This window comes from Musa acuminata, chromosome BXJ1-3 (genome assembly GCF_036884655.1).
Source record: "Musa acuminata AAA Group cultivar baxijiao chromosome BXJ1-3, Cavendish_Baxijiao_AAA, whole genome shotgun sequence".
In the NCBI taxonomy this organism is placed as follows: Eukaryota; Viridiplantae; Streptophyta; class Magnoliopsida; order Zingiberales; family Musaceae; genus Musa; species Musa acuminata.
This window is the reverse complement of record NC_088329.1, coordinates 29,014,516-29,086,604: the sequence shown is the minus strand read 5'-3', so window position 1 is coordinate 29,086,604 and position 72,089 is coordinate 29,014,516.

The window sequence follows — 72,089 nt, the reverse complement described above, 5'->3', positions numbered from 1 at the left end:
AACGTGGGATGATTCAAGCGCGTCCGAAGAAGAGGAGTCCAACACCGAGCAAGTTGCTCATTACGCGCTAATGGCTTTAGGAGAAGAGACAAACCCACAAGCTAAGAGCAAGAGATGGTATCTCGATAGTGGATGCTCAAGACATATGACTGGAGATCCATCTCATTTCTCTATGCTCACTAGCAAAGAAGAAGGGTACGTCACCTTCGGAGACAACAACAAAGGCAAAATCATTGGCAAGGGAACTATTGGTAACAAATTTAGTTTTTCCATTGATGATGTTTTACTAGTTGATGGATTGAAACATAATCTCTTGAGTATTAGTCAACTATGCGATAAAGGTTATATCGTTAGATTCGAATCAAATATGTGTATTATCGAAAAACTAAACAATAACTTGACTATGATTGCATTAAAACAAAATAATGTCTACACCATCAACCTTGATGAACTAAGTAATGAAATGTGCTTCTCCGCTCTAAATGATGATGCTTGGCTTTGGCATAGGAGATTAGGCCATGCAAGCATGAAACTAATATCTAAGATCTCATCTAGAGAATTAGTACGAGGGATTCCAAATATGAAGTTTACTAAGGACAAAGTATGTGATGCATGTCAACTAGGTAAATAAATAAAAACTAGTTTCAAACCAAAAAATCAAATTAGCACCACTAGACCACTACAATTGATCCATTTGGACTTATTCGGACCAATTGACACAACAAGTCTAGGAGGAAGCAAATATGCGTTTGTAATTGTGGATGACTATACTTGGTACACTTGGACCTATTTCTTAGTCCACAAAAGTGATTGCTTCAAGTGCTTCTTAAAATTTTGTAAACTCACTCAAAACGAAAAGGGCTTCATGATTTCATCAATTTGGAGTGATCACGGTGGCGAATTTCAAAACCGTGATTTCCAAAATCTTTGTGAAGTTAATGGATACAATCACAACTTCTCCACTCCAAGAAATCCTCAACAAAATGGAGTAGTTGAAAGAAAAAATAGAAACCTACAAGAAATGGCAAGAACTATGTTAAATGAACATAGTTTACCTAAGTATTTTTGGGCCGAAGCCGTAAATACGGCTTGCTACATCATGAATAGGGTCCTAATAAGACCATCCCTATCAAAAACTCCCTATGAATTATGGAATAACAAAAAACTAAATATTTCCTATTTTAAAGTTTTCGGTTGTAAATGCTTTATTTTGAATGAAAAGGATGCCTTAGGAAAATTTGATGCTAAATCCGATGAAAGCATCTTTCTTGGTTACTCTTCCGTTTCTAAGGCTTTTCGGGTTTTTAACAAAAGAACCTTAGTAATAGAAGAGTCTATTCATATAGTTTTTAATGAAATTTCTAATTTAAAGAAAAATGATTTTGATGATGATCTTGGTTTTGATAATTTGAAATTAAATGAACCCCCTACTCAAAATAGCAACTTGGATGCACCTTCTTCCGAAATTTCCTTACCCAAGGAATCGAAATATATAGATGCTCATCCAAAGGAGCTAATTATAGGAGATACATCAAAAGGGGTTCAAACTCGTTCCTCTTTTAAGAATTTTTGTGCTAACACCGCCTTCCTTTCTCAAATCGAACCTAAATGCATTGACGAGGCCATAAAAGATGATTTTTGGGTTATTGCAATGCAAGAGGAATTGAATCAATTTGAGAGGAATAAGGTATGGAAGCTTGTTCCTAGACCTAGTGACCATTTAGTCATTGGTACTAAATGGGTCTTTAGAAACAAGCAAGACAAAAATGGTATCGTGGTTAGAAACAAGGCTAGATTAGTGGCCAAAGGTTTCAACCAAGAAGAAGGTATCGATTACAAAGAAACCTTCGCTCCCGTGGCTCGATTAGAAGCCATAAGGATGCTCCTTACCTATGCTAGTAGTAATAATTTTAAACTATTTCAAATGGATGTCAAAAGTGCTTTCTTGAATGGTTTTATTTCTGAAGAAATATATGTCGAACAACCTCCCGGATTTGAAAATTCTCTTCTTCCTAGCCATGTATTCAAATTGACTAAGGCTCTCTATGGCTTGAAACAAGCTCCTAGAGCTTGGTAAGAAAGGCTTAGTTCCTTTCTTATTTTAAATAATTTTAACAAAGGCAAGGTTGATACTAGATTATTTATCAAACATTTTGAAAATAATTTTCTTATTGTGCAAATTTATGTTGACGATATTATTTTTGGCTCTTCGGATGAATCACTATGTGAATCATTTGCCAAATGTATGAGTCATGAATTTGAAATGAGTTTAATGGGTGAATTAACTTTCTTTTTAGGATTACAAATCAAACAACTTAGTGATGGTATATTTCTTAACCAATCTAAATATACATTAGAATTGTTAAAACGATTCAACATGGATAATTCAAAAGCAATAAACACCCCTATGAGCACTTCGACTAAGTTAGATATGGATGAAAATAGTGAAAATTTCGATCATAAAACATATAGGGGAATGATAGGTAGTCTACTCTACCTTACCGCGACTAGACCGGATATTATATTTAGTGTAGGACTTTGCACTATGTTTCAATCTAACCCTAAATTATCTAATCTTAAGAGTGTTAAAAGAATATTGAGGTATCTTAAAGGAACTCCAAATTTAGGATTGTGGTATCCAAAATCTGAAATTTTTGATTTAATAGCTTATGCAGATGCTGATTTTGGCGGATGCAGGATAGATAGAAAAAGTACATCCGGTACATGCCAATTTTTAGGACATGCACTTGTTTCTTGGACTTCCAAGAAACAAAATTCAGTTGCACTATCCACGGCGGAAGCCGAATACATTGCTGCGAGTGCATGCTGTGCACAAGTTGTTTGGATGAAAAATACATTAGAAGACTATGGAATTCACTTCAAAAATGTTCCCATAAAATGTGATAATACTAGTGCTATATGTCTTACCAAAAATTCAATTCAGCACTCTAGAACTAAGCATATCGATATTAGGCATCATTTCATACGCGATCATGTCCTTAACAATAATGTTGTTTTAGAATTTATTGACACAAAGCATCAATTGGCAGATATTTTTATGAAAGCCTTAAATGAAAAACAATTTGAATTCATTAGAAGGGAACTAGGCATGTTAAATTGTTCCTGAAAATAAGCTTGTTTGAATATATTTTTTTTGAAAAATGTCTATCTTTTTTCGTTCTTCTATGGATTTGAATTCATCATTCTCCTTCAATTCAAGATGATATACTGAAGTACGACTCATTATCTTGAGTCAAACACATCAAAAAAAAAAAAAAATTCTAGTGCAGCACGCCAACGGTGGCACCGCCAGAACCGACGGTAGCACCGCCTGAGCGCTCGGGCACCAGGCGGTGGCACCGCTCGGTTTGGCGGTGGCACCGCCCGAGACACCCTATAAATCCCAAATGGTTAGGGCCGGCGGTGACACCGCCCCCAACCCGTGGAACCCTTGCTCCAACTCTCCCAAACTCTCTCAATCCCTCATTCTAACTTCTACAAACCTTGGAGAAGGATTCTTGTTGGTCCAAACTCACCATCATCCAAAAAACACTCCATAAGGTAAAATCTTCCCTTCCCTTTCTTCTTGTTTTACCTACTCATTACAATTTCATATTTCTCTTATCATCTTGTCTAGAAAATGGCTCCTAAGAGATCAAAAGGGAAAATGATTGAAGGAGATTCATATGACCACAATCTTTTTAGATCCAAAGAAGACGCCCTTGGGTTTTCAAATTTTGAAACAAGATATATCCATAAGGGTAAACACGTTGATCTCGATGAACTAGGAGACTTAGAACCCATTAGGTGGTTTGCTCATCTAGAGGCCCTACCTCTCTTACAAATAGATGAACCAATTTATCCTAGATTAGTTAGGCTCTTTTATGCAAACCTATGGGTAGATAACGATAGCCTAAGTACTTATATTTTAGGAACACAAATTAGGATTTCTGATAATTCTATTTGTGAACTAATTGGAATCACTGAAAAAGATAGGGGCTGCTATTTTAGAGGAAAATGGGATGTTAATATAATAGGAGCAACTTACACCGAAGCTGTCGAAACCATTTTTGCAAACTTGAACTTCGGAATAATACCCAAGAGTTGCGAACACTTACTACCTTTTAACTCTAAGATTCTTCATCATATCATGACAAGCATACTATTCCCTAAGCAATATCATCTTGATGAAATGAGTCTAATAGAGATAAGCACTATGTATTGGATTATAACCGGTCAACATAACTGTTTTGGATACTCAATACGGCAACACATGCAAGACATTACAGCTAAAGATATTATGTTGCCATATGGGGGGTTAATCACTAGATTTCTTCGTGCCTATGACATTTGCATCCCACCTGATGAAGAATCAATTCAAAGTGATAGATATAACATCATCAATAAAAATCTACTAAAGAGACTTAGGTGCACATTTAACAATGGAATATGGGTAAGGCAACCTAGAAGGACTGATCCTATTCCTCCACCAGTAGAACAACCAGAAACTCCAATTTTTAGGGGAAATGAATCTCCTCCTCCTAGTCCCTTTGGTGCAGCACCTTCAGCTCCTGTTTCATCCTCTAAAGGACTCATTATGACAGAACTATCTCAGATCAAATTCCAACAAGACCAACTCAAATCGCAGCAAGGACAAATTCAACTCCAGCAAATTGAAATTTTGAAGGAACTACGACAACTAAATCAAAAAATAGATGTTATGTATCAGCACTATGGATTACCTCCTAAGGATTGATGTATCTTTTTATTTTGTTCTGTTTACTCTTAATCTCAAGTTCCAAGCTGGTCATCTTTTGAACGAAAACTGAACCTTCTTTTTAAATGTATTTTTAAAATTCTGGATATATGCTTCTGGATGAATGCTGATTTTTCCTTTTAAGATAAATTCTGGATAAGTATTTTTGGCAAATTTGAATGATTAATCTTAATGTTATATTTTTTCTCTAATGATTTTATGAATCTCGAAATTAATGGCTTGATTATGAGTTTCAAGTTGACGAATTGAACTTGAATGGGTTTCTATTCGAATTATGATCTTGACTTATTGGAGTTACTACGTGAAATTTTTTTTTACATCACTATCTCTTCCTTGTACATCTACAATTTTTGGTATTTATAGAAAGAAGAGATTTGATAAAATGGATGAATGCTGAATTTTTCATTTGTGTGCTTCAAGTCTCATTCTCTTTTTGTTGATGACAAAGGGGGAGAAGTGATGACTAAGTGATGACTTGTACCATTTTGATAGCATGACTTATATGTGATATGAATGTCTTATATGACTTGTACCATTTTGATAGCATGACTTATATATGCCTTGTAAAATCTTTCAGAATATCGCAAGATTGATTGATCATTTTGAAAGCATGTCTAACATGTATATCATGAAATTTATGTTGAAAATCTTTATCTCCTGTCGTAGTAAAAATTGTCTCTTATCATTCGACTTGAAAATGATTTTCATCGAAGTTTCGCATTTACTTAGGCTTAATGAGAATAACGATAAGTTCTACGGTTGGAACTTATCGGTTTATGCTTGAATTCAATGGGATGGAATTCAAGTGTTTTTATCTTCTCATAATATGGCATATAGATAGGGGGAGTTATGTTTAACTCCGTCATCAATTGATTATCATCATCAAAAAGGGGGAGATTGTTGAATCTCGGATTTTGATGATAACAATCAATTGATGGGTTAATTGATCTAACCCATATTATTGAGTTAAGTGTGCAGGATTAACTACGATAACCAGAAAACACAAAGCAAGAATACCGGAGTCAAGTTCAATGGACGTTTAAGAGTCCAAAGAATCGTCGGAGATGCTGCCGGAACCAACCGAGAAGAAATTGGGAACCTGTCGGAATTTTCGGAAGTTCGCCGAAGAGGTCGTCGGAGGTTCACGGAGATCACCGAGAAGGCTCGGCTACTCGTTAAAGTCATCATAAGTTCGGGAGCTTGCTGGGAGTCCGTTGGAAGAAGTTCGTCGGAAAGCTCGCCGGAACAAGACTCGACGTTCGCGGTTGAAAACTTGCTTAGGATGTTTTTTTTGTTATGTAGTTCACTTGTAATTAGAATTAGGATTAAGAGATAATCCTATATCCTGGTTAGGAGCCAACTGGGCCCAAAATTAGAGTTGGTTTTGGCTAAATTTGAAGCCTAACCAGTGAACCGAAGGGTCTGGCGGTGGCACCGCCAGACTGGGCGGTTGCACCGCCCAGCACCCGAGAGCCAAGCGGTGGCACCGCTTGGGCTGGGCGGTGGCACCGCCCGTCCACTGTTAGTGTCTGACACTAACAGGCGGTGGCACCGCCACTGACAAGCGGTGGCACCGCCACTGACAAGCGGTGGCACCGCCAGCATCGGGAACCCAATGAGAATTTAAATTTGGAGCCCAAATTTGAATCCTCTTGAGGCCTATAAATACCCCTCAAATCTCAGCTGAGATTACAACTTTTTGAGCAGCAAGTGATTGAGAGACAAGTCTTAGAAGAGTCTTTGCTAGTCTTGTTTTCAATTTGCTAGTGTTCACCTCCTTCTTTCTTGCTGAAAATCTGTAAGAGAGTGAACCGCTTGTAAAAGTTGTAAGAGGGGTATTTACCCTTCCCTTTCAAGAGATTTGCTAGTGGAAGGTGGGAGCCTCATCGAAGAGGGGCCTCGCAAGTGGATGTAGGTCATTTGACCGAACCACTATAAAATCGGCGTGATCTTTGGTTTGCATTTACTTATTGTCATTTATATTACTGCAAATCATTTGCACTTTAATGCTATACTGCTTTGTCTCCATCTTACTTATCTCTTCAAGTTAAAATGCAATCGAAACGGTTTTAAACGAAATCGTTGCTTTTATCGTACGAAGTTTACGAAAAGTGTTTAAATCGTGAAAAGTTTATCGCACTTCACCACTGCACTAATTCACCCCCCCCTCTTAGTGCCACTCCGATCCTAACAAAGGGTATGTCACCTTCGGAGATAACAATAAAGGTAAAATCATTGGCAAGGGAACCATAGGTAACAAATCAAGTTTTTCAATTGATGATGTGTTGCTAGTTGATGGATTAAAACATAATCTCTTAAGCATTAGTCAATTATGCGATAAAGGTTACATCGGTAGATTTGAATCTAATGTGTGCATTATTAAAAAACCAAACAATAACATATCAATGATTGTCTTAAAATAAAATAATGTCTACACCATATCTTGATGAACTTAGTAATGAAATATGCTTTTCCGCTTTAAATGATGATGCTTGGCTTTGGCATAGGAGATTAGGCCATGCAAGTATGAAACTAATATCTAAGATTTCATCTAGAGAATTAGTATGAGGGATTCCCAATATAAAGTTTGTTAAGGACAAAGTGTGTGATGCTTGTCAACTAGGAAAACAAATAAAAACTAGTTTCAAACTAAAAAATCAAATTAGCACCACTAGACCATTGCAATTGATCCATTTGGACTTATTTGGACCAATTGACACAACGAGTCTAGGAGGAAGCAAATATGCCTTCGTAATTGTAGATGACTATTGTAAATACACTTGGACTTATTTCTTGGCTCACAAAAGTGATTGTTTCAAATGTTTCTCTAAATTTTGTAAACTTACTTAAAACAAAAAATGCTTCATGATTTCATCAATTTGAAGTGATCACAGTGGCAAATTTCAAAACCGTGATTTCCAAAGTTTTTGTGAATCCAATAGATATAATCACAACTTCTCCACTTCGAGAAATCCTCAACAAAATGGGGTAGTTGAAAGAAAAAATAAAAATTTACAAGAAATGACAAGAACCCTGTTAAATGAACATAGTTTACCTAAGTATTTTTGGGCCGAAGCCGTTAATACGGCTTGCTATGTCATGAATAGGGTTCTAATAAGACCATCTCTATCAAAAACTCCCTATAAATTATGGAATAACAAAAAACCAAATGTTTCTTATTTTAAAGTTTTCGATTGTAAATGCTTTATTTTGAATGAAAAGGATGTCTTAGGAAAATTTGATGCTAAATCCGATGAAGGTATCTTTCTTGGTTACTCTTCCGTTTCTAAGGCTTTTTATGTTTTTAATAAAAGAACCTTAGTTATAGAAGAGTCTATTCATGTAGTTTTTAATGAAATTTCTGAGTTAAAGAAAAATGATTTTGATGATGATCTTGGTTTTGATAATTTGAATTTAAATGAACCCGCTCCTCAAAATAGCAACTTGGATGTATCTTCTTCCGAAATTTTCTTACCCAAGGAATGGAAGTATATGGATGCTCACCCAAAGGAGCTAATTATAGGAGATACATCAAAAGGGGTTCAAACTCGTTCTTCTTTCAAGAATTTTTATGCTAACACCGTCTTCCTTTCTCAAATCGAACCTAAATGCATTGATGAGACCTTAAAAGATGATTTTTGGGTCATTGCAATGCAAGAAGAATTGAACCAATTTGAGATGAATGAGGTATGGAAGCTTGTTCCTAGACCTAGTGATCATTTAGTTATTGGTACTAAATGGGTCTTTAGAAACAAGCAAAACCAAGAATTGAAATATGTAGATGTTTATCCAAAAGAGCTAATTATAAAACATACATCAAAAGGGGTTCAAACTCGTTCTTCCTTCAAGAATTCTTGACGTTAGCACAAAACCAAGCAACTGGATTAAGCCCCCTCCACTCAAGCTTAATCACTAATGATGCTACGGGGAATTGAAGAACTAATTGACAATTCCTCTTCAATTCCTCTTCTTATATAATAATTAGTGACATAAGGAGGGTACAATTAGTAGCAGACTCCAAGGGGCGAAGCTTAGTTCTTGCTTCCTTCCTTAACAACCTATTCGATTCTAGCAGCCTATTCTGGCAGGCAACTCTTTTCTCTTTTTTTGAATCTCTTTCCTGTTGTTATTCATGTTCTTGGGGCTAAGGATGTAACCGAGGCTGGCTTTTCAAAGAGAGACTGAAGCGGGTCCATCCTTGCAGTCGTATAGTTTCAACATTTAGTGGCGTAGGCATTGCGAGGCCCACGTAAGAGCACAATAGGTCTTTTCTAAAATCATATATCTTGTCTCGTAATCAGTGAACTTATATTGCTAAGAGAGTCTATGGCTCTTTCCTTCGTTACCCTTCTGAGAGAGAGAGTTAATGTCATGCTTGCATCACCAAGAGATATATGAATTGATGCTATGATTGCTATAATTTGCATTATGCCTTGTTTGTATCATGTAATGATATCAAAATCTTACTTCACAGTTTTACATGTTGATATCTTACAATATGATGAATTGCTACTATTACCATCATTCAAACTTGTTATGTAAAATTTGAAAATGAATGTCAAGCCTTGACATCATCTTAAGAGAGATACATCATGATGGGAATCATGATGGGAGTATTGATAAGTTTAAATGATTTTAACTTATCAATATGTCTCTTGAATTCAAAAGTTTTGAATTCAAGAATGACTTATCTCAAGTATGGCATATAGACAGGGGGAGTTAAGGTTAACTCCATTATCAATTGATTGTCATCATAAAAAAGGAGGAGATTGTTGAATCTCGGATTTTGATGATAAAGTCAATTGTCATTTGTTATCTAATCTATATGTTGAGATAAGTGTGCAGGATTAACTACGATGAAAGTAAGATATGCAGCAGGAGTTGCGTCGGAGTCAAGACAATGATCACGTTGGGAGTTCGAGAGTTCGACGGAAGTTCGGACAATCGTCGGAGGTTCTGCGGGAACAAATCCGAGAAGTCCATGAGCTTGCCAAAGAAGCTCGTCGAAACTCGCCAAGTGGATTGTCGCAAGTCCAGGAGTTTGCCGGAAGTCCGCAGGAGCATCACCGAGGGTTCATCGGATGATCGACGGAAGTTCGCCGGAAGCTCGCTGGAAGAAGCGATTGACGCACAGGAGCAAGTTACAGTAAATGTCTTGGGAAATGTCGTAGTTAGCACAATGATTAAGTTAGAAATGGGAGGTGATCCCATTAACAAAATCTTGGGGCAATTGGGCCCCTTAAAAACCCAAATTGGGCTGAATGGATCAACCCATTCGGACCCTGATTTCTGCCAAGCGGTTGAACCGCCCAAGCTAGGCGGTGGCACCGCCTGGGCTCAGTCTCCGAGCGAGACTGGGTGGTGCAACCACCCCTGACAGGAGGTGGCACCTCCTGGGCTCGGTCTCCGAGCTCTGGCTGAGCGGTGCAACCGCCTCAGTCAGGCGGTGGCACCGCCTGAGCTCGGTCTTCGAGCTCTGGCAAGAGGTGCAACCGCCCCTGACAGGAGGTGGCACCGCCTAGAGGCTCAGTCTTCGAGCTATGCCAGGCGGTGCAACCGCCAGATCCCGGAATTCCGAGAATTGACAGTTTTGAGCTTCAAATTCAAACTAGGTTGGGGCCTATAAATACCCCACTCTTTCAGCACTGAAAGGGCACCCAAAAACCACCGAAATTCTGATTTTACTTTATGATTTTTAGAGCTCAAAAGTATTGTATGAGTTGAAAGTTCTTCTTCCTCTTTTCTACCAAGTCCTAATCTGTTAAGAGAGGAAAGAAAATTCTGTAAGGGTTGTCTCCTAAGCCCGTCAAAAGGAGTGAAACTGTAAAAGGGTCGTTGGCCTTCGCCTATTGAAGGAAGACCTCTAGTTGACGTCGGTGACCTCGTCGATGGAGGAAGCCAAAAGTGGAGTAGGTCAAGATTGACCGAACCACTCTAAATCTCGGTTTGCATTTACTTTGAGCATCTTATCTTTACTACAAACCTCCTCAAAAACTTACTGCTTTCTACGCATATACGATTGGGTTTCAAGTTTTGCACTTTCCGAATCGACGTTTAGACGTAAATCAGTTTTATCGTACGATCATCATATTTCAATTTGCATTTACGTTTTGATTTCTATCATAACTGCAAACTGCCTTTATATCTTTGCTTTAACTACATCTCACTTAATCAAGTGATTTACGAATCAGCATTTAGACGTAAATCAGTTTTTCCATACGAATATCATATTTCAGTTTGCGCCTACTATCTGATTTGAACCATTACTGCAAACTGCATTTATATCTTTGCTGCATCTCGTTAATCAAAACTTAAAGTGATTTACGAATTGGCTTTCTTACTGAAATCACTTTTATCGAACGAACGCAGTTTATTTTGAATCGTAGAAGGTTTTCCACTACACTAATTCACCCCCCCTCTTAGTGCTCTTGATCCTAATAGCCGAGAGTGGATGATCCTCTATCGACACTCAATAGCCCTCGTAAGGTCGACTACCACTCCCAATGACTAGCTGTACTAGATCCAGGATAGTCAAACCTATAAGTCTGGTATCAAAGAGTGGAGCACTCATACAGGACATCCTTGGTGTCTTAAGTCTAAGGACCAGATATACCACTAGGACTACGGAATCGCTATCTGATAATAAGGCATCATCAACCATCCAACATTCCGTAAGTGGATTAATCAATGAACTCATTCTCCAATGAGCACCTATACTGTATCCTTAGTGTCCCTACACGAGCAGCTATGAGACCAGCTACATCCATCATATGGACGGGTATGCAGCACATCAGTCTGTCCGGTTATTACGATGTCCCTCTCGAGTAACCTATGACCGGGATTATTTAGGATATGTGTTTAAAGGTGAATCAATCTCATTATCATGATCTCATCACGATCCGATTCTCATTGCATAAATCCAAGGACATCACAATATATATATGCATATATGCAATAGTTATAAAGTGATATACGTCAAAATATAATAAGTAAAAAGATTCTGTATCAAGTCACACATGCCATCACTCACGTGAATGGCTTGCTGGGCACCTATGACTAGCAGAAGTCATAGCAGAAATCCACATGGTTATAGAGGAAGATCTAAGTCTAGAAGAGATATCAAATGTTTTCACTGTAACAGGCTAGGTCACATGAAAAAAGAGTGTAGGTTTTGGAAGCGAGAACAGAATGAAATGAAGAAAAATGAGAAAGAGACCAATATAGTTGCTGCTGAAAGTAATATCACTATTGTTTATGATGAAGGTTGTGTCAGTCTTGTAGCTCAGGACAGTAATTGGGTAATTGACTTTGGTGCTTCATTTCATGTTACTACTCATGGTGATTTCTTTAGATCTTACACTGCTGGTGATTTTGGTAATGTCAGAATGGGAAACAGTGGTACATCTAAGATTGTGGGTATTGGATATATTTGCTTGGAGACCAATATTGGGAGCAAATTGATACTCAAAGATGTAAGACATGTTCCAGATATTCGTCTTAACTTGATATCTACAGGTAGACTTGATGATGAGGGCTTTGCACACTATTTTGGTGAAAGCAAATGGAAACTCACTAAAAGTTCTCTGATTGTGGCAAGAGGAAAGAAACTTAACTCTTTTTATGTCATGGAAGCTAAGCTACACAAAGGAGAGATTAATGCAATTCAAAAAGGTGAAAGTATAGATCTTTGGCATAAGAGGCTTGGACATATCAGCGAGAAGGTACTTCAAACTCTTGCTAGAAAGCAGTTCTTACCAGAGTTGCAAGGTACATCTCTTAAATTTTATGATTATTGCTTAGCTGGAAAAACACATAGAGTTGCATTTCATACATATCCATCATCTAAAAGATCAGATGTTATTGATTTAGTTTATACTGATGTTTGTACTATGCAAACTAGGACTCTTGGATGTGCTTTTTATTTTGCTACTTTTATTGATGACTATTCTAGAAAAGTGTAGGCTTTTGCTTTGAAATCTAAAGACCAGATACTCGATGTTTTCAAGGAGTTTCATGTCAGTGTTGAAAGAGAGACTAGCAGAAAACTAAAGTGTATTCGATCAGATAATGGTGACGAGTATAGGGGTCCTTTTGAGAATTATGGTAGGTTTCATGGTATTAGGCTTGAGAAAACAGTTCCTAAAACTCCTCAATAGAACGGTGTGGTAGAAAGGATGAACAGAATCATTGAAGAAAAGATTAGGTATATGCTTTCCTACGCCAAGTTACCAAAGTCATTTTAGGGGGAGGCTATGAGGACTACAATTGATCTGATGAATCTTTCTCCATCAGTTCCTCTGAAAGGTGATGTTCCAAAGAGAGTATGGAGAGGAAAAGATATATCTTATAATCACTTAAGAGTCTTTGGGTGTAAAGCATTTGTTCATATTCCCAAAGAGGAGAGGTCCAAGCTTGATAATAAAGCAAAAGCATGTATCTTCTTGGGATATGGTCATGAAGAGTTTGGGTACAGATTATGGGATCTAGTGAATAAGAATATTATTAGAAACAGAGATGTTGTGTTTCTTGAAGACCAATTGTTTGATGATGGTAATAATATTGAGAAGCTAGAAACCTCTGTTTATATTCCTTGGAGTTTGGGTCTAGTTCCTTCACCTGTAGTTCATGATGATCATGGGGGAGATGAACAAGAAGATTGTGGTGAGAATACCAATGATGCTACACCTACAGTTGATGATGCTGAACCAACTGAACAAGCACCTCCACCACCAGTTGAGATTTCATTGAGGAGATCCACTAGAGAGCGACAACCATTTACCAGATATCCTCCACATGAGTATGTTATGCTTACTAACGGGGGAGAGCTAGAAACTTACCAAGAAGCTATTCTACATGAGAATAAGAATGAGTGGGTTAAAGTCATACAAGAAGAGATGAGATCCTTGCTTGAGAACCATACTTATGACTTTGTAAAGTTGCCTAAAGAGAAGAAAACTCTCAAGAATAAGTGGGTTTATAAATTGAAGACTGAAAACAATAGCTCACAACAAAAATACAAGACACGACTAGTTGTGAAAGGATTCAGTCAGAAGAAATGTATTGACTTTTAAGAAATATTTTCTCCAATTGTGAAAATATCCTATATCCGAGTTGTTCTTGGTTTGGCTGCCCGCTTGAATTTAGAAGTTGAGTAACTTGATGTAAAAACAGCATTTCTTCATGGTGACTTAGAAGAAGAAATTTACATAGAGCAACTAAAAGGTTTCAAAGTTAAGGGAAAAGAAAATCTGGTGTGTAAGCTTAGGAAAAGCTTATATGGACTCAAACAGGCACCTAGACAGTGGTATAAGAAGTTTGATTCCTTTATGATGAGCTAAGGGTATGATAGAACCACATTTGATCATTGTGTGTTTATGAAGAAATTTTCAGATGATGATTTTATTATTTTACTGTTATATGTTGATGATATGCTGATTGTTGGCCATGATGTTGGAAAAATTGGAAAGCTTAAAAGAGAGCTAAGTAAGTCTTTTGCCATGAAAGACTTGGGATCAGTGAAACAAATACTTGGCATGAAGATTCTTCGTGATAGGAAGAAAAAGAAGATTTGGCTATCTCAGAAGACTTACATTGAAAGGGTTTTTGAAAGATTCAACATGAGTAAAGCCAAAGCAGTTTGTTCTCCACTTGCAGGTCATTTCAAGCTTAGTTCGAAACAATGTCCTATAAGTGAAAAAGAAGAAATGTCCAGAGTGCTTTACTCATCTGCAGTAGGTAGTTTGATGTATGCTATGGTTTGTACTAGGCCAGATATAGCTCATGCAGTTGGAGTTGTCAACCGATTTCTCTCTAATCCTGGAAAGGAATATTGGGTAGGAGTGAAATGGATATTAAGATATCTAAGAGATACTTCCAAGTTATGTTTATGTTTTGGTAATGACGAACCTGTGTTAGAAGGGTACACAGATGCAGACATGGCAGGTGATACTGATTCCAGGAAGTCCACTTCGGGATTTTTGATGACATTTACAGGAGGAGCAGTCTCTTGGCAGTCTAAGTTACAGAAGTGTGTTGCTCTATCAACCACAGAAGCAGAATACAAAGCAATTACTGAAGCCTGCAATGACGCTTTATGGATGAAAAAGTTTCTACAGAAATTGAGCTTGAAACAGGAAGGATATACTGTTTACTGTGACAGTCAGAGTGTTATTCACCTCTCCAAGAATTCAACATACCATTCTAGATCCAAGCATATTGATGTGAGATATCACTAGATTCGTGATGTGCTTGAGATGAAAGAATTACAGTTAAAAAAAGTACATACTAATGAGAATGATTCAGATATGTTAACAAAGTCTTTGCCTAAAGAGAAGCTTGAAGCATGTAGGCAAAGAACGGGCTTGGTATAGCCCATCATATGAGTTGGAGGGGGAGAATTGTTGGGTCTAGCACATATGTGAGCTTGGACAATTGGGCCTATTAAGCCCAAATCAATAATTAAGAGAGAAAGGGTAAAATGTGAGGGCAGAAAAATCAGAGTGCAGCGTGCAAGCGTTCGGTGCGTGCAGCAAGCAGCAGCACAGAGAGAGAAAAGAGGAGAGAGAAATATTATATTTCTGAGTTTTCTGCTTGACGATCGGCAGCCAAACGTTGTCAGTTTTGGCCCAAATTTTATGTGGAGAATCCTTGCAACAAACTCTACAATCCTAACGGTGTTGATCTACAATTTACCCTCTCTAAGATACATTTCTACTATATCCACTTTGTGAGACCTAGAATTTTTTTACGAGGAGATCCACCGTATGTGATGAAGATATGCTATTCTTGAGCCAAGATCTATGATCTTAATGTTATTGTGATCCTCTAGTTATTCTAGAGAAGATCTATTATAAACCCGTTATCATTACTATTGTGGACTACGGTCCTGTGATTTTTCTCATATTGGGTTTTCCACGTTAAAAGATTTAGTCTCACTATATGGTTGATATTTTAATTTGGATATCAAGTTGGTATTTTGATGAGGAACCTATTTTGATACAGGGAAAAAAATATTCCGCTTTAACATATTTTTCCCAACAGCTATTATGCCCGGAACCATGCTGATGCAATAGATCCTTCTCTTGAAAACCGTTTCTTCACTGATGCAACATATCCTTCTCTTGAAAACCAACCGTTTCTTCTCCTTGTTTAAATCCGTATCCATCTCCATCCCTAATCAACCATTAGAGATAAAGGAAGAATCAGAGGCTGCCGCGCATAGTCAGTTGCGCTTGACCTCAACAAAACCATTAGTGTTTTGTTGAGGACATACCTCAACACTGCACTAATTCTCCCTGTTCTAAAGTGTTTGCGTAAGGTGTTCGCAACACTTTCCTAGCACAACTTATTTCATAACTCTTATAAGCAGCCTGCCGCGCAACTGACTATGTTGCTTGGCCGTTATTCGTTGCTGCCGTGCTACTTGCTATGTTGCTTGGCCAAGTGTAGTTCTTTAGCTGTTACTAATTTCTTTCCTAAGCAACTAATAGGCAAGTAGGTATTAACTCAGTAGCGCAAAGGGAACTTTTACTAAAATAGCTACTATGACTAAAATAGGCATATCGGATTTCACTGTGATTAATTTAGTGGATAGGTGTGACTAAAATAAGCATATATAATAATGTGACTGAAATACCAGAACAGGAGCAGGCAATTCACTTACCGCAGACCTTTCTGGCATTAATGAAGTTCGCAGGTCTCAACTTATACTATATACTTAGTTTAGTTCTCTCAAACATCCGATCTTGGAGTGGAATTCAGAAAAGTAGTAAAGTCAGAAGTAAGTCCCAAACTCTTAATTGAGATTTTGCTGTGATCAATTCCCCGCATTAGTATAGTTCATATCCTAAGTTCCAGTTTCATTCCGTATTCTTTATTTGGAGATGAGAAAAGAAGCTACAGGAGAGTCCAGGCTACTGCGCTTAATAATAGGGCAGAAGGAGAGGCCAGGCCTGGTAGTCCGGCTCCAGTAGTCCAGCTCCAGTTCTAAAGTAGGGTGTTGGTGTGGGAAGGAAATCAAGAAATCAAGAAATCAAGTTGTAAGAGCAAGTAAGAATAATAGAATGCTGTTTAAGAGTTGAAGATCGAGTGTGTGATTCCCGGTTTCGAATTAAAGTGCTGTTGGCATTGGTTCAATTCAATAGTTGTCCCCTAGAGGTATAGCCTTGTTAACATAACAGTGGTATCCGCCTTGCCCATACCAGTTCCACTCTCTATTCCCTGTCGCACTAACTACCAATTGTTACTAAAATACTAATTGACAAATTTCCGAATGTGACTAAAATGCTGATGTGGACTCTGTAGATGCTGACTTAGCGGTTGCTGCTGACTTGTGATTGTTTCCTACTTACTTAATCGGGCCAGTATCATTCTTTAATTCCAGTTTCATTCCTAAAAGAAGGGTGTTGGCGTTAGGGCTTGGTTCTTTGCCTTTGTAGTGGTGGATTGGCCCATCTTTATAGAATCTGTCCTGTGTTCGTCAACCATGGCGTAAGTAAGGATACCCGTCGTTAGCAGGATATCAAGCCAAAGAATGCCCTGTTTACCCTTGAACTAGTAGTGGCCCAGTCCAGTTGAATCTTGATTTGTAGCAAGAGGAGAGCGCACCAGGAAGTTAATCAGTATCCGATAAGGGAGTTGTTTCTATTTCAATTAATATTTTAGTTGACTCGGCACGTAAGGGAGTTGTTGACTCAACAAGTTAACCGCCGCATACAATCAGTTCTTTTCACCAAAACCCAGTTTACAGCCCAAACTAGTAGTTTCGTAGATGAAACAGTTGCCTTATAAGTAAGTAACTGAGTTGCAGCGTATAACTTTATTGCCTTACTGAGTAGCCTTAGAAGCATATTAGTTGCGCGTATAAGAGAATAAGGTCATAATACATAATTGCCAGCGCATTAGATACAGTGAAACCTTAGGGCAGTATGGGAGATTAGCCTCATTCTGGTATCAAACTATTGTCTCTATCTGTGATTATTATAAGATGTAATTCACAATAGTGCAATGATAGGTGTTGGCGACCAGGTGCAAAGATAGGTGTTCTCTGGGTATCATGCAATCGAGTTTACCTGGAATCCGTTTATCTACGAGAATGTCCTTCCTCAGATTGCCATGCACTTGAATTATTGTCTTATGGAGCGAGGTTAAGTGGAGAGAGGTTTGGTGCTAGTGTTGTCGTATCAAGAATCAGAGAATCCGCGATTAGGGAAAGTAGAAAGTTAGCAACAAGCTGGAAGGGAGTTTCTAGTTTCGTTTCGAGGTCAATTCCTATTGTTCAAAAAAGATAGAGATTCCATTTACAGATCTGAAACGGGATTATAAGCGGTATAAGGGTATTCCGTTCTTGTTTCATTGTGAAGATCATCTCCGTCAGTAAAGTAAGTTGCAAGCCCAGTATGGGGCGGGTTCAGATGCCAATAAATATGCAATTATCAATGCAACGGCAACTAAGTGCTTAGCGAGTTCTTTTCTTCGCTCTTGTGTGCTAAAGGGAAGGGAGTTCGAAAGTCAAGATGATCCAAAAGTATTATCAGAGCATTGTCGGGAGGCAAGATTGGGAATTGATTCCAACAATGGAAGTTGACCGAGCATTTCGGGAGGCAAGATTGGGAATTGATTCCAACAATGCCGTTAGCAGTTGCTTGTCCGCGTGTTTTCTCTTCTCTTAACCAACCGGCGGGCTATTAGATGAAAGTAAGAAAGAAACTCGTTAGTAGTAAAGTCATAATCTAGCTTTGAAGGGCATAAACCGAATAATATTCCATTCGAAAGGTGTGTTGAGTATATAAACAGTCATTCTATAGGTATAGGTTCTTGTGTCGCGGGAACGGCAAAGCTTAGTCTCATATTGCGCTAAGGAGCCCCGGTTTGGTGGAGTCTCTTTCCGCGCCATTAGTAGTTGCACATTTATTAGTAGTAGCTTGTCGGCTTGGCCGGTTCGAGCTTGAGTAGAGTATCTTTCATCCCGAGCCTAGTGGAATACATCTTTGTTTGCGCCTCTATAAGATGCGATTTAAATAGAATCAGCAGTAACGTTTGAATTGACTTAAGAAGATCAGTAAGAGAATCAACAGTAGTAAGAGAATCAGAGGAATAAGAGAAGAGGTTACACCCGCTAACGGAAAGGTCGTTGTTGCCAGTATAAGTGAATTCTTAGATTTTCATGTTAGGGAAGGGGTGCTGTGTATTGTAGAGAAAGGGGAATTCCATATCCATTATGAAATGCAATTTGTCGACCTCTGCTCTTGTTGTTGGTAACTGTAACTTCTTGCCCTTACGTCTTATGAGCTTAGCTTCTGAAGCGCGGTGTACAAAGGTGGAGTCTATTTGCTTTGGGTACGAGTGACTAAGAGTAAGAGCATATAATGAAAGTTCTCGTAGCGTTGGCTGTAGTTCATCTCCGACAGAAGAAGAGGTTAAGGTGTTTGGCGCTTGTCAGGTCAACTTAGGAATATGAATCTCCCTCTTAAGAAGCTGTTGAATGTCCCAATTATTCAAGTTCGAGGATCTATTGCAGAAGAACAATCATCAAATGAAACAATGAAATCAAATTAAGACTTGAGAGTAGAGTTGCGCTATCACTTATTTACCTACGGAGCTAGGATCTTTATATACCCGTTGTTGCTTGTTTCCTTTAATAAAAAGTGTAGGCAGCCGAACTCTATACTCATGATGCTTTACCTGCAACCTTTGCTTTCGCAACAACTAACGCACGTAAGAAGTAAGCTAATGCGCAAAGAATCTGTTGCATCAACAAATTGTCTGCTTGCCTAATTCTTTCAAGCGGAACTGTCCCTAAGGCTATAACAAAACCATTTTCAATAAGTGTTGCGCAACAAATTGTCTACTCGAGGTCAAGCGCAACTGACTATAAGTTATTATTGCGCCACCTTCCTTTCTCAAATTGAACTCAAATGTATTGATGAAGCCTTGAAAGATGATTCATGGGTTATTGTAATGCAAGAAGAATTGAACCAATTTGAGAGGAATGAGATATGGAAGCTTGTTCCTAGACATAGTGATTATTTAGTCATTGGTACTAAATGGATCTTTAGAAATAAGAAGATGAATGCAGTATCGTGGTTAGAAACAAGGCTAGACTAGTGGCCAAAGGTTTCAACCAAGAAGAAGGTATCGACTATGAAGAGACTTTCACTCCTGTGGCAAGATTAGAAGTCATTAGGATGCTCCTTACCTATGCTAGTAGTAATGATTTTAAACTATTTCAAATGGATGTCAAAAGTGCTTTCTTGAATGGTTTTATTTCCGAAGAAGTGTATGTTGAACAACCTTCCGGATTTGAAAATTCTCTTCTTAATCATGTATTTAAATTGACTAAGGTTCTCTATGGCTTAAAACAAGCTCCTAGAGCTTGGTATGAAAGACTTAGTTCCATTCTTATTTTAAATAATTTTACAAAAGGCAAGGTTGATACTACATTGTTTATCAAATATATTGAAAATAATTTTCTTATTGTTCAAATTTATGTTGATGATATTATTTTTGGCTCTTCGGATGAATCACTATGTGAATTATTTGCCAAGTGTATGAGTCATGAATTTGAAATGAGCCTAATGGGAGAATTAACCTTCTTTTTAGGATTGTAAATTAAATAACTTATTAATGGTATATTTTTTAATAAATCTAAAGATACATTAGAATTGTTAAAATGATTTAGCATGGATGGTTCAAAAGCTATAAACACTCCTATGAGTACTTTCACTAAGTTAGACATGGATGAAAGTGGTGAAAGCTACTTGTCATAGGTGCCCAGTAAGCCAATCACGTGAGTGATGGCACGTGTGACTTGATACAAAATCTTTTTGCTTATTATATTTTGGCGTATATCACTTTATAACTATTGCATATATGCATATATATATTATGATATTCTTGGATTTGTGCAATGGGAATCGGATCGTGATAAGATCACGATAATGAGATCGATTCACCTTTAAACACATATCCTAAATAATCCCGGTCATAGGTTACTCGAGAGAGACATCGTGATAACCGGACAGATTGTGTACTGTATACCCGTCCATACGATGGATGCAGTTGGTCTCAAAGCTGCTCGTGTAGGGACACTAGGGATACAGTATAGGTGCTCATTGGAGAATGAGTTCACTGATTGATCCGCTTACGAAATATTGGATGGTTAATGATGCCTTATTGTCAGATAACGATTCCGTAGTCCTAGTGGTGTATCTAGTCCTTAGACTTGAGACACCAAGGATGTCCTGTATGAGTGATCCACTCTTTGATACCAGACTTATAGGTTTGGCTGTCCCAGATCTAGTACAGTTGGTCATTGGGAGTGGTAGTCGACCTTACGAGGGCTATTGAGTGTCGATAGAGGATCATCTACTCTCGGCGTCATGAGAGGAATATCCCATGTGTTCTTGCTCAGACAAATCCCTAGCCAGGGTCATTCGGGTTGAGAGAGATAGAGTTCTCCGAAAGAATCCGATTAGAGCGAGACTCGAGAAGAAACCGTATGGGTCTGACAGCACTATGCTCGATATACAATCTCTGGGATATTAGATGGATGAGGGACTATAGGTACATGGTAACTAAGGACAAACAGGTCCAATGGATTGGATTCCCCTGTATCATCTGGAGACTACGACGTAGTAGCCTAGTATGTCCGTAGTCGATGAGTCGAGTGAATTATTACAGAGATAATAATTCACTGAGTTAGAATGAGTTCTGACAGGTATGACTCACAGCTAGCTCGATATTGGGCCTAGAGGGTCACACACATATGGTAGGCATTGCGATGAGTAGAGGTTCGGATATGAGATATCCGATGGAGCCCTTGTCTTATTGGATGCAGATCCAATACCCACTAGGGGAGGACCCATTAGGGTTTGATAGGGGACCTCTATAAATAGGAGGGATTCAGAGCCACATATGCTAAGCCTTTGCTTGCCTCTCCTATTCTCCTCCCCCTCTCCACCTCAAAGCAGGCTTGGAGTTTTGAGGAGCGTCGTCGTGAGTTTTAAGGAGTATCGTCGTAGCCCGGCTGTGTGGATCACCGCTAGAGAGGACGCTTGACCTCTCCTAAGCATCTGCAAGGAAACAAGGATATACGATCTCCCTAGGTAACACAATCTACTCTATACGTAGTTTTAAGTTTCGCGGATTTTGCACACCAATCTTCGCATGACGACGAACATCTCTTTGGGAATCAAGGATTTTGTTTTCTTGTTCTTCTACTGCGCATCTAATGTCGGCCCCTAAGATTTCCTAACAGTAATATCAGAGCCAGGTTGTTCGTACGAATGATTAGTTTTGAACTGCGTGTATTGTGTTTAGGAAAAACTTTTGACGTCAAAATCGTTGACGCAAAAGCGAGAAAGCGCAGCAACAATTGTTGCCCTCGATCTGCGTGCGTGTAGCGCAGCCGTAGGCAGGCAGCACAGGGGCTGCGTCTGCAGCAGCCGGCCAGCGGCCTGCTTGCAACAGGCTTGCATCCGGCGGGGCTGGCAGCCCGTGCGCAGAGGCGCCTGCGGCTGCTTCTCCAGCGGGGTGAGGCGCCGCAGGGCAACGGCGCCTGCCGCCGCTGCTCCCGTGGGTGAAACCCCCCCGTAGGGGCGACCGCTCGGCGGGACAGCACCGCCTGCGGGCGTTGCCCCGCGGGCAGAACCGCTCGCGGAGGCGACGGCGCCCGCAGGGGCAGCACCGCCTGCGGGCGTTGCCCCGCCGGCAGAACCGCCCGCGGAGGCGGCAACGCCCGTGGGGGCGCTCACTTGCAGCGGTAGCGCCGCCAGCGGGCGTGCTGCTTGTAGGCAAGGGCGCCCGCCGCATAGGTCGTCGCTAGTAGGGTGGCGGCGACGGCGGCAGCAGCAAAGGGCAGTAGGGCATCAGGGTTTTCTGGGCAAAAGATAGTTTTACCCCTCAGAATTTAAGAAATTCCAGTTTTTGTCTTTTATCCAAATTACAAAAATACCCCTATGAATTCAGAAATTTCCTACATGTCCCTGATTTCAGAAAATATTAATTAATTAAAAAGTTTAGTTGATTATTATTTTTATCATTATCTAGTAGTCCTACATGATGATGATTAATTATACATGTGATGTATGATGTATGGACGGATGATCATGGACCGTGTGATGTGTGTACTTGTGACTATGATTAAGTTGTAATCACATGAGGAGGCGCAGCGAGAGCGTGGATATGATAGTGAGACTCACGAGACGGACGATCGCGATGCATGAAGATGCATCAAGATGTCGACGGAACCGACGAGGACGAGATGGACGATCACAGGGCATGGAGATACACTGTTGCACACATAGATCTTGATGTGAGTGATTAGGCCTATTGGCTCAGGCCTAATCACATTAGGTTGTGGTCCATGATCATCTGGTGTGATTGCTTATACACATACTAGATATGTATATATATTTGCATGCGATGTAGATATATATTAAATATGTATATGTGTGACATGTCATATTAGGAGACCAAATCATACAAACATCTCTCTTGATAATATTAAGTCGGTAAACGTGAGGCAATTAGATTAACCCATGTGGCCTTCCATCGTTATAAGTAGGAATCGATTCCTGGTGTAGGTTGAGTTGGTCGAGTCCCTCGAGACTCACCTATATCGCGATTCGCTATCTTGCTTTCGACATAGAGATGTCACGGTGACCTGAGGGCATGGTATGCTTGGTCGAGTCCCTCGAGGGTATATCATCAAATCAGACTCATCTTGTAACGAAGGTGTTGACTTAACCGAGCATCATGGTTGGTCGAGTCCCTCGAGGTCATGGTGATTCGGAGGCCGAACAGGTTGGGAATCACAAAGAGTTGTGATCGGCAAGAGTTGCCTACCTTTTAGGCTTAGTGTGATTGGTCGAGTCCCTCGAGGATACACTAAGATGCTGATTGGATCCTGATCCCCACTAGAAGTCTACCGGAGACTTCCGTTTCATGTGCTGAGGGTGTCGCGTGACTCGTTAGTAAAATAGTGGGAGCATATTAAGATATAGAAGTCTATATCTTGATAGTTTATTTCTTGCAAAATCTGCATGTTATTCATTTCTGCTGCATCTTTATTTTTAGAAAATGTCGCTTTCAATTCCCTTACGTGGCATACTTGATGTCAACCGCCTCACTGGTCCAAATTATACGGATTGGCTCCGTAACTTGAGAATTGTTCTCACGACGGAGAAAATCATGTACGTCCTTGATACAGTGATGCCTACGCCCGAAGAAGGGGTAAGCGAGGATGAGATCGCTCGCTACGTGAAGTACATTGATGACTCCACTCTTGCTTAGTGCTATATGTTAGGATTTGAGCGACACTAAGAGGGGGGGGGGGGGTGAATTAGTGCAGCGGATTAAAACTTCGGTTTTGGAAAAATCTTTCGTACGATAAAAAATCGAACTCGGAAGTGCTGAACTTGAAAGCGTGTTCGAAAAGGTGTGCAGCAAAAGTAATGAGGAAGTAAAGCATGTATGAAGGTTTGAAGTAAGGTAAATAGCAATAAGTAAATGCAAACCAGAGAATACACCAATTTAAAGTGGTTCGGTCAAAATGACCTACATCCACTTGCGAAGCCTTCTTCGAAGAGGCTCCCAACTTCCACTAGTAATTCACTTTGAAGGGGAAGGACAAATACCCCTCTTACAACCTTTTACAAGTGGTTCACACTCTTACAAATTTTCAAAAAGAAAGAGGGAGGTGAACACTCAAGCTATTGAAAACAAAAATTTGCTAAAAACTTTGCTAAGACTTTTATCTCAATCTCTTGCTTTTCAAAAGTTATTATCTCAGCTGAGAATTGAGGGGTATTTATAGGCCCCAAGAGGATTCAAATTTAGGCTCCAAATTTTGAATTCTCTTGGGTTTCCGAGGCTGGCGGTGCCACCGCCCGATCTCTCGGGTGCTGGGCGATGCCACCGCTCAGTCCAGCGGTGCCACCGCTCAGTTCTTGGGTTCTGGGCGGTGCCACCGCCTACTCTATTTGAGCTCACTGGTTGGGCTCCAAACTTGGCCCAAACCAGTCCGAACTCGGGCCCAATTGGCTCCTACTTGGGTTATAGGATTAACATCTAATCCTAACCTTAATTAATGTGCTAACTATGAATTTAAAGACATTTCCTAAGTTATTACAAAGTTCGTAATTCAAGACTTCTTCCGGCGAGCTTCCGGCGAACTTCCGGTGGTCTTCCGATAAACTTTCGAAAACCATTCTGCAGACTCCCGGCAAGCTCCTAGACTTCACGATTTGATCTTGGCGAGTTCCTACGAGCTTCTTCGGCAGGCTCCGATCTTTCTCGACGAGCTCCGCGAACTTCCAACGAACCTTCCGGCGAGCTTCCGAAAAACCCTTCGGCAAGCTCCCTACTCATTCTCGGCTAGTTCCGGCAGCATTCCCGATGAACCTTCGGACTTCCGTCGAACTCTCAAACTTGCAACGAATCCTTCGCGCTTGACTCTGACACTTTGTTTCGCTTTATGTCTTCATCGTTATCGTAGTTAATCTTGCACACACAAGCCAAAACTTTACTCCGATCTGGACAATTATTATAAAGCGAATTGACATTCTGTTGCTCGGCACGTCATTGGTTGGCGCTTCGTCCGATTCTTCGGCGCATCATCCTCTCTTGCGGCTTGTTGCCCAATCGGCGGTTGACCTCCACAACGCCGATATCCTTGGCGCAATTCCGCTCTTGGCCCGATGCCCGAAGCCCGAAGCCTTCTGCCATCCAATATCCTGACGTGATCTCCTCCGACGCAACGTCAATTCCTCCTGCGTTAATTGTCTAATCCTGATCGAGTAGACCTGTATCACTCAAAATGTAGTCAAACATTTAAACACAATCAATTAGTTTCATCATCAAAATCCGAGATTCAACAATCTCCCCCTTTTTGATGATGACAACTAATTGATGACTAACGGAGTTAACCTTAACTCATCGGAGTTTAACCAAACTCCCACTATCAATATGTCATTGATAGAACACTTGGATTATCCAAAATCCAAGTAACATTCATCACATGTTATGAAAAACATTTAAACCATCATGCAAATATATATAAAATATTCAATTTGGTGCATGAAGTCATCAATATACTTCTCCCCCTATGTCATCAACAAAAAGGAGAAGTAGCTCTAGCTATTTAAAAGATATGCAAGTTTTTGCAACATGAAGCTAGATTTTCATCACAACATATAAGCACAAAAGTATAGCAAGATTCTTAAGTTCAATCATGGCAATTCAACACTTGAATTTTTGTGCAAGATTGCACTTTGCTTTTCTTTGCATGTTCTAACTAGAAAAAGCTTTCTCCCCTTTGTTTTTATCGAAAAGAAGGGAAGACTACAAGCTAGCCAGCATTTGCCTTGAGTTAGCAATCTTTCTCCCCCTATGTCATTGCCGAAAAGAAGGAGAGGAACCAATGATTTAGACTTTTACATAAATTATGAATTTGCATCAATCAATATTTCAATCATCACATGATATATACAAGACAAAAATGTAAAGAAATCATGTCATGAAAGACATCAATTGTTAAACATGATATGATAATAGTCTCAAAATTTTCAATTTGCGATACATGTGATACATTGCGATACTAAAAAATTTAATGCGATGCTTTTAAGGATATCAACCTATTTTTGATACAAAGCAGGGTAAGAGCAATTATATTGTAAGTTTTCTAAGTTTTAGATTTTTTGCTTCTTTCGATATAGCAATTCTTTGCTTCTCTACAAGTTAGCAACTTTTACAATATGCAAGTTTTACTACATACAAGCTAGCAAATTTAAAGATGTGCAAGTTGGCATATTTGCTTTTCTTTGCAATGTGCATGATAGTATTTCTTTGTAATGTTCAAGATAGCAAATTGTACATCATGCTAGCTAGCAAATTAAAGATATTCAAGAAAGCAAGCTCTTTCTTCTCTTTTGAGAAGTGTCATTTTTGCTTCCTTAGTAAAATGCCAACCTAGCAAGGGACAATGTTTTACATGAGGCAAGCAAACAATTTGGCGAGTGTTACATTTGCATCTTCTTTTTAGATGTGCAAAAGAGTAAGCAAGTTTTTGCATTTTCTTGACTTATGCAAGCTAGCTAATTTCTTTTCGAGATGACCCTTTACATCAATTCAAGATAGCACATTAGAAACTTTTTCTCCCCCTTTGTCATTGGCAAAAGGAAAGGAAGATTCATGAATATCAAAATAATAATTTTATCATGAATATTTCATCATTGCATGCATCATTATCATACGTTAAAGTATTACATAGATAATACCAAATCATCATATATATTTTTAAAACATATAAACTCATCATTATATGCATGATTCCAAATCATCATTCATATTATTTCAATCATCACTATAACTCATCATGCACAAAATGTAAAATCATCTAACATGATACAAACATTTATTTTCAAAATATTTATCACTATTTTCATGTACGATAATAAAGTATTCATGATACCGAACATTGAATCAATATTTTTAAGTATTTATCACTTCATGATTGTTGGTACCAAACATTTATCATTTAAAGCATTCATGATACACATCATATGCAATACATCACATACATCATCATAATAAAAAACATATGCATCATTCCAAATCATAAACATTTCAAATCATCATGGAATTAATCTGTCAAATTGCATCTTGTCATGCATGATCATAATTTTTTCCCATTTTATCATTGTAAACAAGAAAGAATAAGGGAAGAACAAAATAGTGCATAATATTTCAATGATTTCAAGGCATACAAGTCATAAATCCAATGGCATCATGTCATGAAAGATAAGACCTCTTGAATTACAAAAGACATGATTCATTTTATCAAATATCTTCTTTAAATAAAATATTAAGAAAAATCATAGGAGTACAAAGAAGAGATCTTGTTTTAAAAGAAAATCAAGTAATAAATCCAAGAAATCAAGATTAAAATTTGAATACAAACTCATTCAAATTCAAATCGTCAAATTCATCAAAATCTCAACATTACTTTCAAGAGATTCAAAATGGTATACATAGATTTATCATAATAAACATCAAGATCAATAGGATAGAGAAAAATAGTTTTTCAAGGAAAAAATATTTTCCTCTTTTTAGTTGTTTCAATTCATATGATTTTATTTCACCTATACCAAATAAAAACATGTATCATGTTTAAAACCTAAGATTTATTACAACAAAGATTAATAAGGCACTTTCATTATGGTAAAAATCAATAATCCATAAATCACAAGATTCATCATGCATAATTTCGAAATTTATTAAGCATGATCATTATGCATGACACTAAAACATGGTTTCAAAATGTTTAATATTTTTATTACATCATTATGCAATCAATGGTTTCATTGAACATAATTTTGAATGATTCTTATAGATAACTAAAACTTCTTTAGTTTTAATTTATGTGATTGACTTTATATTAGCATACTCAAGTTTTATTCTTATGTCAAAAACATACATCATGTTTGAAAACCAAAGACAAGGTTCATAAAAAAATCATCAAGCCTTCCATATAAAAGCCATGCATCATCATTGAAAGTTAATATGGAAATCATCAAAATACACATTCTTGCTTCTCAAGCACATATATATGATCATTTAAATCTAACATTTTATTCTATTAACATAAAACATACAATTTTCAAGAAAAATAATTATTCAAAAAAAAAAAGAGAAAATGCATCATGGAAAACATCAGGTAATTTCAAAATAATTCAAGAGAGTTGAGTTACTTACCTTGTAGTCGAAGCCCGTCAAAGCCCAATTCGCCATTTCCCCTTTTGAAGTTCTTGATTCATCCTTGGGTGCCTTTCTCTTCTTTGGCCTCTTTCTCAGTTTAGGTTTATTGTTTATTTTATATTTTTGTTTAATGAACTTATTAAGATTTAGTGTTCGAAGTTCAAGTTCATCATTGTCCTTATCACTTGAGTCATCGCTCAAGTGGTATTCATTTGTCCGGAGTTCCAAATCTTTCCTATTCTTTGGAAGGTGGTTCAAGTGTTCATCAGATTCAAAATGTTCCAAAAGTGTCATTTCATAGGTCAATAATGACCCGATTAATTCTTCTAATGAAAAATTATTTAAATTTTTTGTCTCTTGTATTGTAGTTATTTTAGAATCCTAACTTTTTGGAAGGGATCTTAAGATCTTGCTTACGAGATCAAAATTCAAAAAAGATTTACCAAGAACTCTTAGATTATTGACGACATCCGTGAAACGGGTGTACATGTCGCCTATAGTCTCGCTTGGTTGCATTCGAAAAAGCTCAAAAACATGCAATAAAATGTTAACTTTCGAGTCTTTGACTCTACTAGTTCCCTCGTGCGTGATTTCAAGTGTTTGCCAAATATCAAAAGCCGTTTCGTATGTAGAAATCCGCTTGAACTCATTTTTGTCCAAAGCGCAAAATAAGGTATTCATAGCCTTTGCGTTTAAAGAAAAATATTTCTTCTCCAAATCCGACCATTCGTTCATCGGTTTAGAGGGAAGTTGAAAATCATTTTCAATAATATTCCATAAATCCAAATTCATAGAAATAAAAAAAACTCTCATTCGAGTTTTCTAATAAGTGTAGTCCAATTCGTTAAACAACGGTGGACGAACAACCGATAAGCCCTCTTGAAAGCCATGAAGAGCCATTTCTCTCGGGTGTAAATCCGAAATGAGAAATACCAGGCTCTAATACCAATTGTTAGGATCAGAGTGGCACTAAGAGGGGGGGGGGGTGAATTAGTGCAGCGGATTAAAACTTCGGTTTTGGAAAAATCTTTCGTACGATAAAAAACCAAACTCGGAAGTGCTTAACTTGAAAGCGTGTTCATAAAGGTGTGCAGCAAAAGTAATGAGGAAGTAAATCACGTATGAAGGTTTGCAGTAAGGTAAATAGCAATAAGTAAATGCAAACTAGAGAACACATCAATTTAAAGTGGTTCGGTCAAAATGACCTACATCCACTTGCGAAGCCTTTTTCGAATAGGCTCCCAACTTCCACTAGCAAATCACTTTGAAGGGGAAGGACAAATACCCCTCTTACAAACTTTTACAAGTGGTTCACACTCTTACAAATTTTCAAAGAGAAAGAGGGAGGTGAACACTCAAGCTATTGAAAATAAAAACTTGCTAAAGGCTTTGCCAAGACTTTTATCTCAATCTCTTGCTTCTCAAAGGTTATTATCTCAGTTGAGAATTGAGAGGTATTTATAGGCCCCAAGAGGATTCAAATTTGGGCTCCAAATTTTGAATTCTCTTGGGTTTCCGAGGCTGGCAGTGCCACCGCCCGACCTCTCGGGTGCTGGGCAGTGCCACCGCTCAGTTCTCGGGTTCTGGGCGGTGCCACCGCCTACACTATTTCAGCTCATTGGTTGGGCTCCAAACTTAGCCCAAACCAGTCCGAACCCGGGCCCAATTGGCCCCTACTTGGGTTATAGGATTAACACATAATCCTAACCCTAACTAACATGCTAATTATGAATTTAAAGACATTTCCTAAGCTATTACAAAGTCCGTAAGTCAAGACTTCTTCCGGCGAGCTTCCGGCGAACTTCCGGTGGTCTTCCGATAAACTTTCGAAAACCATTCTGCGGACTTCCGACAAGCTCCTAGACTCCACGATTTGATCTTGGCGAGTTCCTACGAGCTTCTTCGGCAAGCTCCGATCTTTCTCGGCGAGCTCTGCGAACTTCCAACAAACCTTCCGGCGAGCTTTCGAAAAACCCTTCGGCAAGTTCCGACAGCATTCCCGATGAAGACATAAAGCGAAACCATTCGCGGCTAGTTCTGGCAGCATTCCCGATGAACCTTTGGACTTCCGTCGAACTCTCAAACTTGCAACGAATCCTTCGCGCTTGACTCCGATACTTTGTTTCGCTTTATATCTTCATCGTTATCGTAGTTAATCCTGCACACACAAGCCAAAACTCTATTCCGATCTAGACCATTATTACAACGCAAATTGACATTCTGTTGGCTGGCACGTCATTGGTTGGCTCTTTGTCCGATTCTTCAGCGCATCGTCCTCTCTTGTGGCTTGTTGCCCAATCGGCAGTTGACCTCCGCAACCCTAATATCCTTAGTGCAATTCCGCTCTCTTTGGCCCGATGCCCGACGTTCGAAGCCTTCTGCCATCCAATATCCTAACGTGATCTCCTCCGGCGCAACGTCAATTCCTCCTCCGTCAACTATCTAATCCTGATCGAGTAGACTTGCATCACTCAAAATGCAGTTAAACATCTAAACACAATCAATTAGTTTCATCATCAAAATCTAAGATTCAACACTATATGTTGGGCTCTATGACTCCTGAGTTACAGAGACAACATGAAAAGATGGATGCTAGATCCATTCTCCTACATGTCCGCAAATTGTTTGAGGAACAGGGAAGGACTTAGCGATATGAGATATCCAAGAGCCTTTTCCGCGCTAGGATGACTGAGGGGACATCGGTTCAGAACCATGTCCTAAAGATGATTGAGTGGATAGAGAAACTCACAGGTCTAGGAATGGTTCTAAAGGATAACTTGTGTGTGGACATTATGCTTCAGTCCCTACCAGATTCCTTTTCACAATTCATAATGAATTTTAATATGAACAAGCTTGAGGTGACTCTCCTAAAGCTCCTCAATATGTTGAGGGAGGTAGAGAGTACTATTAAGAAAGAGAAGCCAGTTCTCTACACTGGTGAGACCAGAAAGAAAAGGAAAGCAGAAAAGTCCCTTAAGAAGGGAAAAGGTAAGGGCAGACCAGGTAAAGTAAAGGTTGCTAAGAAAGACCTAGCAAAGGACAAAGGCCAGTGCTTCCACTGTGGTAAAGATGGGCACTGGAAGAGGAACTGCAAAGAGTACCTTGCAGAGAGGGCGAAAGAGAAGCTTGGAGAAGCTTCAAGTACATTCATGATCAATCTCCAATTATCAGATTTTTATGATAGTGCATTGGTATTAGATACCAGTATTGCTTATCACATCTACAATTTATTGTAAATTTTAGCAAAGCCGAGGGGAGATTGGCGAGAGGAATATTGCATAAAGGTTTATTTATGCTAGACACTACTCCACATATCATGAATGTAAGTGTCTAAGAGGAAACAAGATGAGATGAACAGTGCATACGTGTGGCATTGTAGGCTAGGTCACATCCATGAAAGAAGGATTCAAAAGTTGCTAAATGATGGATATCTAGATTCATTCGACTATGTGTCACATGCAACTTACGAGCCTTGCCTTTGTGGAAAACTGACCAAATCTCCATTTAGTGGAACTGGAAAGAGAGCCACTGAGCTATTGGAACTCATACATAGTGATGTATGTGGACCCATGTCAACTCATGTCATTGGTGGTTACTCCTACTTCATTACCTTTATGATGATTTCTCAAGGTATGGATATGTGTACTTAATGAAGTACAAGTCTGAGGTCTTTGAGAAATTCAAAGAGTATAAGAATGAGGTGGAGAACCAGACTAGAAAGAGTATCAAAACTCTTCGATCAGATCGAGGAGGTGAGTACTTAAGTACAGAGTTTACTTAGTTCCTCAAGGACCATGAGATATTATCCCAATGGACACCTCCTTATATATCTCAGCTCAATGGTGTCTTTGGAAGGAGGAATCGTATGCTATTAGATATAGTACGGTCCATGATGAGTTTCGCTGACCTACCCATCTTATTCTAGGGATATGCCCTAGAGACCGCAGCTTACCTTCTGAATAGAGTTCCAACTAAGTCGGTAGTGTCTACACCATATGAGATATGGAAAGGGAAGAAGCCTGATCTTAAGGTTGTTAAGATTTGGGGCTGCCCTACCCACGTTAAAAGACACAACCCCGATAAGTTAGAATCGAGGACAGAGCGATGCAAATTTATGGGATACCCCAAAGAAACTTATGGGTATTATTTCTATCATCTCGAGGACCAAAAGGTTTTTGTAGCTAAGAGAGCAATGTTCCTTGAAAAGGAACACATTCTTGGCGGAGATAGTGAGAGCATGATAGAGTTGAGCGAGGTTGGAGAACCAAGCTCAAGCACCACTCTATAGCCCGAGTCTGTTCAGGTAACTAATACACAAGTTTCAACTTTACATAGGTATGATAGAGTATCCCATCCTCCTGAGAGATATGTGGCACATATTAGAGGAGAAGATGTTGAGGATGTTAATCCTCAAACCTATGAGGAGGCTATTATGAGTATAGACTCTGGGAAGTGGCAAGAAGCCATGAATTCTGAGATGGATTCTATATACTCCAACAAGGTTTAGAACCTAGTTGATGCACTCGAAAGTATTGTACCCATCGGTTGCAAGTGGATCTTTAAGAAAGGATCGGAGTAGATGGAAAGGTAGAGACCTATAAAGCACGGCTAGTAGCTAAGGGGTATCGTCAAAAGCAAGGTGTTGACTACGACGATACCTTCTCACCCATAGCAATACTAAATTCCATCAGAATTCTATTGGCTATTGCAGCACACTATGATTATGAGATCTGGCAGATGGATGTGAAAAATCGCATTCCTCAATGGGAACCTCGAGGAGGAGGTGTATCTGATGCAACTTGAGGGATTCGTGTCCAAGAACTGCCCAGATAAGGTGTGTACGTTGCTTAGATCCATTTATGGACTAAAGCAAGCTTCCCGAAGTTGGAATATAAGATTTGATGAGGCAATCAGATCTTATGACTTCGTTAAGAACGAAGATGAGCCTTGTGTGTATAGGAAGGTAAGTGGGAGTGCTATCACCTTTTTGGTGTTATATGTGGATGACATCCTGATCATTGGCAATTACGTAGGAATGCTATCCACAGTAAAGGCTTAGTTATCTAGACACTTCTCCATAAAGGACTTAGGGGAAGCATCCTATATTTTGGGGATTCGAATCTATAGAGATAGATCCAAGAGGATGCTTGACTTGTCCCAATCCATGTACATAGAAACCATTGTCAAAAGGTTTGGCATGAAAAATTTCAAGAGAGGTCTCATACCGATGAGACATGGGATGTCGCTTTCTACGAGTATATCCCCAAAGACTCCAGAAGAAAGGGCGAATATGGATATGATACCTTTTGCCTCAACAATAGGGTCTATCATGTATGCCATACTATGTACTAGACTTAATATAGCGTATGCTCTGAGTGTCACGAGCAGGTATCAGGCGGATCCAGGTTTGGAGCACTGGAAAGCAATAAAGTGTATCATTAAGTACTTGAGAAGGACTAAGGATCTTTTACTAGTATATGGAGGTAGTAGCCTTAAGGTTGAAGGCTACACAGCCTCAAGTTTTCAGTCTGATGTCGATGATAGCAAGTCGAATTTAGGGTATGTATACACCTTGAATGGAGGAGCAGTGTGCTGGAAGAGTTCCAAGCAAGATACTACTACTGACTCGACCACAGAGGCGGAGTACATTGATGCATCAGATGTAACAAAGGAGGAAATCTGGGTGAAGAAGTTCATCACAGATTTGGGAGTCATGCCGAGTAGCGAGGAGCCGACTTCCTTATATTGCGACAACTATGGGGCGATTACTCAAATAAGGGAACCCGGGTCTCATCAGAAGTGTTCTGAGGAGGTTCCAGCTTATCAAAGAGATCGTAACCCGAGGAGATGTAGTAGTTAAAAGAGTTCCATCCGAAGATAACATTGCAGATCCACTGACAAAGCCATTGTCTCAGATTGTCTTTGAGCATCACAGGGGTCTGATGGGGATCAGACACATAAGTGATTGGCTTTAGGTCAAGTGGGAGATTGCTAGTCATAGGTGCCCAGCAAGCCAATCATGTGAGTGATGGCACGTGTGACATGATACAGAATCTTTTTGCTTATTATATTTTAGCGTATATCACTTTATAACTATTGTATATATGCATATATATATATTGTGATGTCCTTGGATTTGTGCAATGGGAATCGGATCGTGATGAGATCACGATAATGAGATCGATTCACCTTTAAACACATATCCTAAATAATCCCGGTCATAGGTTACTCGAGAGGGACATCGTGATAACCGGACAGATTGGTGTGCTGTATACCCATCCATATAATGGATGCAACTAGTCTTATAGCTACTCGTGTAGGGACACTTGGTATACAGTACAGGTGCTCATTGGAGAATGAGTTCACTGATTGATCCGCTTACGGAATGCTGGATGGTTAATGATGTCTTATTGTCAGACAACGATTCCGTAGTCCTAGTGGTGTATCTGGTCCTTAGACTTGAGACACCAAGGATGTCCTGTATGAGTGCTCTACTCTTTGATACTAGACTTATAGGTTTGGTTGTCCCAGATCTAGCACAGCTGGTCATTGGGAGTGGTAGTCGATCTTACGAGGGCTATTGAGTGTCGATAGAGGATCATCCACTCTCGGCGTCATGAGAGGAATATCCCATCTGTTCTTGCTCAGACAAATCCCTGGCCAGGGTCATTCGGGTTGAGAGAGAAAGAGTTCTCCGAAAGAATCCGATTAGAGCGAGACTCGAGTAGAAACCGTATGGGTCTGACAACACCATGCTCGATATACAATCTCTGGGATATTAGATTGATGAGGGACCATAGGTAAATGGTAACTGAGGACAAACAGGTCCAATGGATTGGATTCCCCTGTATCTGTCACGCCCCTCCCGAATTTAATTCTCATTTAGGAGGTGTGAACCTAATTCAAGATTAATAATATTTAATTCAACAAACAATCCAGGATCCAATCACACATTTGAGGTCACTAAGAAAAACATTCAAGTCTTTCACCTCTACCATCCACAATTCACAAAACCTATGCAGTTTATAATCATACATCATGTCACTAGATGATTCTTAAAATCCAAAACTCAACTTAACTAAACCATAACTATATCATAAATCCATAAGCGCAGCAATTAATGCACTCACAAAGCCAACATGTACTACATGTTTATATCAGTATACAGTTTAGACTTAACATTTCCAAAATCCTGACGTAAGAGATACATTTCAAATATTTACAAGATACATCAATCTAGATTTGTCATTGATATTTCATTACACCCAAAAAGAACTTATACAACCTCAACCTATCAAGTACAAAATATTTGCCTCAAAATCTTCTAGTCTTCCACTACCTCAACCCAATTTACACATTTTAGTGAGCGATAAGCTATCCTGAAAAATTTGTATAGCAACGGGGTGAGCATATAAAGCTCAGCAAATGACTAACATATCCATAGCAAAGAGAACAGTTTTCAAACAAATAAGGTATCAAAATACAAAGCAGAGATACAGGATGAAACAGTAGCATGTTTTGTTTGAATGCAGAATTACAATATCATATCGTTCGAAGCACGTTTTATTCATACAATTGAGGAAAGGTAATTGGAGCATATCATTGGCATAAAGAGCATATCGATGACATATGGTAGTTTTCAAGGTATAACAAAGACTTATAACATTTCGGAAATATATCAAAGAACAAAACATGAATAGAAGCTCAAATGTCACATGACGATGCATTCATTTCATTCTTATCCAAAGCATGCATAGAAACATAGCCAAAGCTTTGGATATCATATCAAACACATAGAAGGTGAAGTGGGATCATAACATAATATGGTCCATCCATTTCTGAATGACCAACAAACATAAGTCTCCCACGTTTGGGAGCTCCATCCACCCACGTCTGGGTGAAGTCATAGGGGGCCGGCAGAGCATCGCGGGCTCTAAGCATAACTCCCTTTACCATTTCTGGCAAAGGTTCACATTTATCCCACAAACACCGGAGTACAAAGGGATAGTATGAATAATGAAATTAGCATATATTGGAAGCACATGTGGAACAATGAAATGTACATATGCCTTTCGAGTCAATACGATACAAACATGATCTTTCACAAATGTATTCAGATTTGAAAGGAAGCAAAAGCAAGAGCATACAAGGATTTCAAGAAATCACATATAGCTCAATTGAAATAAGAAAGTTAGGTGAATTCAATGGCCAACGAAATGAAACTGTAAGAGGCACATTTCAAAAGCAAATGCGGAACAATGGGATGCATGTGCCGAATCATTACGATGCAAACATGAACTTTAGATGATAGCTGCAGATATACAAATAAATAAAGGACTAAAGTATACAGGAATTTAAGGTAATAATGTAAATCTTAACTGAAGTAAGAGTTTTTGCCAAAATCGATTTCCAAAGGGAAGTAACAAGGAAAGCCGAAATCGACCAAAGCTCGATTCTAGCAGAATTTGATAGGAACATTGTATAAACTATTTGGATAACCAATTATATTCCAATTTATACAAAATAGGTGTCATTAGAAAGCTTTGTCAATCTAGTTTTATGCAAATCAAGTTTTACAAGATTTGGAATTGACAACCGGGAGTTACAGATAATTTCGTAGCGAAAGGTATGAAAATATTAGCTCTATTTTATTGAATCCATATGGTCGATGAAAGCAGATGTTTCAGTTAGCAATTCTAATCCAAAAATTTCAAATCAGGTATATACAGAAAGCATTTTGAGTCTATCTTCGAATAAATCATACTTTGTATGAATCTGAGTTCACAGCAGAAAGTTATAAGTAGTTAAGCAATAAGAGGTCAGAAATTTCAGTCCCTGTTTTGCAGAATCTGTAGGGTTAGTTTAGACAGAAGTTTTAGTAGGAATTTAAACTCCAAATCATTCGATCTTTATATCAAAATAAATATTTTCTTGTCTACTTTTAAATGGAACAGGTTTTGTCTAAATCAGAGTTTATTACAAAATGTTATGATCGAAACATTGCATAGAGGTCAGATTACCGAAAAATTACAAATTCATAGCTTTATATCAAAACGAAAGAAGGTCTGGTTCTCAGTTCAAATATTTCAAATTTTGCAGAATAAAAATGGAAACAGAGATTAAGGTTACTGTGGGATTGGGTTAGAACACTTGCCTTAAAATTATTTGAATCCCAAATGTGAGAAAATTGATGAAAAACCTCAAGCTCTTCTTCTTCTTCTTCTTCTTCTTCTTCCCTCTCTTCTCAAACTCACGTTGGCTGCAACTCTTCAGGTTTGTTTTCTTTAACCTTTCATCTAATTATTTAGGTTTTGGCTAATGTAAAAGTTGCAAGGTGTCATGCATGCATGAAAGGGGCTAGGTGTCATCTTTAGAGCAAGGATAAGTGGCACCAACCTTAGGTTAGCTAGTGACACATGTCCACTATATATATATATATATATATTTTAACTTAAATCTGAATCTTTCATAAATTATATCAAACTTCTAATATTTACTCTTAGGTCCCTAGCCACAAACTTTTAATATAATATCATTGAATATAAAATAATTATTAAATAATCCTTATTTTTACAAACAAACCTTTTACTAATTTTTTTTTTTTTAAATTGGGGGATGTTACACTCTCCCCTCCTTAAAGAAAAATTTAGTCCTCTAAATTTATCATACCTCATTCGACGAAAATACGAGGATAAGCTTTCATCATTTCTTCCTCAAGCTCCCAAGTTGTTTCCTCTCCAGAATGATATCTTCAGATCACTTTAACTAGAGGCATAACCCGATTCCTCAAGATCTTTTCTTTTTTATCAATAATCTGAGTGGGCTCTTCCACATAAGACAAGTCTTTATCAATCACCATCGGCTCATACTTAATGATATGAGAGGGATCAGGTATATACTTTCTGATCATTGAAACATGAAATATATCATGGATATGGCACAATGATGGTGGCAAGGCAATCTTGTAAGCGACAGAACCAACCCTCTCAAGAATCTCAAAAGGTCCAATAAATCTTGGGCTTAACTTTCCTTTCTTCCCAAATCTTACAATGCCTTTAGAAGGGGAGATCTTCAGGAATACAAAATCCCCGATTTGAAACTCAATATTTCGTCTTCTGTTATCAACATAACTCTTTTGACGACTCTGAGCAGTCTTTAACCTTTTTCTTATAAGTTGAATTTTCTCAGTAGTCTCTTGTACTTTTTCTGGTGCTAATAACTTTCTGTCGCCAATTTCTTCCCAACATATAGGCGTCCTGCACTTTCGCCCATATAAAGCTTCATAAGGAGCCATCTGAATACTTGAATGATAACTATTATTATAAGTGAACTCAATAAGAGAGATATCTTTATCCCATTCACCTTTCCAATCCATAACATAGGCTCGAAGCAAATCTTCAAGTGTTTGAATGGTTCTTTCTGATTGACCATCAGTTTGAGGGTGATAAGCAGTGCTAAACTTGACTTTAGTGCCAATAGATTCCTATAACCTTCTCCAAAATCTAGATAAAAATTTGGAGTCTTTGTCAGAGATTATCTCCTTTGGAACACCATGAAGTCTTACTATTTCATTTATATATAAATCTGCAAGCCTATCAAGAGAATAAGTCATATTGATCGGTAGAAAATGTGCATATTTCGTTAACCTATCAATGATAACCCAAATAGCATCATGCTTTCTAGAAGTTCGGGGTAGTCCTGAAATAAAGTCCATGGTAATACATTCTCATTTCCATTCAGGAATATCTAAAGGTTGCAACAAACCTCCAGATCTTTGGTGTTCTGCTTTGATTTGCTGACAAGTCAAACACTTTGAAACATATCTTGCAATCTCCTTCTTCATGCCTTCCCACCAATAATGACTTTGGAGATCTCTATACATCTTAGTGCTACCAGGATGTATGGTGTACTTTGAATTATGACCATCCCTCAGGATTTGATTTTTGATATCTGAGTCATTTGGAACACATATTCTATCCCTAAATCTCAATAGGCCATCCTCTGAAACTCGAAAATTCACTTTCAATCCCTTTTCTACTTTATTCCTTAAGCAGATCAAGCGTCGATCTCGTAGTTGTCCTCCTTTAATTTGTTGAATGAGATCAGATTGCACTTGGATGGAGGCCATTAATATCATTGAGTCTTGCCCTTTTCTCATAACATTCGAATCATAATTCTCTTCTAATAACTTCAATTGCTTCACAACCAAAGTCGCCATAAAACTTGTAGATTCTCTACTAAGGGTATCTGCTACAACATTAGCTTTACCCGGGTGATAACGAATGGTACAATCATAATCCTTTAGAAGTTCTATCCATCTCTGTTGTCTCATGTTTAACTCTTTTTGAGTAAAAATATACTTTAAACTCTTATGATCAGTAAAGATTTCAAATGTTCGTCCATACAAGTAATGCCTCCAAATCTTTAGAGCAAAAACAATTGCTACCAATTCCAAATCATGAGTTGGATAATTCAGTTCATAACTCTTTAGTTGTCTAGAAGCATAAGCAATCACTTTCCCTTCTTGCATCAAAACACATCCAAGGCCCTTTCTTGAGGCATTAGTGTAAACCATAAATCCCTCACCACTACTTGGAATAGTGAGAATAGGGGCACTAGTCAATCTCCTTTTTAACTCTTGAAAACTTTGCTCACAATCATCACCCCATACAAATTTCACATTCTTTTGAGTGAGTTTGGTGAGAGGTTGAGCGATTCGAGAAAATCCCTCCACAAATCTCCTATAATAACCTGCCATGCCCAAGAAGCTTCTAACTTCTGTCACGTTTGTTGGTACTTCCCACTTAACAACAGCTTCCACTTTCTTTGGATCAACAGATATACCCTTCCCTGAATCACATGGCCTAAGAAAGCAATTTCATTCAACCAAAATTCACATTTGCTGAACTTTGCATACAACTTCTTTTCTCTTAGTATGGATAATACATTTCTCAAGTGTTCCTCATGCTCCTGATTACTCCTTGAATATACTAATATGTCATCAATGAATACAATCACACAATCATCCAAGAATGGCTGAAATATCCTATTCATCAGTTCTATAAAAGCTGCAGGGGCATTAGTTAAACCAAAAGGCATCACTAAGAATTCATAGTGACCATATCGAGTTCTAAAAGCTGTTTTTGGAATATCCTCCTTCATGATCTTCAACTGATAGTAACCTGACCTTAAATCAATCTTAGAGAATACTTGTGCACCCTGCAATTGATCAAACAAATCATCAATTCTGGGTAGGGGATACTTGTTTTTGATGGTCACCTGATTTAATTGTCTATAATCAATACAAAGCCTTAACGTTCCATCCTTCTTCTTAACTAATAGCACCGGAGCACCCCATGGTGAAACACTGGGTCGAATGAAACCCTTATCTAATAGTTCTTATAGTTGCTTTTTCAATTCCTCTAGCTCGAGTGGTGCCATTCTGTAAGGAGGCTTAGATATTGGGGTTGTCCCAGGGACCAAATCAATAGTAAATTCACCCTCTCTATCTGGAGATAAACCAGGCAAGTCATCTGGAAATACATCAGGGAACTCTTTGACCATTGTAATTTCATTTAGGTGAGTTTCTTGATTTGAATGCTCCTTTACACACACCATATAACAAAAACAACCCTTCTGCATAAAACGATAAGCTTGAAGTGCTGATATCAAGCAAGGAGGCAAATCATGCCTAATACCCTCAAAGTAAAATATAGGCTGATCTGGTATGCAGAAAGTAATTATTTTTGTATAGCAATCAACACTAGCATGATAGGAAGATAGCCAATCCATGCCAAGTATAATATCAAAACCTTGGATCTCTAGGAGAATCAAATCAGCAAGAAGTTCACATTCTCCGATAGAAATCAAACAAGATGGATAAACCAAGTTTGTTGTCAAAGAATCCCCAACAGCAGTAGTTACATATAACATATAATCCAAGGGTCTAGGTTCAATGCCCAAGTAACAAGCAAAGTGTTGTGAAACAAAAGATAAGTTGGAACCAGGATCAAACAAAACTTTTGCATTTCTTTTAGAAACATGAAGAATACCTTCAACCACTGATTTAGAGGCTCCGGAATCTTGTTCAGTAATAGCATATACTCTAGCATGGGCTGTTGACTTAGGAGGCAGTGGCTCTTTCTTCTTGTTCAGTGGGCAATCTCTTACTTTATGATCTAATTTCCCGCAAGCAAAACAAGCTCCAGTCGTCCGAAAACATTGACTTGTTTCATGATTTAATCCACATTTAGCACATGAATGAGTCCTCTGTGGTGGTTTTTCTTTCTCAAATATGGACATCTTGACCCTCTTATAACTTGTTTCAGATTCATTCCCTCTCTTACTTTTGCCGATAAACTTCTTATCTTTCTTGTCCCTGATTTCTTGAATTTCCTCCAAGTCTCTTTCAATTATCAAAGCCCTTTCAACCACATCGGCATAAGCTTGGAGTTTTAATACTGATATTCGACTTCTTATAGTTGGCCTTAGACCCCTTTCAAATTTCTTTGCTTTTCTAATTTCATCATCAGTTATATGAGTGGCAAATCTGGAGAGCTCAGTGAATTTGGATTCATACTTTGCAACTGTAAAATTTCCCTGGATGAGATCCAAGAACTCCAATTCTTTCTGCTCTCTAATACAATCTGGAAAATATTTATCGTTGAACTTTTCTATGAATGCCTTCCATGTGATTGGCTCATGTTTGATTTCAGAAATCCTTTTAATCATTCTCCACCAGTGCTCGGCCTCTCCTTCCAACATAAAGGCTACAAGAGAAACCTTTTGGTCTTCAGGGCAATTTAAGACCTCAAATATTTTTTCTATCTGCATCATCCATCGTTCTGTTGTCATTGGATCAGGCTCACCACTAAAACTAGGAGGACCAAGCTTCTTAAACTATTCAATTCCCAACCCAGTATGGTTTGATGCTCCCATTCTATTATTTCCTCCTTGTTGGACTTGTTGTTGCATCACTTGTGTCATAGTCTCTAGAGTTCTCATAATTCCACTTAATTGATCAGTAGTAGATGCAATAGGAGAACCAGATGTCCTCGTCATCCTCGCTTCCTAAAAATAACAAAAGAAATTTTTTTTTTTTGATCAATATCTGAATAAAATTCACTAAACCACTAAATTCTTTTTGTGTATCTAGCATAACAAAATAATAATAATAATAATAATAATCTTAGTGATCCTCAAATCATGCTCTGATACCACTCTGTCATGCCCCTCTCGAATTTAATTCTCATTTAGGAGGTGTGAACCTAATTCAAGATTAATAATATTTAATTCAACAAACAATCCAAGATCCAATCACACATTTGAGGTCACTAAGAAAAACATTCAAGTCATTCACCTCTACAATCCACAATTCACAAAACTTGTGCAGTTTATAATCATACATCATGTCACTAGATGATTCTTAAAATCCAAAACTCAACTTAACTAAACCATAACTATATCATAAATCCATAAGCGCAGCAATTAATGCACTCACAAAGCTAACATGTACTACATGTTTATATCAGTATACAGTTTAGACTTAACATTTCCAAAATCCTGACGTAAGAGATACATTTCAAATATTTACAAGATACATCAATCTAAATTTGTCATTGATATTTCATTACACCCAAAAAGAACTTATACAATCTCAACCTATCAAGTACAAAATATTTGCCCCAAAATCTACTAGTCTTCCACTGCCTCAACCCAATTTACACATTTTAGTGAGCGATAAGCTATCCTGAAAAATTTATATACTAACGGGGTGAGCATATAAAGCTCAGCAAATGACTAACATATCCATAGCAAAGAGGACAGTTTTCAAACAAATGAGGTATCAAAATACAAAGCAGAGATACAGGATGAAACAGTAGCATGTTTTGTTTGAATGCAGAATTACAATATCATATCGTTTGAAGCACGTTTTATTCATACAATCGAGGAAAGGTAATTGGAGTATATCATTGGCATAAAGAGCATATCGATGACATATGGTAGTTTTCAAGGTATAACAAAGACTTATAACATTTTGGAAATATATCAAAGAACAAAACATGAATAGAAGCTCAAATGTCACATGACGATGCATTCATTTCATTCTTATCCAAAGCATGCATAGAAACATAGCCAAAGCTTTGGATATAATATCAAACACATAGAAGGTGAAGTGGGATCATAACATAATATGGTCCATCCATTTCTGAATGACCAACAAACATAAGTCTCCCATGTCTGGGAGCTCCATCCACCCACGTCTGGGTGAAGTCATAGGGGGCCGGCAGAGCATCGCGGGCTCTAAGCATAACTCCCTTTACCATTTCTGGCAAAGGTTCACATTTATCCCACAAACACCGGAGTACAAAGGGACAGTATGAATAATGAAATTAGCATATATTGGAAGCACATGCGGAACAATGAAATGTACATATTCCTTTCGAGTCAATACGATACAAACATGATCTTTCACAAATGTATTCAGATTTGAAAGGAAGCAAAAGCAAGAGCATACAAGGATTTCAAGAAATCATATATAGCTCAATTGAAATAAGAAAGTTAGGTGAATTCAATGGCCAACGAAATGAAACTGGAAGAGGCACATTTCAAAAGCAAATGCGGAACAATGGGATGCATGTGCCGAATCATTACGATGCAAACATGAACTTTTGATGATAGCTGCAGATATACAAATAAATAAAGGACTTAAGTATACAGGAATTTAAGGTAATAATGTAAAGCTTAACTGAAGTAAGAGTTTTTGCCAAAATCGATTTCCAAAGGGAAGTAACAAGGAAAGCCGAAATCGACCAAAACTCGATTCTGGAAGAATTTGATAGGAACTTTGTATAAACTATTTGGATAACCAATTATACTCCAATTTATACAAAATAGGTGTCATTAGAAAGCTTTGTCAATCTAGTTTTATGCAAATTAAGTTTTACTAGATTTGGAATTTACAACCGGGAGTTACAGATAATTTCATAGCGAAAGGTATGAAAATATTAGCTCTGTTTTACTGAATCCATAGGGTCGATGAAAGTAGATGTTTAAGTTAGCAATTCTAATCCAAAAATTTAAAATCAGATATATACAGAAAGAATTTTGAGTCTATCTTCGAATAAATCATACGTTGTATGAATCTGAGTTCACAGCAGAAAGTTATAAGTAGTTAAGCAACAAGAGGTCAGAAATTTCAGTCCCTGTTTTGCAGAATCTGTAGGGTTAATTTAGACAGAAGTTTTAGTAGGAATTTAAACTCCAAATCATTCGATCTTTATATCAAAATAAATATTTTCTTGTCTACTTTCAAATGGAATAGGTTTTGTCTAAATCAGAGTTTATTACAAAATGTTATGATCGAAACATTGCATAGAGGTCAGATTACCGAAAAATTACAGATTCATAGCTTTATATCAAAACGAAAGAAGGTCCGGTTCTCTGTTCAAATATTTCAAATTTTGCAGAATAAAAATGGAAATAGAGATTAACGTTACTGCGGGATTGGGTTAGAACACTTACCTTAAAATTATTTGAATCCCAAATGTGAGAAAATTGATGAAAAACCTCAAGCTCTTCTTCTTCTTCTTCTTCTTCTTCTTCTTCTTCCCTTCTCTTCTCAAACTCACGTTGGCTGCAACTCTTCAGGTTTGTTTTCTTTAACCTTTCATCTAATTATTTAGGTTTTGGCTAATGTAAAAGTTGCAAGGTGTCATGCATGCATGAAAGGGGCTAGGTGTCATCTTTAGAGCAAGGATAAGTGGCACCAACCTTAAGTTAGCTAGTGACACATGTCCACTATATATATATATATTTTTAACTTAAATCTGAATCTTTCATAAATTATATCAAACTTCTAATATTTACTCTTAGGTCCCTAGCCACAAACTTTTAATATAATATCATTGAATATAAAATAATTATTAAATAATCCTTATTTTTACAAACAAACCTTTTACTAATTTTTTTTTTTTTAAAATTGGGGGATGTTATAGTATCGTCTGGGGACTATAGCGTAGTGGCCTAGTACGTCCATAGTCGATGAGTCGAGTGAATTATTACATAGATAATAATTCACTGAGTTTGAAGGAGTTCTAACAGGTATAACTCACGGCCAGCTCGATATTGAGCCTAGAGGGTCACACACATATGGTAGGCATTGCGATGAGTAGAGGTTCGAATATGAGATATCCGACAAAGCCTTTGTCTTATTGCATGCAGATCCAATACCCACTAGGGGAGGACCCATTAGGGTTTGACAGGGGACCTCTATAAATAGGAGGGATTCAGAGCCTCATAGGCTAGAGCCTTTGCTTGCCTCTCCTATTCTCCTCCCCCTCTCCACCTTAGAGCAGGCCTGGAGTTTTAAGGAGCGTCGTCGTAGCCCGGCTGTGTGAATCAACACTAGAGAGGAGGATGCTTGACCTCCTTCACCCTCTCCTAAGGATCTGCAAGGAAACAGGGATATACGATCTCCCTAGGTAACATAATCTACTCTATACGTAGTTTTAAGTTTCGTAGATTTTGCGCACCAATCTTCGCACGACGACGAACATCTCTTTGGGAATTAGGGATTTTGTTTTCTTGTTCTTCCGCTGTGCATCTGATGTTGCCCCCCAAGATTTCCCAACAAAAGCTTTGATAAAAAAACATATAGGAGAATGATTGGTAATTTACTTTACCTCACCGCAACTAGACCAGATATCATGTTTAGTGTAGGACTTTGTACTAGGTTTCAAGCTAATCCTAAATTGTCTTATCTTAAAAGTGTTAAAAGAATCCTTAGATATCTTAAAAGAACTCCTAATTTAGGATTATGGTATCTAAAATCCGATAATTTTGATTTAATAGCTTATGCAGATGCTGATTTTGGCGGATGTAGGATAGATAGAAAAAGCACATTTGGAACATATCAATTTTTAGGACATGCACTTGTTTCTTGGACTTCCAAGAAACAAAATTCGGTTGCACTATCTACGGTGGAAGCCGAATACATAGCTGCAAGTGCATGTTGTGCACAAGTTGTTTAGATAAAAAATACATTGGAAGACTATGAAATTTACTTAAAGAACATTCCTATAAAATGTGATAATACAAGTGTTATTTGTCTAACCAAAAATCTAATTCAACACTCTAGAACTAAGTATATTGATATTAGGCATCACTTTATATGAGATCATATCAATAATAATAATGTCATTCTAGAATTTATTGATACAAAGTATCAATTAGTAGATATTTTCACAAAAGCCTTAAATGAAGATCAATTTGACCTTATTAGAAGGGAATTAGGCATGTTGAATTGTCCTTGTGAATAAGCTTGATTGTATATATTTTTTGAAAAATTTTCATTCTTTTTTCGGTTTTTGTGGATTTGAATTCTTTCTTTTCGATTTTGAATGGCATCTTAAAGAGTGATCCAAGACACTATCCTATCTTAAATCAAACACATTAAAACTTTTAAAAACAAAAATAAAAAAATTATTTTTTAACGTGCCAACGGTGGCACCGCCAGATCGGAAAATTTAAAAATAACTAGAAAAAGAAGCATGAAATATTTTTTTTTATTTTTTTATTTTTTACTAACTAATTTAAAAATAACTCATGAAAGCATCACATAATTTAGAAATAAAGTAAAGGAGTTTCATTTTGTTACGATCAAAGCAACACTAAAAGGGGGGGCGGAGTGAATTAGTGCAGTAGTAAAATACGTCGGTTTTGGAAAATCTTTTCTTGCGATAAAAATTAAACTCAGAAATGCTTAACTTTGAAAGTATGTTCTTCAAAGTATTGAAGGTAGTAAGTAAGTAAAATGGTTTGTGGTAAAGTAAATGACAACACTAGAAATGCAAACCAAAGGACACACCAATTTTATAGTGGTTCGGTAGGCGAAGACCAACCACCTTTTACAACTCGATTCTCCTTTTACTAGGTTTAGGAGATAACCCTTATACCCCCACTTACTCCTCTCTCAACCTATTCTAACACTTAGAACTTTGAGAGGAGTTTCACACACAATTACAATAGAGTTTTCTTTCCTTTTTGCCTTAGGTTGTGTGTATATTAACCAGGGATGAGAGGGGTATTTATAGGCCTCAAGTTGATTCAAACTTGGAGCCTAAAAACATCTCATCTGGGGTTTCTTAGCTTCGGGCGGTACCACCACCTGTGCTGGGCAGTACCACCGCAAGTGTTAGTCTGACACTAACACTGCATTGGGCGGTACCACCACCCAATCTAGTGGTACCATCGCCTGGAAGGCAATACTGGAAGGTACCACCACCCAGACTAGCGATACAACCACCTACAACCTCTCGGAGGCTGTGTTTGGATGGTACCACTGCTTGACAAAGTCTCGGAGACTATGCCACGATGGTGCCACCTCTTGAGTCATTGTTTGGGCCTTTCATTTGGCCCAACACAGTCATTACATGGGCCCAACCGGCCCCTAATTGGGTTGGCCCAAATCTAATCTTAATTATGTGCTAACTATGAAATCTAAGATATTTACTAAGCTAAACAAGTCCTATGAGTCAAGTTTTCTTCTGGTGAGTTTCTAGCGATCTTCCGGCGAACTTCCGACGATCTCTCGACAATATTCCAGCAGACTCTCGACAAGCTCTTGGACTTCCTGATGATCTACTTGGCGAGTTTCGACGAGCTTCTCTGGCAAGCTACGAGACTTCTTGGTTGGTTCCTGCAGAACTTCTGACGAACGTCCGAACTTCCGACGAACTCTCGAACTCCAAACAAAATCACGTTCTTGACTCTGGGACTCTATTTTGCTTTATGCTTTGCTATCGTAGTTAATCCTGCATATGTAAAAATATACTTTGATCTAGACAATTAATACTAAGCATGAATCATATTGTCCGACATGTTATTGGTCCATCGACGCTTCGTCCGATTCTTCGGTGCATCATCCTCTCTTATGGCCTATTGCCCAATCGACTAGTTGACTCCACAACTCCGATATCCTTAGCGTAATATCTGCTCTTCTTGGCCTGATGCCCTAATCCATGGCCCGAAGCCTTCTATCAATACATCGACCGATCCTCCGGCTCGACGTCCAATCTTCTGACATGTTCCATCGGCCCAACATGATTCTTTCTGCTTTAATTGTCTCATTCTGATCGAAGCATCCTACATCACTAAAAACATAGATTAAAACATGAACACTTATCAATTGGTTTCATCATCAAAATATAAGATTCAATAATCTCTCTCTTTTTAATGATGACAACCAATTGATGACGGAGTTAATCTTAACTCCCCCTATCAATATGCCATATTGATAGAACCTTGAATTCAAGCTGAATGCAAGTCATTGTAAATTTCATCATGAATATTTACAACATGTCATCATGCATAACATGATCATACCTCTCCCCCTTTGTCATTAACAAAAAGGAGAAGTGTAACTTTCATTTGTTTGAGATACAAGTTCAATACGTTGCATCATAAATATCCAGTTTTATCATCATGCAAGCTAGCAAAAATTTTACAAAATTTTAGAACATGCAAGCTAGCTAGTTTTGCTTTCTTTTGCAATGTGCAAGTTGCAAGTTTTACTTCTTGAGATAGGCAAGATAGCACTTTTGCTTGATATTACAAGATAGTATTTCTTACTTTTGAGATGAGCAAACTAATAAGTTTTGCATCTCTTTGCGTTATGTATGTTTACAAATTTTGCTTCTCTTTAGATGTGCAAGAAAACTAGTAAGATTTTTTTTGTTCCTTACAATTTGTGTTTTACACACAAGAAAGTTGGCAAGATTTTTGCATCTTTTGAGATGAGCAATCTTCTTGCTTCTTCTTGAAGTATAGTTAGCAAGTTAGCAAAATTTGCTCCTCCTATGTTATTGTCAAATAGAAGAGATATGCATACTAGAAATTCTTTCTCCCCTTTTGTCATTGGCAAAAAGAGGGGAATAACTAAAACAATTGTGCAATTCATCAATTTTCAAATTATGATAAAGGTTAAACAACAAATATGAAAAATCAAGTCATGAATGTCAAAACAATTTTTCATCATAAACATTTCATCATTGCATGAATCATTATCATAAGTTGAAGTATAGCATGCATAATACCAAATTATCATGTTTATTTTTAAAATATAAAATGTATGATTCCAAATCATTACATCAATATTTCAATCATCAAAAATGAAAGATCAAGTCTAAATTTCAAGAGATCAAGATCAAGTCTAAGTTTATCATTCAAGCTAGCAAATTTGGTTCTCTTTAAGATGCTAGCTATTTTCTTTCTCCCTTTTTGTCATTGTAAACAAGAAACAAGAAGTAGAGTGGAAGAATACAATTTTCACATCAATGCTCTACTTATTACATGAGATTTACAACCACAAATACAAAGGAATTTGCATATTATGTTATGAAAGATAATAATATCAAATTATGAATGCCATAAGACATGATTTATTTAATCAATTTTTTTTTATAAATAGCAAAAAGAAACATAGGAGATCAAATGATATAATATCTTGATTCATGCATAAGAAATCTCAAGTTATAAATCTCAAAAAATCAAGATAAGTCTCATTCAAATTCAACTTATCAAAATCATTTTTATGATCCAAGAGATTCATAAAAGTGATATAAATAGATTCATTAATCTCCTTCTTGAAAAAAATCGATAAAGTAGGGAAAAATAAAATTTTCAAAGAGAAACCTTTCCTCTTTTTAGTTGTTTCAATTCATGTGATTTATTTTATTTATGCTAAATAAAAATATGCATCAACGTTTAAAAACCGAAAAAGCCACTTTCATTACCATAAAAATCGATAATCCATAAATCTCAAGAATCATCATGCATAATTTCGAAATTTATTAAGCATGATCATTATACATGACATCAAAACATGGTTTCAAAATATTTAATATTTTCATTACATAATTACATCATTATGCATCATCGAAATTGATTTCATCAAACATAAAGCATTTTCCATCAAGATCATTTTGTTTGTTGTAGTCATGCATTTTTCCTTTTAGGTGAATCTAACTTTTTATACTTAGTTTTCCATACAAAAGTCATGCATCATCATTAAGCATTATATCAAACATCTTAATATATTTATTAAGACATCAAACATGGTTTCAATCAAAATCGAAAATCATCAAGATACAAATTATTTCTTTAAAACATCTAGTATGATTTAAGTCTAACATTTTGTTCCTTTATCATAACACATACAATTTTCATGATCATTACTATAAGGATAAGCATGATTTCTAATTTTTTTTACATTTTCATTACATTTTTAAACATATAATTTTCAAGAAAAATTTATATAAATTTCTTAAACTAAATTAAAAACAACTCATGAAAAATATCAAGTAATTTCCAAGTAAACTAAAGGAGTTTCGTTTGAGTTGTTTACCTCATTGTTGAGAGTCACCAAAGCAAGGTTCGCCACTTCGTCTTCATCGGTTTGCTCTTCTTCTTCGGATGCACTCGTTTCGTCCTAATTTGTGTTCTTTTTAAGTTTGTTTTTATTTTTTTATTGTTGTTTCATGAACCTTTTAAATTTCATGAAGAGTTCAAGTTCACCATCACTTGAGCTTATGCTCGATTGGTCTTCAATTATTTTATGTCCCAAATTCTTCCTATTCTTTGGAAGGTTGTTCTTGAGTTCTTTACGTGCATTGCACATCATTTCATAGGTCATCAAAGACCCTATAAGTTCTTCAATTGATAAATGGTTCAAGTTTTTTGATTCTTGAATAGCCGTTACTTTTGAATCCCAACTCTTATTAAGAGAACGTAAAATTTTGTTTACAAGTTCAAAATCTGAAAAACTTCTACCAAGTGTTTTTAAACTATTGACGACATCCGTAAAACGGGTGTACATATCAACAACAGTTTCATTCAAAAAAGTTTAAACTCATGCATTAAAAAGTTGATTTTTGAATCTTTAACTTTGCTAGTACCTTCATGTGTGATTTTGAGAGTATACCAAATTTCGAATTCCATTTTGCACATAGAAATTCGATTAAATTCGTTTTTGTCTAAGGCGAAAATAAGGAATTCATAGTCTTTGCATTTAAAGAAAATGTCTTCTTCTCTAAATCATTCCAATAGTTCATTAGAAGAGAAGACCTTCGAAAACCATTTTCAACAATGTTTCATAAGTTCAAATCCAAAGAAAGCAAGAAAACTCTTATTCGAGTTTTCCAATATGTGTAGTCCATCCTATTGAAAAAGGGAGGACGAATGAGAGAGTGACCCTCTTGAAAGCCGAAAAGAGTCCTTTCTCTTGGGTGTTAAACCAAATAAGAAATCACGAGGTTCTGATACCAACTGTTAGGAACGAGTCGGTACTAAGAGGGGGGGGGGGGGTGAATTAGTGAAACGGTAAAATACGTCAGTTCTGGAAAATCTCTTCTTGCGATAAAAACCGAACTTGGAAATGCTTAACTTTGAAAGCGTGTTCGTTAAAGTATTGAAGGCAGTAAGTAAGTAAAATGGTTTGTAGTAAAGTAAATGGCAATAATAGAAATGCAAACTAGAGAACACGCTAATTTTATAGTAGTTCGGTCATCGTGACCTACATCCACTCCGTCGATTTCTCTTCTGTTAAGGCCACCGACATCCACTATCGGTCTTCCTTCAATAGGCGAAGACCAACCACCATTTACAACTCGATTCTCCTTTTACCGGGTTTAGGAGATGACCCTTACACCCCCACTTACTCCTCTCTCAACCTATTTTAACACTTAGAACTTTAAGAGGAGTTTCACACACAATTATAATAGAGTTTTCTTTCCTTTTTGCTCTAGGTTGTGTGTATATTAACTAGGGATGAGAGGGGTATTTATAGGGCTCAAGTTGATTCAAACTTGGCGCCTAAAAATATCTCATACCAAGTTTCCTAAGTTTGGGTAATACCATCGCCTATGTCGGGTGGTACCATCGCTAGTGTCAGTCTGACATTGACACTGCACTAGGTGGTACCACCGCCCAAGCTAGCGGTACCACTGTCTGGGAGGTTGTGTTAGGTGATACCACCACCTATAGCCTCTCGGAGGTTGTGTCTGGGCGATACCACCGCCCAGACCTATGGTACCACCGCCTGACACAGTCTCGGAGACTGTGCCACGACGGTGCCACCTCTTGGGTCATTGTTTGAGCCTTTCATTAGGCCTAACACAGTCCTTACATGGGCCCAACTGGCCCCTAATTGGGTTGGCCCATATCTAATCCCAATTATGTGCTAACTATAAAATCTAAGATATTTACTAAGCTAAACAAGTCCTGTGAGTCAAGTTTTCTTCTAGCGAGCTTCCGACGATCTTCCAGCGAACTTCCGATGATCTCTTAGCAATGTTCCAGCGGACTCCTGGCAAGCTCCTGGACTTCACGATGATCTACTTTGTGAGTTTCGATGAGCTTCTCTGGCAAGCTCTAAGACTTCTCGACTGGTTCTTGCAGAACTTCCGATGAACGTCCAGACTTCCGACGAACTCTCGAACTCCGAACAAAATCGTGTTCTTGACTCCGGGACTCCATTTTTCTTTATGCATTGCTACCATAGTTAATCCTTTATATGTAAAAATATACTTTGATCTAGACAATTAATACTAAGCATGAATCATGTTGTCCGATATGTCATTGGTCCATCGACGCTTCGTCTGATTCTTCGGTGCATCATCCTCTCTTGCGGCCTATTGCCCAATCAGCTAGTTGACTCCGCAACTCCGATTTCCTTGGCGTAATATCCACTCTTTTTGGCCCAATGCCCGAATCCATGGCCCGAAGCCTTCTGTCGATACGTCGACCGATCCTCCGGCTCGATGTCCAATCTTCTAACATGTTCCATCGGCCCAACATGATTCTTCCTACTTTAATTATCTTATCCTGATCGAAGCATTATGCGTCATTAAAACCCAAATTAAATCATAAACACTTATCAATTGGTTTCATCATCAAAATATGAGATTCAACACGTTTGAGTTGTTTGCCTCATTGTCGAGAGTCACTAAGGCGATGTTCGCTACTTCGTCTTCATCGGTTTGCTCCTCGTCTTCGGAGGTGCTCGATTTATCCCAAGTTGCCTTCTTCTTCTTTAACAACTTCTTCTTTTTAAGTTCATTTTTATTATTAGATTCTTGTTTTAAGAATTTTTTAAGCTTTATTGTGAGGAGTTCAATGTCATCATCACTTGAGCTTTCGCTCGAGTGGTCTTCTATTATACGAAGTGTCAAATCCTTCATGTTCTTTGGAAGGTTATTCTCATGTTTGTTTTGTTCATCATGTTCATCATGTGCATTGAGCGACATTTCATATATCATCAATGAATAAAAAAGTTCTTCAAGTGGAAAATTATTGAGATATTTTGCCTCTTGTATTGTAGTTACTTTCAGATCCTAACTCTTTGGAAGGGATCTTAATATATTATTAATAAGTTTAATATTTGAAATATATTTGCCAAGAGCTTTTAAACTATTGACGACATCCGTAAAGCAAGTGTACATATCAGCAATAGTTTCGCTCGGCTTCATTCGAAACAACTCGAAATCAAGCATTAAAAGATTAATTTTTGAATATTTTACTCTACTAGTGCCTTCGTGTGTGATTTTGAGTGTGTACCAAATATCAAAAGTCGTTTTGCAAGTAGAAACCCGATTGAATTCATTTTTATCTAAGGCGCAAAACAGAGCATTCATAACTCTAGCATTTAAAGAAAAAGTCTTCTTATCCAAATTATTTCAATCGTTCATTGGAAGAGAAGACCTTTGAAATTTGTTTTCAATGATATTTCATATATTTAAATATAAAAAAATTAAGAAAACTCTCATTCAAGTTTTTCAATATGTGTAGTCCGTCCCATTGAACATGGGAGGACAAATGAGAGAGTGCCCCTCTTGAAAGTCGAAAAGAGTTATTTCCCTTGGGTTTTAAATCAAATGAGAAAAATGTGGCTCTGATACTAACTGTTAGGAATGAGTCAGCACAAAGAGGGGGAGTGAATTAGTGCAGCGGTAAAAACATCGATTTTGAAAGCCTTCATATAATTAAAATCAATCTCGGAAAGATACTTAACTTTGAAATGTTTGCAAGAATGTCATGAGCAAATAAAGTAAGTAAATAAGTTAACAATATGAGAATTAAAGGCAAAACAAAGATGTAAACTGATTTATAGTGGTTCGGTCGTTGTGACCTACATTCACTCCACTGATTCCCCTTCCGTCGAGGCCACCGGTATCCACTAACAATCTTATTTAAATGGGAGAAGATCAACTACCTTTTTACGACCCTCTTCTCCATTTCATAGATTTAGGAGACAACCTTCACACCATCTTTACTCCTCTCTAAAACTATACTAACACTTAGAGCTTTTAGAGGAGCTCTCACAAGATTACAATAGAGTTTTTCTATTTTTTGTCACTCAATTCTTGTGTTTGTTAACCAGGGATGAGAGAGATATTTATAGGCCTTAAGTTGATTGAAACTTGGAGCCTAAAAAGGTCTCATCCCGGGTTTCCTGGGTCCTGGCGGTACCACCACTTATGCTGGGCGATACACCACCTGCAACATTGATACTAAGCAATACTACCGTCTAGTCTAGCAGTACCATAGCCTGGGAGACTATGTATGGGTGGTACCACCACCCAGACTAGCAGTACCACTGCTTGACAGTCTCGGAGACTGAGTCTGGGTGGTACCATTGCCCAGACCGATGGTACCACCGCCTGACATAGTCTCGGAGACTGTGCCACGACAGTTCCACCTATTGGGTCACTATTTGGGCCTTTCACTTGACCCAACACAACCCAAACTTAGTCCCAGTTGACCCCTAATTAAGTTGGCCCAATTACTTTCAAAACTGACTCAATTAGACTCTAAACTAACTCGATTTAAACATAATCGATTACAAGTGAATCCTATATTGTCCGGTATATCATTGGTTCTTCCGGCGCTTCATCTGATCCTTCGGTGCATCATCCTCTCCTTTAGTGTATTGCCCAATCAGCATGTTGTCTTCTCGCAACATCTGATTTTCTTGACGCAATGTTCGATCTTCTTGGCCCAATGCTCTAATTCACGAACCGAAGCCTTCTCCGACATGTCGACCAATCCTCCAGCCCAACGTCTAATCTTCTAACATATTTGCTCCAGCCCAACTTCTGATTCCTCTTGCTTTAATCAATTTGCCTTTTCTGATCGAAGCTAGTCCTACGTCACTTAAATGCATATTAGATGATAAACACATCAATTGATTTCATCATCAAAATTCGAGATTCAATAATCTCCCCCTTTTTTATGATGACAACCAATCAATGACGAAGTTAACTTTAACTCCCCCTATCAATATGCCATATTGATAGAACCTTGAATTGAAATTAAATTCAAGTCAAAGAAAATTTAATTATGAATATTTGCAACACATTATATACATATCATTGCATTGTATGCATCATTATCATAAGTTTTGCATGCATTATCATAAATATTTCAAATCATCATGGTATCAAAATATCAAAGTATCTTACATCCTACCATGTATGATTCTCATATCATCATATCTTCTCCCCTTTTGTCATCAACAAAAAGGAGAAGTGTAAGTATTAAGTTTTAGAGATATACTAGTATTAGAGCCACGTTATTTCTCATTTAGTTTAACATCTAAGAGAAATGGCTCTTTTCAACTTTCAAGAGGGCTTCTCTATCGTTCGTCCTCCCATGTTCAATGGAATGGACTGCACTTATTGGAAAACTCGAATGAGAGTTTTATTGCTTTCCTTAAATTTGAATTTATGGAATATTGTCAAAAGCAGTTTTCGAAGGTCTTCTTTTCTAATGAATGATTGGAATGATTTAGAGAAGAAGACTTTTTCTTTAAATGCTAGAGCTTTGAATGCTCTATTTTGCACCTTAGACAAAAATGAATTTAATCGGGTTTCTACTTGCGAAATAGCTTTTGATATTTGACATATCGTTGAAATCACACACGAAGACACTAGTAGAGTAAAGGATTCTAAGATAAATCTTTTGATTCATGATTTTGAACTATTTTGAATGAAGCCATGCGAAACCATTGTTGACATGTACATCGGTTTTATGGATGTCGTTAATGGCTTAAGAGCTCTTGGCAAATGTTTTTCGAATCTTGGACTTGTTAATAAAATTTTACGATCTCTTTCTAAAACTTGGGATCCTAAAGTAACGGTCATTCAAGAGGTCAAAGATTTAAATACTTACCCTCTCAAAGAACTTATTGAGTCTTTAGTGACCTATGAAATGAGTTGTATAGCACAAAACAAATATGAGAACAACCTTCCAAAGAACAGGAATGATTTGACACTTAGAACAAATGAAGACCACTCAAGCGAAAGCTCAAGTGATGATGAACTTAAACTTCTCACTATAAAACTTAAAAGGTTCATTAAACAAGAATTATAAACAAGAATTAAAATAAAAATGAACTTAAAAAGAAGTTGCCAAATAAGAAGAGAGCACTCAAAGTGACTTGGGACGAAACAAGTGCATCCGAAGAAGAGGAGCAAACTGATGAAGATTAAACGACAAACTTCGCTTTGGTGACTCTCGACAATGAGGCAAAAAACTCAAACGAAACCCCCTTAGTTTATTTTAAAATTACTTGATGCATTTCATATGTTATTTTTAAATTAGTTAGTAAAAAATATATTAAATAAATAAATAAAATGGGATCATGCTTTTCTTTTTCTAGCTAATTTTGAAAATGATAATGACAATTGCATGTTTTATGAAAATATAACAAAATGTTAGATTTAAATCTAATGATTAATCCTATGTATGTTTTTTTAAAAAATAATGTGTATCTAAATTGATGATTTCTGACTTTGATTGAAAATACTTTATGAAATCATGTTTAATGATATCATGCTTAATAAGTTTATAGTTTGAAATTGTGCATGTTATACCTTGAAAACTTGAAACCATGTTTTGATGTCATGCCCAAAGTAGTGATGCATAATGATCATGCTTAATAAGTTTATATTTCAAAATTATAGATGATGATTTTTGTGATTCATGGCTCATTGATCTTTGTCGTAATGAAATTTACTTTTTCGGTTTTAAACAAGATGGATGGTTTTCATATGAAAAACTTAAGCATATTTATATGAAATCAATCACATAAAATGAAACACATAAAAAGAAAAATATATTATCATTGAAATTAAAATGATGAATCAAATCTCTTGTTTGAAGAAGCCTTATAAAATGTGTTATATTTTTATTGGTCTTTATGGTTTTTATGATGAAATTTATTTTTCGATCCTAAATGTTGATGCATGTTTTTATTTGGCATAAAAAGACAAAGGCATGCTTGTATGAAACCAAAAATTTAAAATGAAATTTCTCTATCTTATTGATTTTTCGATAAAAGATTTATGAATCCATGTATATTATGCTTTTGTGAATATCTTGGATTATGAAAATGATTTAAATTTAATGAGTTTTATCAAAATCATGATCTTGATTTCTCGAGATTTATAACTTCAAATCGTTTATGAATCAAGATCTCTTATTATGTGTTCTTGTATCTTCTTATTGAGATTTATCCAAATGAATCATGGTTTCTCTTTTGATTTTTTGGAATTTATAACATAAGATTACGTTTAAAGATCATTGACTATTTAATCTCCTAAGATTTCTTTTTATTATTTACTAAAAAGGAGATTTGTCAAGATGAATTGTTTACAAATTGATCTTTCTTGATCTTTCATCTTTCATGTCATGATTTTTATATGATTACCTTTGTATTTATGTGATGCTTAGAGCATTGATAGAAGAAAGAAATAAATTACACCATTAAAAATTCTTCTTTGTTGTTTACAATAAAAAAGAAGAGAAAGAAAATCGCTAGTATCTCAAGATATTGATAAATCAACTTATGTCATTTTGAATCTCTTGAAAATGTTTTTGATGATTGGAATAATGGTTGGAATATTGATGTAAATTTGTTATTTATCTTTATCATGAATTGAAAATTGTTGTAAATGGAAAAAAAATTACACAATTGTATTCTTCCCATCTTTTTGACAATGACAAGGGGGGAGAATAATTGCAAGCTTACAAATTGAAAAGATAAGAACTTGCTATCTTGAACATCACCAAGAATTGCTAGCTTACTATATATGAAAAACTTGTTAGCTTTTCTGCTTCAATATCTTCATCAGTTTCCACACCTTCGTAATCGGAGTCTAACTTTTCTGCTTCTGGTTCCTCCTCGATCGACTCAATCATTATAAGTTTTCCTTGTTTGCATCGGTGCTCCTTTCTCCACTTTTCATTATAATGCCAGCACAAACCCTTCGCTGATCTTTCTTTGAGTTCTTCTCGGATTATTTGCGAGTGATAGGATTTCGATTGGGAGTAGATGGGGTGGGCTGCTTGTTGATCACCTGTTTATTGACACCTCTGTTTCGACGATATTCCATGCTGATTTTTTCCTCATGCAGGTGTGGGGTTGACAAGCCTTAACTTCAGACTGAATCTCTAGATTAAGCCCTTCAATAAATGTACTAAGAAGTTGTCATTCCAACCAATCTCTAGCTTGATTTGATAATCTTTCAAGCCTGCTATGATATTCCAATACTGTAGAAGTCTAACAAATTTTGGTGAGCTGTCCATCAACATTCTCATATTCCAATGGGCCGAAGCGAACAAGAAACCCTCTTTTGAACTGCTCCCATGAAGAACTCTGTGGCAAGTTTCATACCAATTGTACCACTGGATTGCATCTCCATTCAGCTGGACTGAGGTAATTTCTACCTTAGATTCTTCTGGGGACCTGTGAAAACGAAAAAATTTTTCTGCCCTAGAGATCCAACTGGTCGGATCTCCATCTTCCCATCTCGAAAATTCCACCTTCATGTGTGAGTAGTTTGCATCACAATCTTGGGGCCCTTTTCCTATATTTTTGATAGAACCCTTGTAGATTCTAAACTTGGGGTTGATCTCTTTATGGGATCGGCCTTCTTGGAACTCTATAGGGGTTCCTCCCTCCAAGTTGTTGCTCAAAGGCTGCAGAAAAGATGCATCTATTGCTTATCAAAAGAGGAGGAATACTTGGTTATTTATAGGGCTTTTAAACTCTAACTCCTAATAGGACTCTTACTCAAGACTCCTACTTCTAACCAACTCCTAATAGGACTCATATTCAAGACTCATATTCCTTTACAACTCCTAATTCTTCTCTAAGAAACAACCTCCTAACCATAGCCGGCCTCTTCACCTCTTTAATAGGAGTCAGCTTAGGTAGGTTTTACATGAATGCCCCTCTCTATTAGGACTCTCCTAGCTAGAGTACTAATAGACCCGCCCTCTTCAAATTAGACTTGTCCTCGAGGCTGAGATTCCATGAACTCTGGGAATTTGATTGTCAAGTCATCATTAGTTTGCTGGGAAATCATGGGGGCGACATCACATGCGCAGCGAAAGAACAAGAAAACAAAATCCCCGATTCCCAAAGAGATGTTCGTCGTCGTGCGAAGATTGGTGCGCAAAATCCGCGAAACTTGAAACTACGTATAAAGTAGGTTGTGTTACCTAAGGAGGTCATATATCCCTGTTTCCTTGCAGATCCTTAGGAGAGGGTGAAGGAGGTCAAGCGTCCTCCTCTCTAGCGGTGATCCACATAGCAGGGTTGTGACGACACTCCTCAAAATTCCAGGCCTGCTCTGAGGTGGAGAGGAAGAGGAGAATAAGAAAGGCAAGCAAAGGCTCTAGTCTATGAGGCTCTAAATCCCTCCTATTTATAGAGATCTCCTATCAAACCCTAATGGGTCCTCCCCTAGTGGGTATTGGATCTGCATCCAATAAGACAAGGGCTCCGTCGGATATCTCATATCTGAACCTCTACTCATCGCAATGCCTACCATATGTGTGTGACCCTCTAGGCCCAATATCGAGCTGGCCGTGAGTCATACCCATCAGAACTTCTTCTAACTCAGTGAATTATTATCTCTGTAATAATTCACTTGACTCATCGACTACGGAAGTACTAGGCCACTACACCGTAGTCCCCAGACGATACAGGGGAATCCAATCCATTAGACCTGTCTATCCTCAGTTACCGTGTACCTATAATCCCCATCCATCTAATATCCCAGAGACCGTATATCGAGCATGGTGTTGTCAGACCCATACGATTTCTACTCGAGTCTCGCTCTAATCGGATTCTCCTGGAGAACTCTTTCTCTCTCAACCCGAATGACCCTGGCCAGGGATTTGTTTGAGCAAGAACACATGGGATATTCCTCTCATGACGCCGAGAGTGGATGATCCTCTATCGACACTCAATAGCCCTCGTAAGATCGACTACCACTCCCAATGACCAGCTGTGCTAGATCTGGGACAACCAAACCTATGAGTCTAGTATTAAAGAGTGGAGCACTTATATAAGATATCCTTGGTGTCTCAAGTCTAAGGACCAGATACACCATTAGGACTACGAAATCGTTGTCTGACAATAAGATATCATTAACCATCTAGCATTCCGTAAGCGGATCAATCAGTGAACTCATTCTCCAATGAGCACCTGTACTGTATCCCTAGTGTCCCTACACGAGTAGCTATAAGACCAATTGCATCCATCATATGGACGAGTATACAACACACCAGTCTGTCCGGTTATCACGATGTCTCTCTCGAGTAACCTATGACCGGGATTATTTAGGATATGTGTTTAAAGGTGAATCGATCTCATTATCGTGATCTCATCACGATCCGATTCCCATTGCACAAATCCAAGGACATCACAATATATATATGCACATATACAATAGTTATAAAATGATATATCCCAAAATATAATATGCAAAAAGATTCTGTATCAAGTCACACATGCCATCACTCACGTGATTGGCTTGGGCACCTATGACTAGCAATCTCCCACTTGACCTAAAGCCAATCACCTATGTGTTTGATCCCCATCAGACCCCTGTGACGCTCAAAGACAAAATGAGACAATGGCTTTGTCAATGGATCTGCAATGTTATCTTCGGATGGAACTCTTTCCACTGCTACATCTCCTCGGGTTACAATCTCTCTGATAAGCTGGAACCTCCTCAGAACACTTCTGATGAGACCCGGGTTCCTTTATTTGAGTAATCACCCCGTTGTTGTCGCAATATAAGGAGATCAGCTCCTCGCTACCCGGCACGACTCCCAAATCTGTGATGAACTTCTTCACCTAGACTCCCTCCTTTGCTGCATCTGATGCAGTAATATACTGCGCCTCTGTGGTCGAGTCAGTAGTAGTATCTTGCTTGGAACTCTTCCAGCACACTGCTCCTCCATTCAAGGTGTACACATACCCTGAATTCGACTTGCTATCATCGACATCAGACTGAAAACTTGAGTCTGTGTAGCCTTCAACCTTAAGGCTATTACCTCCATAGTAAAAGATCCTTAGTCCTTCTTAAGTACTTACGGATACACTTTACTGCTTTCTAGTGCTCCAAGCTTGGATCCGTCTAATACCTGCTCGTGACACTCAGAGCATGCACTATATCAGGCCTAGTACATAGCATGACATACATGATAGACCCTATTGCTGAGGCATAAGGTATCATATTCATGTTCGCCCATTCTTCTGGAGTCTTTGGGGACATACTCGTAGAATTATTTTGATATTCATGACTTGATTTTTCATCTTTGTTATTTTCCTTTGTCATGATTTGAAAATTATTATAAAGGGAAAAGAATTACAACATTGTATTTTTCCCTTCTTTTTGCCAATGACAAAGGGGGAGAAAGATTTGCTAGTGTACACGTCTCAAAAAAAAGAGAAAGATTTGCTACCTTGCACAATTCAAAGAAGATGCAAAAATATGCTAGAGAAGCAAAGAATACTAACTTGCTTATTTCAAGAAACAAAACTTGCAACTTGCATATTGCAAAAGGAAGCAAGAATTACTAGTTTGCACACTTCAACAAGAATGCTATCATGTATTTGTTTTTGAAAACTTGCTACACACTCTTAAATGATATGAATTTGCTAGCTTGCATGATAATTAAACTTGAGATTTATTATGTAACGATTAGTAATAAGAAATAGATATAATGTTATTTCTTTGACATATATAAAATATAAATCATTCGAAATTATAAAAGAATATATGTTGAATAGTTGGATAAATTTTCATCATTTCAATTGCTTTTGTTGAGTTGTACCTCAACTTATATTTTATGTCAACAATCAATTAATTTTTAAAACTTAAAAATTTTATTGATTTATTAGATATAGAATTTGATATATTTGGGTAATCTAAAACCAAATTTATTCAACAAGTTTTATTAATCTGTCATATATTTTATGTTAAAAATATATCAATATATATATTTTTGACTGAAAAGTTTTCGAGTGGTACATTTAATTAAAATATTTTTCAAGCTAATTTTGGTTTGTCCGACTTAGTATTTCAAAAGCTAACTATATTGATTAATATTATTCTTAATCAAATTTGGGGACCAAATTTCTATTAAGTGGGGTAGAAATGTAATCACTGATAATTTCTCCCTTAAATTAATTACTATAAATAATATATTGCTTTATTATTAACTTCTATATTTGTGTATTATAGTTAAGAAAATAATTAAATTTGGTTTCCTTAATCATATGGATAAGTTAGGAATTCTACTAATCAATTAAATCATTAATTGATTTATTTCCTAATGAGTGATTTGATATTTAGGAAATAAATAGTTTACATTCCATTTTTGTGTGTGAACTATAAGAAATAAATATTATATTACTTTTTTTTTATGTCAAAGAAAATGTAAAATAAATTAAAAATAAAAATTAAATTATTACTTACCTTTCGGGGAGATCTCATCTTCTCCTATATAAAGGGAATATTCATCCCTCATTCTCTACTAGGCCTAACAATATGAGGATTGAGGAGATGACTTTTTGGGGAGATGATATCAAGGAAGGGATAATCGAAGAGAGGTAGGATCCTTTCTTTTTAATTAACTTTGATTTGTGTCTTGAAATCTTGACATTGAGATTGTTACAATTTTATAATGAATGATAATGTTTTCATTTCGAAATTTTATGATTTATAAATAATAATAATTGATTTATGATGTTAGACTGATTATTTGATTTGTATTGATCTTTTAAGCTTAAGTGAATTTTAATATTGATTTAATTATTAAAATTCTTATTTAGTATAATAGTTCTAATTTATTTAATTAGTTATATATATGTTTCAAGAATTATTTATGAATTTCGTAATGTAATTTGTTTTAAATTTTAGATCATGAATTTAAAGTTTTAATTAATGTATTTGAGTAATTCTTTAATAATTTTAAATATTGAAATCTAATTTGATAAGATGAGTCTAATTGGGGTTTGACTTGAGTCAAGTTGATCGATCAGATCGAATCGACTCAGACCATGTGGTTATGTATAACCTAGCTTATGTGACTAAGTACAACCTAGCCCATGTGGTCAGGCATGACCCAACCCATGTGGCTAGGTACGATCTAGTCCATATGGCCATGTATGACTCAGCCCATGCGGTAAAGTACGACTCAACCATGTGGTTAAGCATAGGCCAACTCATATGGCTCGGTACAATCCAATCCATGTTGCCATGTATAACCCAACTCATATGGTAAGGTATGATCCAACCATGTGGCTAAGCATGGGCCAACTTATGCGACTAGGTACAACTCAGTCTAGGTGGTCAGATATGATCTCAACTCATGTGTCTAGGATCAACTCGTGAGCTAAGCATGGCCTAGTTCAATGGTAAGGCTCAGCCCAACTTATAAGTGAGGTCTAGCCTAGTCCATGAAATTAAGCCTGCCCAGCTACGCGATTGGTATTAGACATATCGTCGCTCCTTTTATATAACCTGTCATACCTCAACTCAACCTAGTATTTGGAATAGGTTTATGCAATGTATATGACCCGCCCAAGACTCAAGTGGGTTGGTTCGGTTTGGGTTAGCTATATACGACATAGTCCAATCTCCTTCTCAATTGGTTTGGGCTCATTAATTGACTAAATCAAATAGGTTTGATTAGTTAAAGTCGGTTTAGGGTGATTCCAGACTAACTCGACTAGTTCAAACCTATTTGACCTAATCGAGATCAATTAAATCTAAATTAGATCAGTCTAGGGTGATTCCAGACTGGTTCTATAAGGATTTGATGTTGGTTCTATTAGATCATAATCGAATTGAGTTTGGTTTAAGTCAATTGAGCTATTCCAATTAGGGTTTTGATTGATTGAGGACTATTGAGATATTAATATTTAATGCTTTTATGATTTGATGAATTTAAAGGTTTTATTTGAAGGTGTCATTTGAAAATGATTATTGGTTTTCTATGTTTATGATATTGATATAATAAGTATCATATAGTAGATGTGACTAGACTAATAGTTCACATTAGGAGTGCAACCTATGAAAGGAGCTACGGGACCATAATAATGTGGAGCCACCAATGAACATAGTCTAGTAGATTTACATCAAGTATGGTCTCTCATAATATTTAATCATATTGATTTCTTGATGTGTGTGTGAGTGATGTATGCATGATTTTGTTTATTATGTAAGAAATTATCATCATTTTTTTGATGAATAGATATATTTTCATATTGAATTTTTAATATTTGTTTATATTTCATGAATATTGAAAATTATTTTTTTAATTTTTCTAAAGTTCCTACCAGCATGTGTGGTTGCTGATATATTTTATATTTATTTTTAGAGTAATCTACTATTGTGTAATAGATCTGAAGCTTGGGTGGAAGAGACTTGTGACCTTGTGATGAAGATGTCATTTTTTTCTAGCTAATAGAATATTTACTAGCTGAAGTTGATAGTAGTACACTCATCAGACCCTTATAAGTCAATCTTAATCCTGACCCCACTCAAAGGCTTGACGTCCTCGTCAAGCCCCAACATAACCCAGATCAAACCCTAGCATAGTGCATGTGAGGCGTAGCCTAGGCTCCACACCATGATGAGTTCTCTGACTCCGTCTTTGGGTAGCCATTTCCTACTCGAGCCCCCTCACCATGCCCAAATGCTAGGTCGGATCTGACATCAAATATCATGACTCGAGCCTGATGGGCTAACTAGCCTATCAACTTTGTTTGGTCTAAGCCACTGACCAAAATGCTTAAGCTAAAGTTGATAGTAATACATTCATCAGACCCTTATAAGTAAATTTTAATCCTGCCCACTTTCGATTTAGGACTAATTAAGGGTGTTACAAACTTTCTTATTTCAATTAAGCTATATGTGATTTCTTGAAATCCTTGTATACTCTTGCTTTTGTTTCCTTTCAAATCTAAATACATTTGTGAAAGATTATGTTTCTATCGTATTGACTCGAAAGGCATATGTACATTTTGTTGTTTTGCATGTGCTTCCGATATATGCTAATTTCATTATTTATACTGTCCCTTTGTACTCTGGTGTTTGTGGGATAAATGTAAAACTTTGCCAGAAATGGTAAAAGGAGTTATGCTTAGAGCCCGCGATGCTCTGCCGGCCCCCTATGACTTCATTTAGACGTGGGTGGATGGAGCTCCCAAACGTGGGAGACTTATGTTTGGTGGTCATTCAGAAATGGATAGACCATATTATGTTATGATCGCACTTCACCTTATATATGTTTGATATGATATCCAAACCTTTGGCTATGTTTCTATGCATGCTTTGGATAAGAATGAAATGAATGCATCGTCATGTGACATTTGAGCTTCTATTCATTTTTTGTTCTTTGATATGTTTATGAAATGTTATAAGTCTTTGTTATACCTTGAAATTATCATATGTCATGGATATACTCCTTATGTCAATGATATACTCCAATTACCCTTCCTCAATTATATGAACAAAATATGCTTCGAACGAAATGACATCGTAATTCTGTATTCAAACAACACATGCTTCTGTTTCATCTTGTACCTCTACTTTATATTTTTTATACCTTATTTGTTTGAAAAACTGTCCACTTTGCTTTAGATATGTTAGTCGCTTGCTGAGCTTTATATGCTCACCCCGTTGATATATAAATTTTTCAGGATAGCTTATCGCTCGTTAAAATATGTGGTTTGGGTTGAGGCAGTGGGAAGCTAGAAGATTTTGGGGCAAATCTTTCGTACTTGATATGTTGATGTTGTATAAGTTCCTTTTGTGTATATCAATGACAAATCTAGATTGATGTATCTTGTAAATATTTGAAAAGTACCTCTCATGTTAGGATTTGGGGAATGTTAAGTTAAAATTATATAATGAATGATATAAACATATGGTAAATGTTGGTTTTGTAATTGTATAGATTCTCACAACTATGGATTTATGATGTGGTTATGGTTTAGTTAAGTTGCCTTTGAATTTTAAGAATCATCTAGTGATATGATGTATGATTATAAACTGCACAGGTTTTGTGAATTGTGGATTGTAGAGGTGAATGACTTGAATGTTTTTCTTAGTGACCTCAAATGTGTGATTGGATCCTGGATTGTTTGTTAAATTATAATATTATCAATTTTGAGTTAGGTTCACACCTCCTGAATGAAAATTAAATTCGAGGGGGCGTGACACTGCACTAATTCATCCCCCCCCCCCCCCCCCCGCTTAGTGCCGACTCGTTCCTAACACAGTCGTTTCACTTTTGACTAGTGACTTCCTTGAGGATATTAAGAGGGAATGACAGTAAGATACGGAGACTAGTAAGATCATAAAAAAATTGGAGGAAGCACTAAGCTCCATGGCTCATTACAATTGGGACTCAAAAGAATTGCGCTATAAGGGATGCATTGTGCTTGTGCCAAATTCTACTTGCATAAAGACCATCCTTCAAGAGATGCATTCCACACCTACAGTTAGACACTCTGGGTTCCTTAGAATATAAAAGAGAATTAAGCAAAATTTTTATTAGGTAGGGATGAAAAATATTATTGCTAAATTTATGGCACAATGTGATATATGTTAACGACATAAAAGTGAGACAGTGGCAAGTCCTGGAAAGCTACAACCTCTACTCATCCCGGACTCAATATGAACTAATATATCAATGGACTTCATCGAAGGGCTTCCCTCATCATAAGGAAAAGGTACAATTCTTGTCATGGTTGATCGCCTTACAAAGTATGCTCACTTTTGCATTGTTCGTAATCCCTATACTGCTTCTAGTATTGCTCGAACCTTTATGAAGAATATTATAAAATTACATGGGATGCCGAGATCTATTGTAAGTAATCGTGATAAGGTCTTCAAGAGTAGATTTTGGACAGAGTTATTCCAAATACAGGGTACTAAATTAAAAATGAGTACAGCATATCACCCACAAACTAACGACCAGACTGAAGTGGTGACTAGGTGCTTGGAGACATACCTTAGATGCTTTACCAGTAACCGGCCAAAAGAGTGGACAAAGTGGCTTCCCTCGACGGAGTGGTGGTATAATATAACTTATCATTCATCCACAAAATGTACTCCCTTTGAGGCTATGTATGGCCGACCTCCCCCTGTGATCCCAAAATGTGTTAGGCACTTCTAAAATAGAACAAGTAGACAGGAAATTATAGGACAGAGAAAAAATACTGAAGTTGCTAAAATATAATCTCACTATAGCTCAAGTAAGGATGAAACAATAATATGATCAACATAAAGGCGAAAGAGAATTTTTAGTAGGAGATTGGGTCTTCCTACGGCTCCAGCCATACAAGCAAACATTAATCTAGACCAGAGCATCTATGAAGCTTTCACCTCGGTTCTATGGACCCTACCAAATTTTGGAGCCCATTGAAGCAGTAACATACATATTGGACTTACCCGCCAGCTCCCGAATCCATCCAGTCTTCCATGTGTTGTGTTTAAAGGTCAAACTGGGACAAAACGAGATAGCCCAAAGCCATCTACCAAATATAACTACCCAATGAGAACTCCAAACCCAGCTGAGTACCATTATTGATCGACGGATTGTGACTTGACGACGATGACCCACTACTGAAGTGCTAATATAGTGGGTGATTCTACGAGTAGAAGATGTCACTTGGGAGAACTATGACGACTTAAAGATTAAATTCTTAGAATTTATATAGTGTTAGCCTCGAGGACAAGGCTGATTTGAAGTGGGCGGGTCTGTTAGGACTCTAGCTAAGAGAGTCCTAATTGAGTTTCATTGAAAGGGGCATTCATGTAAAACCTACCTAGCCGACCCCTTTTAAAGAGGTGAAGAGGCCGGTTAAGGTTAGGATTAGTTTAGAGATTGCTTCTTAGAGAAGCATTAGGAGTTGGTTAGAAGTAGGAGTCTTGAGTAGCAGTCCTGTTAGCAGTTGGGGTTTAGAAGTCCTATAAATAGCCATGTATTCATCCTCTTTTCTTAATGAATAGATCAATCCTTTTAGCAGCAACCTAGAGGAAGGAACCCCTATAGAGTTCCAAGGAGGTCGATCCCCTAAAGAGATCAACCCCAAGCTTAGAATCTGCAAGGGTTCTAACAGATCCATTAGGATTAAGTTAATAGGGGGCTTATATAGAGAGGAGGGAACCAAAGGGCCATAGGTTAGACTCCTTTTGGCTATCACCTCTTGTTCTCATCTCTCCCTCTCCTTCTCAACTAGTAGCCCCTGCTTGGGGCATGTGGATAGTAAGAAGGGCTAGCCCCTTTTTGATTATGTGGTGTAGGCAGCGAGGAGATTTGAGCAGCGATTTGAGGAGTATCTTCACAACCCCTACTATGTAGATCACCGCTAGAGAGAAGGACAGTTGACCTCCTTCATCTTTTCTCATAGATCTGTAGGTTTTTATGGATATACATGTTAGGATCAAGAACGGCACTAAGAGGGGGGGTGGGGGGGTGAATTAGTGCAGTAGATAAAAACGATCAATTTAAGTGATTTCGAAAACTTCGTACAATGAAAAAACCTTAGTTCGACAAGAACTATTTTGAAAAGTCATTTGGCTTTTGTAAGTGAGTAGAGAAGAGGTGATTGGATAATTTGTAATAAAGTAAAATAGAATGCAGCACAAGTAAAGAAAAATAAGCAATAAGAAAACAACACACCGGAATTTATAGTGGTTTGGTCGTTGTGACCTACATCCACTTCTAATTCCTCCTCTGTTGAGGTCACCAGCATCCACTAATGGTATTCCTTCAATAGGCGAAAACCAACCACCTCTTTATAGTGCTTTCTCATATTCATAGGTTTAGGAGATAACCCTTACAAGCCTCACATCTCTTCTTCGATGATTACAAAGTTAAAGAGAGGGAGGAGAAGGACTCTTTGCACATTTACAACATTTTTACACCCTAACACTTAAAGATTTTTTCACACTATGATTTACAGCATTTTTGACAAACCTCTAGACTTTCAATGAACTCTCAAACTCCCAACAAAATCTTGATCATGATGCCGACACTTTATTTTGCTTTATGCCTTGATCGCTATAGTAGTTAATCCTGCACAATTTTCTTAATATATAGATTGGATCAAATAATTTACCAATTGATTTTATCATCAAAATCTGAGATTCAATAATCTCTCTCTTTTTGATGATGACAATAAATTGATGATAGAGTTAATCTTAACTTCCCTTTATCTATATGCCATACTTGAGAAAAGACACTCTTGAATTCAAGGCCTTTGAATCCAAGCATCAAACCGATAAGTTATATGTATTTAAACTTATCGACATGCCCATCATGATACCAATCATAATTTACCATCTCAAAATATGATACCATGTATTTATCATAATACAAATGATGTCAAGGCATGACATCCATTTTTAAGTCCAATATAGAATGATAATAGACAATCATCATTTTTAAGTATGACACAAATTTCAAATATGAAATTTAGCAAGAATCAATTTTCAATAAAAGATGACGATGTTAAATCTCGTATTTTGACGATGAAACCAATTGATAAGTGTGTATGATTTGATCTGCATTTTGAGTGACGCAAGATGCTTCAACCAGGGAGAGACATTTAAAGCAGGAAGAATCATATTGGGCCAGTGGAACATGTCAGAAGATTAGACGTCGAGCCGGAGGATCGGTCGACATATCGATAGAAGGCTTCAAGCCATGGATTCGGGCATCAGGCCAAGAAGAGTTGATATTGCGCCAAGGATATCGGAGTTGCAGAGTCAATTGGCCGATTAGGCAATAGGCCGCAAGAGAGAACGATGCGCCAAAGAATCGGACGAAGCGTCGATGGACCAATGACATGCCGGACAACATGATTCATGCTTAGTAATAATTTTCTAGATCAAAGTGTGTTTTTACATGTGTAGGATTAACTACGATAGTAAGACATAAAGCAAAATAAGTCCCAAAGTCAAGAACGTAATTTCATTGGGAGTTTGAGAGTTCATCGGAAGTCCGTACGTTTGTCGAAAGTTCTATCAGAATTGACCAAGAAGTCCTAGCGCTTGCCAAAGAAGTTCATTAGAACTCGCCAAGAAGATCATCATGAAGTCCAGGAGCTTGCCGAGAGTCTGCTGGAACATTACCGAGAGATCATCGGAAGTTCGCCGGAAGAAACCTAGACTTACAAACTTTGTTTAGCTTAGTAAATATCTTAAAAATTTATAGTTAACATATAATATAGATTAGAATTGGGTCAACTAAATTATGGGACAGTTGGGCCAAGTTTGGGCTATGTTGGGCCAAGAGAAAGGCTCAAACAATGATCAAACAGGTGAAACCGTTATGGCACAGTCTCTGAGACTATGTCAAGTGATGGTACCACCCAAACTCAGTCTCCGAGACTATCTGAGTGGTGGTACCACCAGCCTGGGCAGTAGTACCACCCAGTGTCAGGTTGCAGGCGATGGTACCGCCCAGTGCAGGCGGTGGTACTGCCCGTACCTTGAAATTTTAGGGGTTTGAATTCTGGGCTCCAAATTTGAATCCATTTGGGGCCTATAAATACCTCAACTATTACTGCATACATAAGTAAGAAATATTAAGCAAAACTCTAGGATTCAAAACTTATAAACCTTAGAAAGTTGAGTTCCCTCCTCCCAAAGCTTAGAGAGAGTTCTAAGGGAGGTGTGAGAGGGATACCTTGTAAAAGAGGGTTGTAAAAGGTTGTCTCCTAAACTTGTGAAAAGGAGAAGAAGGGTTTAAAAGGATAGTTGGTCTTCAGCCATTGAAAGAAGACCGATGGTGGATGTCGGTAGCCTCGACGGAAGAGGAATCGGTGAAGTAGATGTAGGTCACGACGACCGAACCACTATAAAAATATGGTTTGTGTTTCTTTTGTGCAATTTACTTTACTGCAAACCACTTTACTTGCATTACATCTACTATACTCTTATATATGCTTTCAAAGTTAATACCTTTATGAAATGGTTTTTCATCGGAAATGGATTTAATCGCATCGAAGTTTTTGAACCGACATAATATTTACCTTTGCACTAATTCACCCCCCCTCTTAATGTCGACTCTTTTCCTAACAATTAGTATCAAAGTCTCGTTATTTCTCATTTGGTTTAACACCCAAGAGAAATGACTCTTTTCGACTTTTGAAAGGGTCACTCTCTCATTCGTCCTC